The sequence below is a fragment of the Lonchura striata genome, chromosome 2, assembly GCF_050655825.1.
Source record: "Lonchura striata isolate lonStrDom1 chromosome 2, ASM5065582v1, whole genome shotgun sequence".
Classification (NCBI taxonomy): domain Eukaryota; kingdom Metazoa; phylum Chordata; class Aves; order Passeriformes; family Estrildidae; genus Lonchura; species Lonchura striata.
The window spans coordinates 133,474,261-133,545,914 of NC_140704.1; the positions used below are offsets into that span (position 1 = coordinate 133,474,261).

At 42.2% G+C, this 71,654-nt stretch overlaps 2 protein-coding genes and 1 long non-coding RNA gene across 4 annotated transcripts; 2 read left to right on the forward strand and 1 right to left on the reverse strand.

The window, feature by feature from the left end:
- The first annotated feature begins 265 nt into the window (after positions 1–265).
- Positions 266–22,766, forward strand: ESRP1 (epithelial splicing regulatory protein 1). 2 transcript variants are annotated; one of them, XM_085572357.1, is made up of 13 exons: positions 266–725; positions 932–1,060; positions 1,897–2,010; positions 4,431–4,545; positions 11,645–11,743; positions 11,846–11,900; positions 13,708–13,818; positions 13,905–14,037; positions 14,128–14,170; positions 15,573–15,874; positions 17,414–17,632; positions 19,576–19,762; positions 21,636–22,766. In XM_085572357.1, exons 1-13 carry the CDS (start codon positions 594–596, stop codon positions 21,806–21,808), a joined length of 1,812 nt encoding a protein of 603 aa, XP_085428483.1. In that variant the 5' UTR covers positions 266–593; the 3' UTR covers positions 21,809–22,766. The 2 variants fall into 2 exon arrangements, with proteins under 2 accessions (XP_085428483.1, XP_021398895.3); XM_021543220.3 differs by having other exon boundaries at positions 284–725; positions 19,576–19,774.
- A 19,231-nt stretch (positions 22,767–41,997) lies between these two features.
- On the forward strand, positions 41,998–46,304 carry LOC146768432 (uncharacterized). Its single transcript, XR_014953004.1, has 2 exons — positions 41,998–42,203; positions 44,208–46,304. It is a non-coding gene; the product is annotated as an uncharacterized LOC146768432 (long non-coding RNA).
- An 8,071-nt stretch (positions 46,305–54,375) lies between these two features.
- LOC116183328 (GSK-3-binding protein-like) lies at positions 54,376–55,604 on the reverse strand. Its single transcript, XM_031504186.3, has one exon. It carries the CDS (start codon positions 55,230–55,232, stop codon positions 54,621–54,623), a length of 612 nt encoding a protein of 203 aa, XP_031360046.1. The 5' UTR covers positions 55,233–55,604; the 3' UTR covers positions 54,376–54,620.
- Between the last annotated feature and the right edge of the window lie 16,050 nt (positions 55,605–71,654).

Sequence of the window (71,654 nt, forward strand, 5' to 3'; positions counted from 1 at the left end):
GGCAGGACCGGGCGATCCCGCCCCGTCGTTGAGTTGCACCATCCCGGTGCAGCGCAGCTCGGCGGCGGAAGGCGCGGTCGGGCCGCCGTCGGGGCACGCTGAGGCTCCTCAGGGGCCCAGGCTGCTCCTCCACAGTCGCTCCCCCGCAACTTCTCCGCAATGCCGGCCCGCGCTGGGCGTCCCGCCCGCACTCCCGGCCCCGCACTCCGGCTGCCGCCCCCGCCGCGCTGCCACGTCCCCGCCCAGCGGGGCCAATGGGCGGCGGCGCCAGGTGTGTGTTACCTGCACCACGTGGGCCGGGTGGGCAGGTGCTGCCGCGGCCCCGCGCAGAAAAGCTCGCAGCCATTGCGCCTTTCCCAGGAGTGCAGTTGGTGTCGGAGCGGCTACCCCACACCTCGGGGAAAAAGGGGTGGGAAAGAGGGGGAGCCGTGCACCTCCCCCACGCCAGGCCCTTGGGGAGTGAGGCGCAGCTGGGGGTTCTGCTGCTTGGGTCTTGCTTGGAAGCGCCTGGGGCAAGGAAAGTTTCCGGCTTCTTCCCTTCTCTTGCTTCTTCCTTTCCTTCTTTTTATCCTCTCTGCTGGCCCGGTGGCACGATGACGGCGTCTCCCGACTACCTGGTGATTCTCTTCGTGACCACGGCGGGCACCAACGGGGCAAGGTTGGGCTCAGACGAGCGAGAGCTGCTCCAGCTCCTGTGGAAAGTGGTCGACCTGAGGAGTAAGGAGGTATTTTCACTCAACGGGGGAGCACCCCGACCTGCTGCTCCCCTTGGCGCCTGCCACGCTGGGTGCGGGCAGGGTGGTCTTGGCGCTGGGCTGGTAGTGGGTGTCCCAGGCTGGAGCAAGCTGTGGTGGAGGGTAGGGGCTGGTGCTGCAGGCGGGGTCCTTCAGCCCAGAGAGCTGACTCACCCCCTCCTCTGCTTTCTCTGGAGCTGGGGCACCTGCATGACGTGCTGGTCCGGCCTGACCACACAGAACTGACGGCTGAGTGCCAGGAGATCACGCAAGTGGATGTGGAGAGCCTGGCACTGGCTCCACCGCTGGAGCAGGCATTGAGACAGGTGACGCCCCGTATCCGCTCGCTAAGTGCTGGTCTTTGGGAGCTCCCCCGTGGGGAAGAGGTGGTATCGTCATCTGCTTATCCCCACCATCAGAGCAGTGGAGCCTGTTATGGGAGCACCACAAACGTGTGGGCCAAGAAGCCTATAAGTGTAGGGCTTTTGGGGCCTTTCTGCCTTGTCTTTTCTTTATTTGCCTTGGGAAGAACTGAACCCCAAGAGAGGAAGATTAGGGTTAGCTATTTCCCTTCCCTGCTCTTCTCCCATGCTGGACCCTGAGTGAGTTTCAGCTGTGGGTGAGCCCTAATCAGTGTTGGATGAAGCTAGCTTTAGGTATCTCCTGTTAAGGCTCGTGCTCCTCAGTCCTGGGAAGATGATGGTACTGAGGCTCTAGATTAACAAGGAAGTGTGCGTGATTCCCATTGAGGGTAGGGCTGAAAGCCAACAGGCTTTCTTTCTGATATGTTTGAGTGCCCTGTCTAAAAAGCTGTTCTGCCCTGGTACCGCCTCAGGTCTCTGCAATCAGCTTTGTCTCATTGCAATGCTCTTGCAAATATCGAAAAGGATTTTCTTCTGTGGTGTGGGCTGTCTTTGTAGCCATATCTCGTTAGATGGGGGGAGAGGGGTGGGTTCCTTGTGAAGAAATTTATCATGGAAGTTAGCACGTGCTTAGCTAGTAAGGAACAAATCTACAGAAGTGAAGGAGTAGGCTTATTTGAAAAAGAATTCCAGCTCCGAGTTTGTGCTGCCCAGGAATAATGTTGCCAACTGATGACACTGCCTAGTGGTGCCACTCTGGTCTCTGTAACATGTATGTCTTTTCTTGTTCCTGCCAACAGTTTAATCAGTCCGTGAGCAATGAACTGAACATTGGTGTAGGTACTTCTTTCTGTTTCTGTACTGATGGACAGTTGCACATTAGGCAGGTTCTACACCCTGAAGCTTCCAAAAAGGTATGTAGTTGTGGCTTAAGTCTTACTCTTAATGTGCTTTTTATGATTTCTTGCAAAACAAATCAACTTCTCTCTAGTATGAAGGTACCTCCACACAACCATAGCGCAAACATTGCTTGCATGTAATGTGCTCAGGAGGCTAAAGAGCCTGTGTGGAAGGCATATACAGTGCCCTGTTCTTATGTGGACTTGAGATGCCTTTTAAAGTTAAATCAGAAGGAAGAGGCTCTTAAATGTTTGAGAAAGAAGCTACAAATACTGTCAATATGTTGCTCCTACAGGGTTAACAGGGGGGATGTGTGATTGTTGCTAATTAACCATCTTAACCATAAACTGGTTTTTGAAATTTTACATTCATGCCTAGTTATAGCAGCTTTCAATCTTTGGGTATTCAGTTGACACTCCAAGGGCGGTGTTCGTATTTGTAAGGAGCTGAACAGTAGTTTGAGGCAGGCTATGAGTGATGATTAGTCCTGTAGTCTGGAGTTTTCCATAACTTGAGTTGCCAAATCGCTAACAGTGTTGTGAAGTCCTGCCTGCTTTTCGTTAGTGATAGGGTTGCAGCAATATGTGAGTCTCTCTAGCTCTGAAATAACTGCCTCAATATTAATAACACATCATTTTGTGGTTTGGTATGAACATGCTGTGCTCTGTGACTGAGCTGCTTTTGCCCCTCTCATTGTACCTGACTTCTGTGCCCATCAATTTGTTGCCCCATCTTTGAAGGGACAATGCTGCAAGTCTGTGCTGTTACAAAAGTGATACTGAATGAGCTCGGTTGTAATACTTGTTTGTGCTTTAAGTATTGATAGCTTTGAAGGCTTAGAAGAGGAACAGTGAACGTTATTCACAGTGAAGAGACAGTCCTTATATATGTAACTTGCCTTCTATGACATATAACATGAGAAAATGTGGAAACAGGTTTTTAAAATACTTTCTTGTTGGCTAATAAAACTTGTCATCCATTTAAATTATGTGGATAAAAGAAGGGACACATCCTGCAATTATTTAAGTTGGTTTGATGTCAGGGATCTGTATCATAACAGGGTCACAGACAGGAATCAAGTCTTTAACAAAATCTTCTGTTGCTGTTTCATTAAGAATTGTTCCTTTGAAATTTGCTCTGTGCTGCCTGTAGATTAAGTAAACCAGATACTTATGAGACTTGTAATAGTTTTTTGATTAATATCCTAATGCAGGGATTGCAGTGTGGGATCACTAAAATTCAGATAGGCAGAAATCTCCAGGCTCTTGAGAAGATACTTATTTCTAAGATATCCATTCTGAAACCATCTAGCAACTCCTGGTACTCGGAGAATGAATTGGCATCAGTCATTCCAAAAGAACATAAATGAAATACAGAACTTTATTTCATATCAAGGAAGAATATAATGCTAGAACTAGAGCAGGAAATGTTGGCAAGCCCATATACATTTTCGTAAGTCTTTAAAGAGTATCGTTTGCCTAATACACCTGTCCATATGCTAAGATAATGTTCTAAAGTTCTCAAAGCAGAATTTCTTTTAGAGCCTAAACTGCTTTCCTTGGGCTCCCAAAATGTGCTTTCACATAGGCTGCTATCTGTTATAATGCCAACATGCTAACTAGTTGTTAAATCCCAGAAAGCCTTTATGTGTAGTCCTTGCAGGCAACAAACAGCCTAAAGGAATATGTAGTATTCTGTCTGGGTGAAGAGCTAACTGAAGGAGTAAGGGTTTGCATTGGTTTTAACAGCTGCCCCCAAGACTTCTCCATGTCTTCTCCTTTCCACTCCCACAAAAATTAAAAGCATGTGGTAGATGTAGTGGTGGGGCAAGAAAGATTTCATTGACTTCTAGTGGGCTGCATAACTTGCTTCTGGCTTTGTATGCTGCAGTTAAAGCAGTTAGCATGCATAGGCTGACAACTTCTGCACCACGCCAACCCCTCTTTTGCACAGTCAGATTTCTTTATTTGTAGGAAATAAATATTTGAAGTGTGACTATTGTCTGGAAACAGCCTTTTCTATAAACTGTCTGCTAGTCTTGCAAAATTTGCTTAATTCTGCAAATTGAACTGACTACCCTCTGGCTTTATACAGTTAAAATTCCAATCAAGAATTGATGATAAATGCTGCAATAGGAGGCATTTGCTCTGCTACATATGTATTGGATTTGAAGTTCTAGTAATATCAGTAAACGTTTCTCTGGCAGTGCAAAAGCACATTTCTCTTATTAAACAATATAAAGAGAAAGCTGTTTAAGCAAAAAAAGTTTATGAATGTACTTACGTGGCTAAGAAGGGCTATATGAGTTTCTCTGTAGCAATGATTGCTTGTGTTTCCTATCTATTCTAAAGATGTTGTTAGAAAGTTTGGTATCTATACACAAAGTAGGTTAAACACACCCTAACTGATGGTGGTTACTTTGCTCCTTTTACAGAATATTTTACTGCCTGAATGCTTCTACTCCTTTTTTGACTTGCGGAAAGAGTTCAAGAAGTGTTGCCCTGGCTCACCTGACCTTAGCAAGCTTGATGTTGCAGCCATGAGAGAATGTATCCTTTTAACAGTGATGGTGTCTGCTGCTGTTACAGTCTTGTCTGAATTTTAGGACAGAGGTGTATGAGTAATGCTTGCAACACATGTTTAGGGGTGGTATAACTTTAATGAGTGACTCGGAGCTGTACTTAGTTTTCTCACAAAGATAAAGATAAAAGCATATGAGGATGAATGCTTCCATGGAGAAAATCCTGTATTTCTTCTGTATGTTTTCTTTACTGTCTTGTTGTCTCTCTTTAAACTTCACAGTTTAATGTAACCAGCACATTTTTTTTTTTCAAATTGCTGTTGTGAATTGTAATATTAAAGGTTAGGGGTTGAGTTTTATAGCATCAGTTAGATTTATTTTATGAGTTACTTTTATTTTATTTTCGGCAAGAGCAAATTTTGGGAGACCACCTTAATTTTAAGGCGAGGAGATGGTTATTCTTGATGTGACCTTGTAGACAATCTCTAGCATAGGAATGAACCTAAGGCAGGGATGCTGTTGGAACATGTGGTATTCAGTCATGTAGAAGGTGCACATGCTACACCTCACAAGGTGAGGCTTGGCTGGCACCGGCACCAAGATGCAGTCAGTAGTATGCTTCTATTTTCAGTGATAAGGATGTCTAAAATTACTTTCTGAATAGTCTGACAGCCATCCTGTCTGTCTCTTTCCTAATGTGAGCCTGAGAGCTGAAGCTGTGATTTGGCTGTGCCTTCTTCCCTGGCAGTCCCCCTTCTTGCTGCAAGCTTCAGTCTTTATCCAAAAATATTCTCGGACAAAGAGCTACAGAGCTATTGAAGTAGTGGTCACGAGATTTAGGTATCAAGGAGGAATAAAGGATTTGAGATGTTTGTCTTTGGTATTGGTGGTTGATGTTGTTGCTATTGCTTTTAATAACTTTTCCTCCAACTTGCTTATTGTGTCCATGGAGTGGTTGCCATTAAGAGGTGATGTCTGTGGCTTCAGAAATTGTTGGACTTTTACTGCAGGATTAGTATTGCCTAGGTTTTGTATTTGTTGGGGGCATAAAATACACATATGGGGTGGATTTTTGCATTTAACCATTCTGGTCTGCTTTGTTATCTGCAAATTAAGATTAATCTCTGCTAGTGAAGGGGCAAAATTATTTCTCCCAGTATTCTGAAGGAAAGCAGTACAGTTAGAGTAGAATCTTTATGTAGAAAAGTGAAATAAATGCTGTGGTGCATTGAAACTGGATGATGGTGACTTCTTAAAATTATGGTGATAAACTTAATATGTTGTTTAGGGAATGCTTTCACATGATCTAGAGAAATTAAAGACAATGAGCTACTTCAGCTGTTTCAGAGAGTTGCGCTTGTTTTTCTCCTTATGTGAATATCTGGGGTATGCCTTTCCACTGTGGAAGGAGTTGCATGAATGTGGCTACCTGGTCAGCTAGGGCATGGTGATGAACTGTGTATTCTCTGCTTGCTGGGAGATGGGGGCAGACCACCCTGTGTTACCTGACTGTCAGGAAGTCTCTAAAGAGTCAGTGCTGCCTAAGAGTAGTTTTGGCAGTTGCCAATAATATTTTCTCCAAGTTCCTAGAAGCTTAGTCAGTCTATCTAAATGCACTCAGCTTGAGTCCAAGTTCTGGATAAGATATGCTTCTTAAGGTACATGAACCTAACTTCATTCTGGTCTTACATCTATTTTTGTGGCTTATTTCTTTTTGTAACTGCTGAGGCTCTTATTTGTAAACTTGCTGTGTTTATGCAGCATGGCTGAAATCAACTGTCTCTCCGCTGTTATTGTGTGAGATTGTGGGAGCAGAGGATGAAGAGACCAAAAAGGGTAAAATTATTTTTGTTCTTCTTTTATTGACAAATATGATAATTTTTTCCTCACCTTGCTGAAGTGTATCAACTTAATGTCCTCAGTGTCAGAAGCTGCATAGGTTAATTGCACTTGTAGACCATAGACATGTATGTGATGATTGGGATAAAAAGATTGTTTAAGCAGGTGCTGAGTCTAAACACTAGTTCCATAAATTGTGCAGAGTTGTTTAGTTTTTCTTTGTTCATGTATGGATATGCTGGGGTGTGGACACAAAAACAAATCAGGAATAAGTACAGTAGGTTGAAATGAAGCTGCAGATTAGTGCATAGTATCTGATCAAACTCTTTATTCTTGCAGAAAGTGCAGCTTTCTGCCACAGAAACTATAGTGTGCCAGATACATTAGCATTTGGTGAGGATGGAAGGTTTTAGTATGGAGCTAGGGTACTGACTAGATATTTGAGACCTGCATTTACAGACTGGTAGAAACATGAGTAGAATGGGTTTTTGAGTACATCCCTTCATTTACTTAACATCTCCATTTATATGTGTGTAGCCTGGTTGTAATCAGTAAGAGGAAACTTTTATGATTTGAAATAGGAGAAAGCTGGGTATTGATCTACAGTCATTGGAGTTATTAAAGTCTTCAAAAACTTTTGATGGGTCACTTTTGATCAAACAACAAATTACAGGCAAATGGGGAATGTACACTACTGTTCCCAGCTGTTAGGGGAGGTAACTTCTTACTGCACAGTCAATTCCAGATTCATATTTCAGTATACAGCACATGGGATTGTAGGGGCTTGGCTGTGTATTTCTTGCAGACATTGCAAGCACAATCTTGTAAAAGAGCATAGAGATAACAGACTGAATAACTGGCTGGGTTTTTCTTCCTTTAGAGAGCACTTTGTGGACTTACTCTCTCAGGAGGCTACTTGGAATTTGTGTATAGCAATGAAACCATGCCAAACTTAAGAACTTGGATGAAAGCTTTACAAATCTTTACTCCCAACCCCTGCAAGAAGTTATACATTTCACCAAAACATTAATTTCTTTTATCTAAAAGTAAAGCAATGTTTAAAATGCTATGAAATTCAAGGGACAAAGGCAGAACTGAGACCAGTTGTAATTAACTCTTGAGTATTACTGCTGCCTAACTCATGGTGTCAAAACAGTTCTTACGTATGAGACAGTTTTCTGGCAGACTTTGTCAGAATTGTGTAAGTGTAATGACAGGAGGACAATTATGAGAAATTTTGAGTAACAGAACTTGAGGGAAGTGATCATGTTCCAGCAGAGAAAAGGACTTGGGTCTGTTGACATTTTTTTTTTTTTAATGTGTAAGCATACAAAAGGAGCAGGGTTGTTCTTGCACCCTCTGTACCTCCCATACTTGCTACACTTCTTGATTTGCAAAGCTTGCTGAGCCAGTTTTCACCCTGTGAGTGCCTTCAGGGTGGAGTGAATAAAGCTTGCATGACTATTCCTATTAGATTTGCAGAAGACTCGTCCTTTGCCTCGAGATTGGGTGTGCAGAAGCTATTAAATGGCAAATAGCTCTTGCTTCCTCCAGTACTTGGTTTGTTCCACTCACTTCTGAACTGGATGTGTGAGGATAACTTCTTACTAGGAATATCTGCCAGTGTTGTCAGTAGAAACTCAGGGGTACTCCAGAACAGCTTGTTTAATGTGCTGGATATTGTACTACTGAAACTTGATTTGTTGGGGTTTTATTGTTTGGTTTGTTTTTGTTTTTACCTGGGTGTCTTGGAAACAATAATGTGGAGCACAATTATAACCAATAGTGCTTAACTCTGGCAATAAAATGCCCCTAATTGGATATTAGGTGAGAATCTTGGATATTGCTATTTGTATTTCCTGTGGTAGTACTCTGGAACTGGGTAATATTATATTACCTTTATGCAAAGCATTATGTAGAAAGATGCAATCTTCTGTCTAAAGGGACTTAAATAAGAAACAGAACAAAGGGGAAAGTATCAATGCAGACAACAATTGCAATGCTGTTTCATGTCATCTCGGATCAAGTTAGTTATTCAGTGAGAAAGGAGTTAAGAGACAATGGGAAGGAGTAAGTCTTGGAGGACACTGGCAGTGAGCTGTGGTGGAAATCATTTGGAAATTTCTTCCATGTTAGAGAGGCCTCCCTAATATAGAATGTACCTTTCCTTCCTGCTCCCTTTAACTTGTGAGTATTGCAGGAGGTGGTACCACAGCTGCACAACAAGATTAAATAGTTCCTTGTTTCCCATCCTGCCTTATTGGGGACTGTCTTTGGCTTATTGCTTAATTAAGAATATACTTTTGGATACTACTGCATATAGTAGCTCTGGACAGCCATGTCTGGTTTCTAATGCTTCTTCAAATGTGAACTTGGATTATCTCCTGTAATTGTCTTTCTCCAATTGCCCAGGAGAAGTATCCTTTAAATGTAATTGTACAGAAACGTGTGGTCTCCTATCCCTTCACAGAACAAGGAATGAGATTTATAAACTGTCTACACAGAGGCAGACACCTATGGACAGAGGCACTAGAGATTATGGTACTTGGGGAAAAATATAAATGAAACAATGTTGTTCATTAGAATACAGATTTTTATTTGGCATGTTCTTTCAACATGCAGAAAATGATCCATTTTCTTCTCCAATCTTGCCTAAAAGCTATGCTTCTAAGGAATCAGAGGTGAAGGTGTGAGGTTGCGTCTGCAATAATGATCACGATTTACTTCCTCCCCTCCACTGTGTTTGTATTTCTCTAGAGTTTGGCACAACTGTCTGCCTGTGTCTGATAACTGGTACCAGCTTCTGTTGGCACTAGAGCATTTCCAGGAATTGCTTGTCCTGTGGATCAGTGTCTTCGGGAAAACTGAAAAAAATTATTGTGGGGTGGGGTCCTTGTTTGTTTTCCTTGTGTGATGGCGTCTCTTCAAATTCCTGTTCCTTTCATGTTGCTGCATTCCCAACTCTGAATGCTGATCACTTGTAGGGTTCTTTTGCTCAACACAAAGGAAATATTGAAATGTCATTTCAGTTCTGACAGCAGTCTAAGAGCCAAGCACATGTGTATGCATGTTCCCTGCTGGAATAGCTATTAAAACTCCTGCCGCATTTCTCTTGACCTTTGACAGAGGAAATGCATTTCCAAAATCTTCAAAAATTTGGTCAAGCAAGACCAGGGTTCCAGCACCTGCACCATCAGCAGCCTCTGGTTTCCTGTATGAACAGCAGAGGCTCTGCACAAGGCCAGTGTTAAGTGCTACATGGAGAACAGTGTCAGGAAAGGGAGGAGGAGCGCTACTCTGCTCTGATACACAAGGTGCCCAGAAACGTCTGTGTGGTGCTGCTAAGGCACCGTCTCTGTCAGAGTCTGTTTGTGGGTTATTTTCTTTCCCCTCCTTTCTGGGGGCAGAAGAGGTAGTGAGATTGAGCTTGTTTAAAGCTTGGGAAGAGAGACTGTGATTAAGAAATTTTTTGTTGTTATAAATAGTTGTAATCTCTTAAACCACGCTTTGGAGTTGCTCAGGCTTTTTGGCTTGGTTTTTAAGAAAACTATTTATTGTTCACAGTACTTTACCCCAGCAAATGTACTAGGAGGGGGAGGGTAAAGGCAATGACTAGGAATCTATTTATAGTCAAGCAGTTGGAAGGGAGGAATCACTGGTTTAAGTATTCTGGTTTTTAAACGAAGATAGAAGAACATTTGAAGCTTAAGTGAGCTAAGACTAAGCATCATCCTCTCACATTCCATATTGTAATGCGCACTAAAAACCAACAAAGCTTCAAAATCAAATTAGCCTGAAGTGTATTTTATTGGCACAGCAGCTTTCCTTTCCTTGCTGTGGAAGAGGAATGCATTAATTCAGTTCAAGTTATTTTTCATTTTGCAACAAGACAACTGTTAAACATTTTTTTTTAAAATCTGTTTCTGTAGGGTGACTTGCTGTCATCCTAAAAATAATAGAGGAAGACATTGTCTCACAAAGAAATTTGTGCTGGCTCACCTGTTGATGAGATGATATAACAAATCTGGTATGAGATATTTGTTTCTAACAGAAACTGTTCTGTTCCCTGCACTTCATGTAGGCATCTGACAACTCAATGTTGCTCAGCTGTAGGTGGAGAAAGTAGGTTTCCTCTAAAGAAGAAAGCTATCTTGGATTATGAAGCAACCTTTGAAAATCATAAAGCAGGCTTTGGAGCATTTGAAATGTTTTTAATGTAGTCTGGGGGTCATGTGGGCAAATAATTGCTGCCCTTGGCTGTTTTCAATGTGTTGCCTTACTGTACCTCCATGTCAGGCTGTGTCTTGTTTTAGAAATTCTCTTTTTTGCTCTGATGTCTTGATGCAAACTGGTAAGGCAAGTAAAAAGTACAACACTTTTCCCCAGATTTCCTTATTTTTTGTTCTGTTTTTGTGTACATTTTTTACCCTTCAGTCCTCAAAGAAAATTAACTGAAAAAGACCTTTTTAAAATTTGCTTCATAAATAATGGAGTAGAATTGCAAATAATCTTGCAGTCTTGTAGCCTGGTGTTAGAGAGGGACAAATATGATGGAAAGCAGGAGATACCATAGTAAACTGTTTACAGTTGTCCTGACAAAAGATGGTTTATGCAACTTAAATCAGCCTCCCTTTATGAAGGTGGGGGGTTCTAAGGTCTCTATTGCAGTCATTTCCAAAATCCTTTGGACTGAAGCTATGGATTGTGGGGCTCTGTTTTGCCTCTTGTCAAAACACATGACTCACAGACTCTAACCAGGTTATCGGAATGCTTCTGTGCAACAGCGCAAAACTTGGGTTGCAACTTCTAACAGGCAATGTTTAGACAAGGTGTCACTTAGGAATTTTGTTGTAGTGGTAAGATACTTACTCTCCTTTGGGATTTACCTGGTCAAAAAGCATGTGGTATACCTCTCAATTTCTGGAGCTTTTAGTTTGTTTGCTTCTTCTCCCGCTCCAAATCTTCCCCTGAAGATTAAAGAGGATGTTAATTAAAGAGGACAGGGCTCCAGTCTCTTCCATATGCACCAGTATATCTGTCAAACATACATATTAAATACATGTCTTTATTCTGGGGTATCATGTCCCCAGACACTTTCTTTAGTGACCTTACACTCCCATGGGTGGCAATAATTAAAGACTAAGAACAGTTAATGTACCCCAGCAGGAAGATGGATTAAATCTTCCCCTGAGAAGCAACATACAAGGACAACATGAAAAGTGTGTTGCTGTAGCAGGAAACCAATTAGACATCTATTTGGTGATGATTGACTTAACTCCAGCAAAAAGATTTAAATCTTGACAAGAACAGTGCAGCACTTCCCTATGGAGCCTCTCAAGTTGAAGATATGGGCAATATTATTTTAACATTAATATCTGAACCATGCAGTAAGTGATTATGATGAATGAATTTTCTTTGTTCCTTCTTTGGTTTTGCTGCCTGTCCTGTACATTGACAAAATAGGAAGTAACTTGTGCTGTATTTCCTAGATCACCGATTTTCAGATCCAGAAAGGGTGAACTACAAATTTGAAAGTGGGCCTTGGTAAGTACTTCCTCCCTTTTCTTGTTGCACATCTTTCAACCCCCACCACTTTTTGTTTGTTTAGATCAGCTGTACTTCTTTCTTCCTAATTTGCCAATAGCTGTTACTATTATATTTATTTACCTTTCCACTGCTATGGGAATCAATTAGATCCTTCAAGTGGGAAAGGGAACAGACAATCTATGATCAGATGGAAGCCTGTTTTCTTATTAGGCTTCGGTGTTGCCTGTTAGCTGCTGAGAGCTCTGTGTTCTGCTAATAAGTGCTTATAATGGGTACTAAGTGTGTTGTGCTACTAACAAAGAATGTAAGCAGTGTTTCAGAAATAACCCAATTAGTTACTAACGCATGCACTCTTCCTGCAATTTACTACACAGGTACTGCCTATACATCTTTTTTTTTCAATAGGGAAGAAACACTTTCGTAAAGATAATGTGCCAGAAATACTGTGCTACCAGTCAGTTGTTTAATATATGGTGATTTTCATTCCCAAATATCTTTTAAACATAAAGCTTTATCTGCTTTTGATGCCCGCTTTGTTGCTTGGGTAGTTGGTTTTGGGTTTTTTTTTTAGTCCAACTGTGTTATTTCTGTGTGTAAATACAGATTTTTCTCAGTAGTTTTCTTAATGATTTCTCTGCAATATCACAAGATACTAGTGTTAAACTGACATTATTTATATTGCCATCTTGCACACTTCCTTCTTTCAGATTAAGGATCTGTTGGTAGATGATGCTTATACTTTTGAGTCAAAAAGTGAAAAAAAAAATGCAACATTGGCAGAAATTAGCTAAGGGGCTATATTTAGCCTTGTTCTAAGCTTTTTCCTTTTCACTAACAAAATTTTCGGATTAAATGGAAGATTCACATTTTATTTGAGATAATGAGAAGTACAGAACTAGGAGGCAAGAGGGAACAGTTTGAGACAGACAGCTACAGCAATGCCATCTGAGAAATTAAAATGCGAGTGAGAAACATGACCCACCAGGCATACCACAGCCCTTTTGTACGAGGGATTCCTCTACTACTAAACAACATTTCATCTACTTAATCACTTAAGCTCTTTCGTGCAAAAAAGCTGTTCCTGTGATAGCCAGAAAGGCAGACTTGGGTAGCTGTGAGTGTTTTGTTGAACTTGACACTTTCAAGAAGTAAGAAAACAAAAGGGACTTTAGTAATGACCAATTAAACCTGGCTTTCTGTGGCTATGCTATTCCCGTGCTAAGCAGCCAATATAGCCTTTAGCTATGTTATTCTCTAGTAGCACAGTGATGGCCTGAACCAGCAATGTTAATGCTTGACTCTTCAGGCCAGAGTCCTGTCTGTGCTGAGTACAGCCCTGAATAGACTTGGTTTTGGTTTGTGACTGGTTCTTATACACTATCACAGTAAAAATAAAAATCATTAATTTCTGTTAAATCTAATTGTTCTGTTTCAATTTCTACCTAGCTATATTAGAACTGCAGGTACTTGATTTTTATACCAGCAATCCTCTTCAGATAATGGAGAAGAACAAATGATGTCAGGAAAGGGACGTTAATTTGGAATATGATTGAAGAGATAAGCAAATGTGGTAAAGCAGGAAAGGAGCAACTTGACAAAGCAAACTCTCCCTTGGAGAGACTTGTACAGTGGCTTTCAATTGTTGGTGGCACTTGGGCCTCACTGCCTTGGCATTGCCATCCAGCAGACATAGAGCAGGGACAGAAGCCTTTTCCTGGAGTATAAATGACAAGCAGACAGGTTGGTATATGGCAGATACTAGAGGCAGGTGTCTCTGCATTACTACTTTTTTCTGTGCCTGCAGCAGCAAGATGGAACTTGTGGATGACAATGCTGTTATCAGAGCACGAGGATTGCCGTGGCAGTCATCTGACCAGGATATAGCAAGATTCTTCAAAGGTCTAAATATTGCCAAGTTAGTAGTGAAGAATTTACTTGTACATTTGTAGCTCTTCAGCTGTGTAGGTCATGGTGTTTCATCTCTTGATTTAAATCTTGCAGAGGAGGTGCTGCGCTCTGTCTCAATGCCCAGGGTAGGAGGAATGGGGAGGCTCTTGTGAGGTTCGTAAGCGAAGAGCATAGAGATCTAGCACTACAAAGGCACAAGCATCACATGGGGAACAGATACATAGAGGTGGGTGACATGGTGGGCTTTGCATTTGTTTCAAAAAGAGGATTTCAAATTACATGTCAATCATGTGTCCCTTTTTTTTTTTTCCTTTAGGTGTACAAGGCAACAGGTGAAGACTTCCTTAAAATTGCAGGAGGTAATTTTTGGGGATAAAAAGGGATGGTTTGTTCTGTCAGCATCTCTTAACTTTTGGCTGCAAACTGATCCTGTTGAATGTGGCCCTTTTTTCTGTCTTTGAACAAGAAGTTGGCTGGTGTATTGATTATTATGTATTCTGCTGGCAGCAGTCCAAGATGTTCCATGATTCATCGGTCTGCCTCTTCCACATTCTTGCCATTTTCAAGCATCCTGTCAATCAGGATTTGATTGGGCAAAGTGATCTTGTATATGAACTTAATTTGTTGATCATCTTAATGATAGTGGGAATCTAAATGCTATTGATTGCTGAAAAAATGAAATCGGAGTAGTTTTTCAAAACAGTGTAACTGCTGTTGCTGTGGAGGCTTGCACATAAGAACAGATATCACAGCATAAATATAAGGGATTTATGGAACTGATTTTTTCCAGATCAAATCTTTGCCTCAGACTTAATGGGGAGGATTTAGGGGAAATGCTTATTTAAAGGGAATCTTGAAATATTTGGTGATAATTGAAAGGCTGCAAAATTTGCTCTTCAAACTCTGTCTTGATCTCTTTTCCTTCCCTTTTGTCTGCAAGTGTACAAAATTTAAGAACCAATAAGCTGTTTTATCTGCAATACTACTGTAAGTTCCTCATTGCTTCCTGACAGAGATTTGGGCTGAGGTTTGTAAGTGACTAACTGGAGATCTGAGGTTGAGGCTTCAGAGTGGGAGATGGCTGTTAAGCTGTCAACTACAAAGCTAACAGATAGGTCTGGAAGTAGTTATACCATGCAAAGTAAAGACATTGCTCAGTGACATTCTTGAAGGATGGTGTGTCTGGTACAACCAAACTTTGCAGAGTGAGAGAGCTGTAAGTGAAAGGATTGCATTAAGATATTAATTTGGTTAGCAGCTACCTTTTAATAAAGTAGTGTTATTAGCATCACTGGTCTTCTAAAGGTACTGAAAGTAGAATTGTCAGACTTTGACAGTTCTGTTGGGATAGATGAAATCCCTGAGCTGTTTTCAATCTGCTCTTCCAGCTTTCTTTCCCAGCACAATGATCTGGGTAATTGGTTGACATATGTTATGGCTCCAGAGCATGCCAGAGGTATTCCACAGTTAGATGAGGTGCACAATAGCAGAGGCCCTGCTCACACAAGAGATTGACAGATTGTGCTTTCCTTGAGCTTTGAATGTTGCAAGTACTTCCTATTTTTCCTTTGAATAAAGATCAAGCCCCTCTAAATGATGGGGTAACATTACTGTACTTTAATGGGAGGTGTCATATACAATATATCTAGTTTATCAGAGGGTCATCTTTCCTGACTTTAGAGGCAAATATTGCTCTATATGGCTATGCTAATGACATTTATATACTAGACTGAAGTGTTTCTGTACTTTTTCATGTTAAAGGTACTTCCAATGAGGTTGCACAGTTCTTGTCAAAAGAAAACCAAGTGATTGTCAGGATGCGAGGTCTTCCTTTCAATGTAACAACAGAAGAAGTGCTGACTTTCTTTGGCCAGCACTGCCCTGTAACAGGAGGAAAGGAAGGAGTCCTGTTTGTCACTTACCCTGACAGCAGACCAACAGGAGATGCCTTTGTCTTGTTTGCTTGTGAGGAATATGCACAAAATGCACTGAAAAAGCACAAGGATTTGTTGGGGAAAAGGTACATTGAACTCTTCCGGAGCACTGCAGCGGAAGTTCAGCAGGTAGGGGCAAACCTTTCAAATGCTGCCTTTTTGTAGTCCAAACTTGTATGCAGGTGGTAGAAGAAGCAAATAATGCTGGGCCTTGACTTGAAAGCTTCTTTTACCTTTTCTCACTCTTGACTCTTGCTAGAATGAGTGTTGTCTGAATTTCTGTGAGACTTTGGTCCCTTGAAATGTAAGATATTATGGTATAGGGATGTTCTCAATCATATAGAAACCTTTGGGGTTTTGACTTCCAATACCTTTGTAAAATGTGGATGTGGGCCTTGTGCTTTACACTATATATTTTGAATTTGACTAAGTCCAATTATGATCTATTCAGGAGTGTTTAGCAACAAATCTTGAGCTAAAAGATTTATCTTTAGTCAGTGACGCAAAAAACCAAAGCCTTTTGATGTAGTCCTCTCCAGTGTAATGTATCTGAAGAATTCTACAAATTGTCTTAAGGCCAGATCTCTGCCATCTTCTGCAAGCAGAGGCTACCTAACAGAGGGTGGCAGGAGTTTGAAACTGCTGAGTCTGGCTTAACAGGGCTTGGTGGACCAGTAATTGCAGCCAAGGTGTCAGGGAAAGGGAGGAGAGCTGAATGGACTATTTAAGTCTCCAAAAATATTTGCAGAGCTTCAGTTGAGGTAAATAACTTCTAGATATGATTCTAAAAGGTATTATGTATGATGCAAATTGTAGCCATGCCATTGTATCCAAGAAATTTTGCAGCTCTGTTCTCCCTAATATGTAGAAATTTCAGTGCTTTGTTTAGAAGATGACATTAGTGATTAGAAGATAGAGCTACAGTGCTCACTAGTCATTCAATTTTTATCAAGTACTCTCATGTTTCTTTGTTTAGTAAAACCTTCTGATAGCTGTATAAATGCAAATAAATATTAATCTTGCTCAGAGAGAGTTCAGGAGTAGTGATTGAAAATTCAGGCAACTTTTCACCAGACAGGGTTTTTGCTGTTAAAATTATTAACAAGAAATCTCAGTGTGCCATGGATGCTGTTACTTGGGAATGCTCCTTATGTTTCTGGAATGGACTATGGCGGGCACAGTTAGGGATGTGTGGTAGTGAAATGCGCTTCTAGTTCCCAAACTCTCCTAAAGATTTGCAGAGGAGATATTTTTGTGTAGAAGTGTTATCATGACTCTGTAGATGGTAGTATGTTTTAGGATAGTTTCACAATAAAAATACTGTAGATATACAGGTTTCATGTTTTAAGATCTCTGAGACTTGCATTATCTGTTCAAGTAAATTTCCCAAAACAAAACTGTTTTTCAAGAAAAAAAAAACCCTATTTTTTTTTAAAACAATAACATTACTATTTATCGTAGAGTGACTATAGAAGTATGCTAGATTCTGAGCTTAAACCACGACACAATGCTTAGAAATAAGATATTTTACAGTTAATATTTGTATCTAGCTCATTTGTATCTTAAAATACTCCCAGAGTGAAAGCAGATGGCATTGGGATTATGTTTACTCCTTCTAAGTTGAAGAATCAGTAAGAAGGCTTCTGTAATTGTTTTTGTTTTGCACAGGTGCTGAACAGGTACTCTTCCACACCTCTCATTCCTCTCCCAAGACCTCCAATCCTTCCAGTATTACCTCAACAATTTGTGCCTCCCACTACCATCAGAGACTGCATACGTTTGCGTGGTCTTCCCTATGCTGCTACTATAGAGGACATTCTGGAGTTCCTGGGAGAGTTTTCTACAGATATTCGGACCCATGGAGTTCACATGGTACTAAATCACCAGGTTGGTAGGCAACATGTTTCTAGACACTCTGCCAAATGCTTGTATGTATGAATACAGTTCTGATGATGATATCCAGGAAGGAAGGACCTTTGGGACTAGCAGTAATTGTATTAATTGCTTCCAATTCTCTTCTAAAAGTGTACTGGCAATAGATGACTTGAACCCTGCTGTGCCAGCTGCTGCATTTGCTGTAGAGTGGTTTCTTTACTGAGACCCATGTGCTGAAAGCCGAGCCAATTTTGGAGAGGTTGGTGCTCCCAGAGCAGCAGCAATGATCCTGACCTGTAGGAGGCTTGAGCTGGAGAGTCTTGCTCAACAGTGGGCATGATTCCTCTTGTACCTGGTGAGAAGTGCCATCAAAACACAAGTGTGGGCAATGTTGGCTCTCAAAGGAGTGGCTTGTCCCTGCCTTGCTGAGCAATGTGCCACAAGTATATTTGAGGACAAATGTGACTGCAGCCTTCTAGAGACAGGAATTCCTATGTCAAAAGTCAGAAACTGAAGCTTTGGGTTTCCTATGTTCTTGCTTTCTTTAAACAGTCACAGCTAAGCACCAAGATTTACAGCTCATTGGTGTGTATAAAGTGTCACATCTTTGCCATTGTTTCTGGAAGCAGTTTCTAAGAAAACCTTCTAGACAAAGGATTGTGAATTCTTGTTATCTTTATCTTCCTATTCTTGTGGCTTTAGGAGGAGTCCTTTCACTCCATGGAGATGCTCTGAATGGTTCAATGGAGCAAACTGATTATAAAATGTATAAAAATGATAGTTCTACAATTGTTTTAGCTTAGGCTTAATGTCAACCAAAACTAAAAAATACTATCTGGTCCCAAGCAGGATTTCTGTGTTTCAGGAAGATGGGGATGGAGAAGGGACTGTAGTCATTTTGGTACCTGTCTATCTAAAGACATTCCTGTGTCTGTGGGAACTTGACCTAGACAAGGCTAGAAAACTGTAATGAATGTGTAGTGCTGGGAGAGACTAAGAAAAGTGCAGATATTGAAGCACAAGTAATGATTTACAGTAGTATCAGCCCTTGACAGCTCTAATGAAAGAACCTGGATGAAGAAATTGGTGTGTCCATAACCCTAAGGGCTGTCTGCTACCCTTGCCCTGCCCAAAACTATCAGACTTTTTTCTACCCAAATGCTGCTTTTGCCTGACTACTAGATTATCTTTCTCCAAGTTCCCAGGTTTAAACCCTATAATCATGAACAACCGTGTAAAGGATGGTGATAATGTTGTCCCCTCCAAAATGAGAACTAGCCAAGAACTTGAGTTAGAGGTGACTTCAGTTTTTTCTTTCTAGTTTTGGCTACTTGAAATCAGCAGCTGCATGTGGCTAAAATAACTTCTCCCAGTGGTGTATCCTGCTCATTTACAGATATAAAGATGTTTTGTTTTTTTTTTTTTCTCTCTGCAAGCTCATACCAAATGTTAGGCTAGTTGGTACTCTACTTAAACATCCCAGCCCATGTTGGTCTTCAGAAAATAAAATTTAAAACAAATTGTTTAGCAATGAGCACTTGACTGTATATGTCCTTGAATTTTAAAATCACAGGTAATAAATAGGGACTAGATCTTCCAATTCTGCATTCATAGTAAATTTGTAAGAGCAGGTCTTAAAGTACCAAAGTACTCCTGAATTACAGTCTCCCCATAGGTGTCTTTTTTTTTTTTTTTTTAGATATAGATGTAAACAGTTATAATGTAGCTTAATCAAAACATGTGAATAAATACAATCAAATTATCACAAGTGGGGAAAAACTTCAGAGAGGAGAGCTTAAACGTGCTGATGAGTGCTCAAGATGAGTTGACTGTACTTGACTTTGTAGATTAATGTATTTGACTGAAGAGACTTCCTGTAACAGCACAAATTATTGCTATGCTGCTCCTTCATAGAACCTACAGAGACATTTTTTTTTGTCTCACTTGTTTGTAAGGGACGTCCATCGGGAGATGCTTTCATTCAGATGAAATCTGCAGATCGAGCTTTTCTGGCTGCACAGAAGTGTCATAAGAAGACTATGAAGGACAGATATGTTGAAGTCTTTCAATGTTCTGCTGAAGAGATGAACTTTGTATTAATGGGGGGCACTTTAAATCGAAATGGCTTGTCCCCACCACCATGTAAGTTACCATGTAAGTTTTCCTTGGCTCTTGCCACTATGCTCTACACTGTGTGTGGGTAGGTATTGGAGCTGCTTTGCTGACTCTGATCCTGGTTCTTGGATAGCATTGTGAGATGGGGGTGTTAAAATAAGGTCCTTTGTCTTAAATTGTCACCAGCTTGCAGTCATTATTTTTCCCTTTGGTTGTGAATCATTATGACTGAAGAACTACTTCTGCTTTTCCAGTGAGTGATTATTCCAAAAAGTAATTTCTAAACCCTGCCTAGACATTAAAGAACTGTTTTGTATTTTAACTGATCTGTACTTATATTTTTTCATCATGGCTCACAATGTATGTCAAGTATGTCCAAGTACATTTTACTTATGTCAATTAAAAGACCTTGCCTTATTACTTCCGAAACTTAATTTGAGAAGCTATAGGTAATGCTCCCCTTTGAGACTTAATCATGTGTTCTGCCTTTTGAACTTCAACTGACTGAATTCTTCCTTTGCTTTTTGCTATTCTTATGAAATGGAGGTTGGCTTTGTGGGAATGAAATACACCTGGCTTCTGCCTCATAATTGCAGAATCTGTATTTCCTTTTAAATTTTGATTCTTGGAACTACTAGGATGAACACTGACTTCTACACAAACTTTTGGGAGAAATACTTCAGGAGCTTAAGGGTCAACTTGCTAAGTATCTGTGTCACATAAATCTGAGCCTATGGGAAAAATAATACTTTGCTTCCAAAATCATAAATGGCAAGGTAGTCAAGTAGTAGCCTTTCTCTGTGTCTCTCTATGAAAGTGGTTTTTTTTGTTGCTGTTTTTTTTTTGTTTTTTTGGTGGGTTTTTTTTTTGTTTTTTCTGTTGTTGTTGTAGATCTTTTAAGAAGCATCCTCTACATGCTAGTCAGAGCTGCCAAGACAGCAGCAAACTTCCTTTGGAGCGGTTTGAGTGCAAATAGACCTTCAGCTAATCCTTGGGAGAGTTTTCTTCTTTCAGCAAAAGTATCTTGAGCAGGCATCAGCAGTAGATAGTCCTATGTATGGTGGCTGTTCCAGATGGGTTGGAACCTGAGAGTTCCTAGGAGAGGTTCTTGGGCAGAGTCACAAGCTTTGGAAATACACTTATAATTTCCAATTACATATGTCTGTGATGTATTCCTCAGACAAGGCCTTTTGGCCCTGTCATTCCACATTTTGTAGTACAGTGAGATGTTGGCTGTAAGTCTGAATAGTAAAATTAAAGTCTTACTTAATCTAAAGCTTTGTTCCTTTCTATGCCAGTGGGGAGGAGAAGAGGAAAGCAAAGGAGGAGGGTGAACTCTCATCAGTGAGAATTCATTTAGGGCCCGACATCTTGTTGAAATTGTACAAAAGTACACTTTTGGTTTTTTGGTTTTTTTTTTTTTTCATTTAGTTGTAACACTTCAAGCTGAAAAGTCATGACTTTTCTTACTCTGCTGTTGATTAATTAAGGGATAAGCAGTACCAGGATGACAGTCTTCTCTCTTTTGTTGAATGTTAACCAGATCTTTGTCATGGAAATTTTCTTCTTACTGTGCAGAAGTCTTGTAGTTCTTGAATGCAGACTTCATTAAAATCTGAGCCTAGACAAACAAAACTGACCTATGTATCAGAAAGGGACCCTATTCCCAGAGCAAGAGGTGGTTTTTTGTGTATTGTTGACTTTACTGTTGACTGGAGGCTGGGTGTAACACTTTGTAGTCACACTGGTGGTGTGAGCCACTGTTGTGGCTCATATTTTCTGTGGTGAACAAGGATGAGAAGATTGTGAAGGTTCCTGACGTACTGTGGAGTTGCGTGTGTGCATGTATTAGCTCTGGAATTTCAGAGGTCCTAATCTATTTTCCGTTTGCTCCCTATAGGCATTTCACCCCCTGCCTATTCCTTTCCGGCTCCTGCTGCAGTAGTGCCAACAGAAGCTGCTCTGTATCAGCCATCCATGCTTCTGAACCCACGAACACTCCAGCCCTCCACAGCCTACTACCCTGCTGGGGCTCAGCTCTTCATGAACTACACAGCATATTACCCCAGATAAAGCGAGGAGAACCCAAGCAGCAACAAAGTCTTTTTTTTTAATTGTCCCAGAAAATGCACAAAGCTCACAAAAGAACATTGTCTGCTCTGCTAAGGACTTTTGATACTACGAACAGCTTGTTTGGTATCTTGTTCAGGGAAATAATTTCAGGATAACTAGGGATTTTCCTAGTTTCAGGGTATTGTTGGTAGCAGTGTTTGGGGGGCAGTGGAGCTAAGTTAGTGTGTTTGGTTGTTTTTTTTTTAACCAGGACACACATTTGAGATTTTTTTATTATTTTTGTTTCACCTAACATTCCTCTCAAACGTACTAGTTTGCTTTGTTATGCCCTCAGTGGGAATTGACATGTGCAGTACTCTTTCCCACATCCATAAAGGAGCCTTTGGCCTCTCTTTAGCATGGGTGGACTGGGGTTTGCCTTAGCAACTTCTGAAATACTGCCTCTTTGTGTTTGTAACAAAGTAACTTTTGACCTTTATGATGAAAACTGTTTACTTCTATGACTAAGTATTGTACTGAATGCATATGTAAAGTATATAGAGGCATGTATTCTTCCTGTCCTCATAAACACCTCCCAAAAAGGGCTTTTGGTTCTTCTGGATGTATTAGCCATCTGCTACAGAACAAAATCTCTGGATACCTGTTGCCCTCTGCAGTCATGAGGCCTTGGAAGGAGCCATGTTCCCTTCAAGCCATAAACCATTTCTTGTCTATTAGGAAATCTGCTAAACAACTCAAGTTTTTTTTTGTTTTGTTTTTGTTTGTTTGTTTTGGGTTTTTTTTGTGGTTTTTTGTTGTTTTTTTTTTTATCTCTGCAGCAGGGACCAAATAGCTACTTAGGAAGCTGATAAGCAATATGAGCACTTCAATACCTGTAAGATAACAAAGGTTTTCTTATTACTTTACCTATATGTCTGTGAACTGACTGTTGTGGTTTTTTATTAAAATGTTTCCTTCACTCATGTGTTACTTTCTATAATGCCTTCAATATCTGTTTTATGGTTATGATATTACTAAACTCAGCCTTGTTAATGTAAGATTAAGAAAAATAAAATTCCAAACTTGCACTGGCAATACAAAACAAGGTTCTCAATAACAGTTCTATGCTTCATGAAAACATAATAGCAGTAATAGTCTGTGGTTACTGACATGTTTTACTTCTTATGGTAAGAACAGAGTGGCCACTGCAGGCTAAATGTCAGGCCCTGGTGATTTCTCATTGAATGAGTTCCCACGCGAGTCTCATCACTGGCTGCTTGGGCTGTGGTCATCTATGTTGATCACAGACTGATCAATCCCAAGCCCCAAAATATCCTTTTTATGTTCTTGTCTAACTGGCAGTTGTTCACTGTTTTTAGGAAACCATTATTACATAGCTTCTCTGCCAATTACAAATACTGCCCATTTAAAGAAAATAAGGAAAACTTTCTGGACCAAGTTGGCTTCTTTGTTGTGAGATTTGGTGTTTAGGTATTGCTTTTCCATTCAGAATGCTTGATCTACAGACAATACTCCAATAGATGTAGTGGTTCTTTGTAGAGGATGTTTTTGGCTTGGTTTTTTGTTTTTTTTTTTTTTTTTTTTTGTTTGTTTGTTTTTTTTTTTAAATACTTACTGCTTTTCAGGCAAGTTCCTGTGCTTTGTCCAGGATGCAAAAAATAATTGGGTCCATTTGAAATAGCAATGAGAAGTCTCTTAAATGTAGCTTTCTGGTTCTGAAGTTTATGTCAGAAATTTAGTATGTACAGCAGGAAAGAATGGGGTATCCTCTGTACTAAGTATTCCATTTAAAAGCATATCCAGGAAAAGTAATATGGAGCTGGTAGGTAATGATCAGACAATAGTTCATAAATCTAACTGGTGAATATTTATGGAAACAAGAAAAAATTCTTTGAGTTGCTGCCAAAAGCTTCTACAACTTTTGTTTTGCAAGGTTAAGTTGTTTTATGATAGTCCATTTTCCACATAGAAATCAACTTACATGGTGGAAAGGAGGGAGGTATTGGTTTGGTTTTTCAGCACCTATCAGAAATCCTGAAACTTTCAGACTTGTCTTAATTGCTCTTACAGCTTTGGTGATGAAACCAGTGGTGTAAAGAAATTGATGCCTTTCAAGCTATTAAAATAGCTTTAGTGAACTCCTAATGAAAAGGAGGAAGAGCAAGTTATTCAGGATCTGTCAGTCTTTGATATCACTGTTCCGCCTGTAATTATATCTGGCAACATGTTCTGACAGTAAATCAGTGGTCTTGCTCTCTGTCTAGTCCCAAGCTTTTAAAAAAGAACAATAGGATTCATGGGAAGGAGAAGTTTTCCTTTATCTAATCCTAGGTGTACTAGGTACTGTATGTACATTGGAAATAATAACTGCACTACTTGGCAATTGCTGACACATCCTATAGAAACTTTTACCAAATACAAATATGAGAGCTATTGCTACAGGGTAAACAGTTTTAAAACCAAGTTGACTCTTAGTGTATTTATTGAGTTCTAGTGCTGTTTCTATCACTTTTAAGCAGTGCCTTTAAAGCCTCAAAAGTATCTGTCAAAAATCCATACACATAGTAATACATTTATGCTTTTTACTTTTTAGAAACATACTTTAAAGAAAGGAAAGTAGAAAGAGGTGATTCTTAATTGTAGAACTGTTCTGGTTCAGGGCAAATTTGGGAGACAACCCCCCCAGAGGGGTTCCTCTGGAAGGCAGATTCAATCAGCCCCTTCCCCCCAACCGCTTAGGGAAAAAAATACCTCCTTGGAGAAAAAGCTGGGAAAACTGTTTATTAAACAAGAAAATCTAAACAATAAAACCTCTTGCCGTTCCAAAAAAGAGACAAACTCGGAAAACCTCCCCGCTCCGGGCTGCAGCCCGGCTCACTCGGTCCCTTATCAGCCCCTCCGGCACTGGAAATGCCGCGGCCCGACCCGGCTGCTGGCCACGGGTGCAGGGCCAAAGAAAGGGAAAAGCCAGTCCAGGGAACTTCTTTGCCTCAGCTAGCTAAAACTAACTAAAAAGCAAATGACAGTCTTGTCTCGTTGTCTGTCCGCAGATAACGCAGTCCAGCAGCAGGAATGTGGAGGAGTGTGCAATTTCTGAAAACAAACTCCAGCTTCTGCTCCTGCCCCTTCACTCCTGGAACAAGTCTTAAAGGTGCAAAACTTACTATTCGGCATAAACAGAGCAGCCAACTGGGGATAAAAGCATCATACAGTCAATCTAGGACGTAGGTTGACTGTAGCCATAGGTTGACATCATAAATATGATATGGAAACTGAAACCTGGTGTGGGTTCACACAAATTGAATAAATTCCTAGACAGGAAGTTCATTGTGAGTTAGTGAATACTCAGAAACCACACCTGGCTCAGGAAGTCCTTGAACTCAAAATAAGTGGAAGAGTGTTCTTGTGCTTTATGTCCTGTGGTAAATTCTTGTGCTGTTGAACCAATGTGAGTAGGTAAATTTGTTTGTTCACACTTTTGTGGGACTTGTCTTGAGAAATTCAGGTACTGCTTGAGAGCATGAGTCTGTTCCAGTGTTTGTCTAGTAGTGGCTATGCTGGGGTTATCTCCCTGTTGGGCCAGTGTGTACAGTTCTCTCCATTGGAGTGGCTTGAGTTAAAAGGCTTTTTTATGTGATAAAGGTATGGTTCTGACACTTGCTGCAAAAGGAAATAGAAGGTAATGTCTTTGTGTTCTCATGTCTGCTTATGTCCCTGCTCTGGATAAGATTATGGGTTTTCTCATTATACACTAATAACCTTGTAGAAGTATATACATATGCAACATACATATAGCACTAATATTTATGTATGCAGACATGCAGATGTATGTGTAAAAGTAAAATGACCAATCTGAGCAATAATAAAGGTTAGAAAAAAGTCTCACTTGTTCTCTGTGATGAATCAGATTCTCCATGATGATCATCATGGGAAACAAGTTATTGCTCAGATTCTTATTGAAGCACAATTAAGTTACAGGGAATTCAAAACTGGCAAACCTAGGAACAAGTGGGTGATACCATTCAGAGCTGCTGCCAGCAGCTTTGTTCACATATCTCTGTGTCTGGCTAACCAGCATTGCTTGACAGAACTGGGTTAGGAAACAACCATATGTGTATTTAGCCTGGGAGCTCTGTCACAGATGGAGCACAGCAGCAGCCAGAAACAAAACCTCTCTTAGTTGTACTCACAGCATCACATCAACACTCTGGACCACATCTCTTAAACACTTGTGATTTTGTTTTTATTATTATTTTTATGCTAAGTATGTCGGCTTGGATTACATGAAATCACATCTGCAGTGATGGGCTCACTGGATATAAAAGCCTACTGATGGCTTTTAGTTGATATTTTAAATCAAGTGTCTGAACTTGGGACTCTTCATCACCTATCCTTGTTCCATTGAGCTGCTCTCCATCATGAGTTTGTCAAAATAACCTTAACTCTTCAGTTAATGTTACAAATTTGTCACCAGAATGATTGTTTGGGGGAACACTTAATTATTCACTTTCAAAATAAATGTAGCTTGCCAAGAATTAGAACAGCAGGGATGCCTTTAACTACTATCATATTTCATTGGAGGAGGAGTGCATTGGCAGGGAAGACTAATTGTTGCATGCTTCCATAGGCTGTCATTATCCCTTCATTTGTAGGTTTTAATTAGTAAAACTTCCATGGTGTATGAAAGCAGCAGAACATGCTCTGATCAACAGCTATCTGGATATCAGGACAGCAAAATTATTTAAATTAAAAAACCAAACCAACCCCACCTTTCTTCAGAGCTGGTACACCTGTTAAAATGTTGTTGCTGGTATCAGTGTGAAAGTTTTTACTCAGCCCACCATACAAAATGCTGCCTTGGAGACTGGTGGGGACTTCTTCCTTTTGTTTCCTTAATATACTCAATGACTTGATTTTCAGGTAGCAGCTCTGTCATCTTCTGACTGTTCTCTGCTAACTAGTAAAACAATTGGATTTCTATGAGGGATTAATTGTTACAGCAACAATTGTGCAAGCTTGCTGTAGAGATCAGTATGAGTATTGTTTTTCCTTTTGCCTATTTACAACACAGTTCAGTGGTGGGAAGATCTGCCTGTTGTGCCTGAAGGCATGTGTGTCATCCATGCAGGTGGCTTTTTAGAACATTTGCAATGATCTCAGGTTATTCATGGCACCAAGGTACATTGCTGGATGTTTCACTGTACTCAGAAGCAGCCTCCTACAGGGGTGTGTTGAAAATCCCAGCACTATCCAGGGCAGACTATTGCAGTCTTTCATGGCAGAGCTTCTGGATCCTTTCCCCCTGCTTATTGTTGTTGTGCTACCATGACCTTATCCAGCTGGGAAGTTGATTTCAGTAGGCAGAGTGGGCAGCAGGTTATCTGGTTAAAAGTGGGGAAGGTATCTGTATTGAAGGAGCTGTGTTTCCAGGGACAGATGGAAGGCAGGTTTTTTTTTTGAAGGAGGGTGTTTCCAGGGATAGAGCTGGGTTTATCTTGGAATAAGACTTCTTGGACTGGAAAGCTTTTCTTTTTTTAAATTAAAAAAAAGTCTTCCTTGATGAATATACCATCTGCGATATTCCTCCATGATTATATAGTCATAGGGATCTAAATGTTTATATTTGATTAACAGGTGACCTGATTGTTTAGTGCTCCTGCTTCTGCTATTTGTCAAATTATGCAGCCTTTCTTTCTTTAAATATGGATAAACATTCCAATCTTGGATCAGGAAAATTATTCTGGCTGTGTAAATACTTTTAATACAAACATGTCTTGTTGGTTTTTGTGAACAAAGTACTGTGTTAAAACTTTCAACTTTGGTGATTATACCACAAAATTTACTATTCACTTTTGTATGAACCACTTCTAAAAAAGCTTTATATGGAAGCTGCATTTCCTCATGGGCTGCTTTCCAGTAGTGAACCCTATAGGTATTATGCTGCAAGCTTGTGTATACCTGCACTTTATAGTCATGTGCCATACCAGCCCAAGGAGTATGTGGAAATCCCTACCAGTTTCTGAAAAGAGCTGCTGTTCACTGAAGTCTGGGATCATCTGTCAAATGTTTTTTGAGTTTTTCTGAAGGCACTTGGTAGTGTGCATCCTTTACTTTTTCTGTTCCTGCTGCTGGCAGAGGTGTTCTGGGTCTGCTGAGCTTCCTAGACCTAGAAAAGAGGGGCAATAACTGAATCTTGAAACACTAATGGATAAATCTGACTGCTAGTGCTCCTCTGGCTATTAGGGTAAGGGATATGAAGTAAGACTAACTTGCAATCAGGATCTGTCTTACAGTACTGAAACTAATAGAAGCTGCTAATCAGTGGCTTGATATAAAGATATTGTCAGTATCTGTCACAAAGCAGACACTTCACAAACAAAAAAATTTCAGGACTACAGATAAAAAAAAGTTAAAGGAAAAATAGGGATAGAAAATCTGCAGGGAGAGAACTGAAACCTCTAGATGGTGTCTATGCACATATTTGTTCCTATGTGCAAATAGTGCTGGGTATGTTTGTGGTTCTCTTGATGGACCTGCAAGATACTTGGCAGAAATCTGAAAACTTGTTTGGTTACATATGCTGACTGCTCCCAACTCACACCCAGTTGTAATATAAACCACAGCTTCCTTCTGGATATTGGTATCCGTTAAGCAAATGTATAATGGAAAAACTTGTTAGGAAATCAGGAGAGACAGTGAGCCTCAATGTTTCCACATAATATTTTAGTGATTAATATTTGGGATCCCTTGAGGTGTATAAATGCTGCTTGAATGCCAACATCAACCTTTAGAACATGTGAAAACTTGTTCTTGCATCCAAAACTGATTTCTGAAACTTATTTTTTTTATTCTGAGATTCTTTGGAGAATACAACAATTTCAGAAATACTGACTGGAAAAAATCCAATCTGCCTGTTGATGAGATTCAAGAAGAGGGATCAGTTCATAAGGAAAAAATGTTTGCATTGGGAAGTGCTTCATATCATATTTGATTTCAAGAATTAGAGGGATATAAAAAGAGTTCAAGCTCTTGCACTGCATCATTACATTAATGATGTAAGAACAACTAAGAACAACTGTAGAAATGCTGTCTGGCCTGATGTAAAACATGCAAGTATTTGTTCCTGAGGCTTGTTTCATTTGAGAATATAGGCTGAAATACTTGTCTTGTATGCCTGCCTAGACACTTTCCACTATGTTTTCATGGTCTTCTATTGACTTCTTTTCCATCTGGAGACATGACCACTCCAAATCACTTGCTGCTGTTCCTCTGGAGGGTTGTCACCCCTCAGACTGGGCAAACACAGAATTGGCCAGGAGCAGTCCGTATGTTGCCTTCTCGTAGGGAGTCGGAGCAGGTAACACAGCCTTTGAGAAAAGCAATGAAAGGCCTGAAAAGAATATAAAAGTTTCTAACATATAGAGATTGAATATTTTGGGCATAAGAAAATATTTTTCTTTATTACTTCTGAATAAATTATTATGGCATTAATATTGCTTTTAAACAAGGCCAGCCTGTCCCATTGTGGCACTAACCTTTAATATCTGGCAGTTGCCAGTGACCACAAAAAGATGCTGTGTCTAAACAGTCCATGGGATATAAGTAAATAGAAGCAAATGCTGCCTTGCTGGCAGCTGTGGGGAGCTAAATCCCCAGATGTATTTGTATCCAAACTGTGGATGGGCATATCTGCCATGGATTCATATCCTTATTCTATAGCTACATTAAAAAATAAAGGTTGGAGACAGCATGTGATGGCTATAAGTTCTAAAGCTGAATGGTGCACTGGTGGGGGAAGACTTATTTTGGCTTCATTAGTGTCATAAGCTGACCGCTGGATCTTATGTTTGAGGATATGAGTAGTATAAAGGTGTATTGACTGTGGTAGTAGTTTTTTAGGGATTAGTATGACTACTAATGTAACAGTAAAGGCATGCAGGAAATTATTAGTGGGAAGTGTTGTGAAAGTTTGCATGAAGATGGTTCTCTACAGCTTAAAGTCTTACGTTCCTACAGCTGTTTTTTCTGACAATAGGTTCAAAATTGACAAAAATTATTACAGGTGGTGTCCTTGGCACCAGGCTATCTCTGCTATCTAGTGGAACCACCAGGGAAGATGTAACAAAGGTACCCAGGAATGCCATTGTGGGGATAAACAAGCATTATAAGCAGTTCCTGTGGAAAAAGGAAAAGCAGCTTTCTTTCTAGACATGGCCAGCTGTTCCCTGTAGAAGCCGCAGTGCTAAACCTCAGTCAATTTCATTCACTTCTGAAATACCTTGAAGAGGTTTCTCTGAAGGGAGGCTATAAACATCTATACATTGTGTCCAGGAATGGCTTGTCTGCTGGATTTACTTGTTGCCTGCTGTGATGAAACTATTCCCTTCCATACTTTGCTGCATAAGGATTGCTCAGGGCTTTGCAAATAATGGGAACTTGGTAAGGTCAAGACTGAAAAACTGGTGAGGACATGCTTGGGGGCAAGTGCATCTACTGGGCTTGGAAGCCACAGAGGCACTCAAGATGAGCTTTAATTTAGGGAGGTAGAATATAGGCTAACACTGTAGGACTTATGTATAGGACTCCTCCACAAGGCATCTTAGGACAGTAGCCTTTGGGCTAAACTGAGTCTTCATGAATACCAGCTCAGCTAAGGACTGAAACACTGATGTAAGGACACAAAGGGAAGACTGATAGAGACAGTACAAAATTTTTTTGTGATATTTTCCTTGCCTTGGACTGGGAGAGCAGAAGTAGAGGTAATCTGGGAGCGACCTCTCTAGTGTGGTTTGGAGAGGTTATCCCAGGTCTACGAAATAGCATTGAAATGGCAATGGAACTGGTTATGTGCCTAATGCCATGCTCAGGAGATAAAACAAAATTATTGACATAGCTTTGAGCAACAACTATGAGCTCTTGGAGGAGGTTTTTTTTTTGTTTTTTTTTGTGTTTTTTTTGTTTTGTTTTGTTTTGTTTTGTTTTTTTTTACTTTCATAAAATTATAGAGTAAATAAGAGAAGCCAGTGACATCTTTTCTTTCAGTATTAGCACAACTTTAGGAGTAAGTGGTCTATGCAAATCTATTTAGTAGTGAGCATGTTAACATTTCCTTCAAAGAATTTGGGCATGTGTGGCTGTGCAGGAGGTGTTTGTCTCCAGGGACACTCTCTTGAGGTCAGCCAGTTGGGGCTGCCAGAGTCTGGGGACAGATCCTGTGTGTACCCATGTGTTGTGCTGCTAGGGAAAGCTGATTACCTCAGTGTTGTTTCTGTTGTTGAATTGCTCTTAATGCCATGGTGGTGGGAGCATTATGAATGTCTAATTCTGCAGCGTGAACTTCGACATCTGCCCAGCACTTTAAGAAAGGTTAAGGTTGCATAGCAGCTGCTGGCTCTTTTCTGCACTAGTTTGGCTTCTGATTGCTTCTGTCTTAACTTGTGTTTGTGGTATGCAGCAGAGGATGGACTTGTACACACAAATGATGCAGCCAGGACAGTGTCCAAAGAATGGATTTGCATTGAAAGGCCCCAGCAGTTAGAATTCCTTTGTGAAGGTAAGGATAACAAACCCCAGGAGATAGGGTTTGTGGGTATCATAGTGTTTTATTCAGATAACCACCATACTCAACATAATTTGTCATTTGCTGCCCTGAGAAGGTGGCTACACTTTGCTGTGTCCAGAATGTCACACTGCAATATGTAAAACCCTATGAAAGCCATAATTTAAAGGATTTTAGCTACTCCAGTCATCTTAAGGCCTGCTGCTTTACATGTTTCCCAGGGCTTGGAATGCCTGCTACTTCAAGCTTTAATAGCATTACTGAGAGCCTGCAGAAAGCTTCTCAGAACCAGTTTTCTCTGTGGAGCAAAGTGTGGAGATGATGTTACTCTCCCAGCAATGCACTAAAATGAGGTGTTGGTTAGACAAATAAGCCACTTTCTTAGGTAACTACAGAATCCAATGTCTAAGCTTCACACTGATATAAAATTGCAGCAATGAAGTAGTTTGTATAATAGCAGCTACTCTCTTGCTTTTGTGAGCTTTCTGATCAGGCCACTTCAGCCTTTCAAGTTTGGTTTACTTGATCTTCTGTACAGGAACAATCAAAGGATGAAGTCACCCAGAAAGCATTTGTACAGAAAAATGCAAGCTGAACTGCAAAACAGTGTATTGATGGACCATGAGACTTAGCATGTTGTAGTTTCAGAGGAAGATATAGAAATGTATTTGCAAAAAATACTTCTGTAATCTCTAGTTTTAGAAAAAATACATAGTCAAAGAAGTGATTAGATTTTTCATGCCCCTTTCTTTCCTCTATTCCCTTTTTCAGCTTTCCCTCTGAAAAATAGCAACAAAACTGTTTTTTCTAATTCTTCTGCTTTTGACACAGACAACTTAGCCTAGGGTGTAATCTACTTCTGGTCAAAACCTTTACCTGCAGCATCACCTCGTGTCATCTGCTCCACGTGTGCTACTTTTGCATGTGTGTAAGTGGCCATCTGAACTCGTTGTCTAACAAGCTGGCCTTTAGCTGGATTGATGAAGCTAAAACCCATCCCTGCACTGACAGTCAGAGCCACAATTAGCTGCTTAGTGGACTCCTGGCCAAACTATGCTACATCACTTCCCATCCTTTTATTGTGTTGCCATCCAGTGACTAGATCCGGAAGCTAATCCATCTGGAAAAACTCATGGGGTTTTTCTTTGCTTTCAGCCAGTTTACAGCTTAGCAGTGCTACTGCCTGTGTTGGCCCAGAGACAGGAAAGTAGAAGTGGCTGAAGCAGGCACTGAGAGATAGTAATGGCATTGCCATGGTGGACTTGATTTTAAAGCTTCACCTCCAAAGGTAAAAGGCCATGTAATTGTGAATAAATTCTGGTGTATTCTTAGTGAAGCACTATAACTTTAGTAGAAAACATCATTAAAAGTGTGTGTGTGTAAGGTGAAAACTAAAGCTTTGGTTCTTCTGTAAAGATTTTTAAATTAGGAAATCAAGAAATTAATATTTGCTTTTATCATGGTGTTCAGTGACCTGCACAACTCTTTCATGCAGATTCCTCTACCCTTTCTGATGTTTTGAATAAACATAGCAAGCTACATAGAGATTTTGATTATGTTTCCAGCTTTACTGCTTCTCAAGCCAATTTGCCCAAGAGAAAAACCACCAGAACTCTGGAAGTGACTAGATGGATCTGTTACTGTTTTAAAGTTCATGCACAATTTTCAGACATGCACACACAGACCACTAAGCCCTTCACTGCAAGCACAGGTGCTGAAATTGTGCAAGTCTTGAGGGCTTCTGCTTGATAAAGTATTAAACCCCTCTTAACACAAAAATTGTTCAGCCTGAACCTAAAAAGTCTGATCTCTTTCAGTCTGAAATAGCAAAAGTCTTTTTTACATAATTTTGCACAGTTTAAAATACTTCTTTTTAATTAAGGTGTTTTACAACCTCTAATTTTGCATTTGACATTTTAATAAAAAAATTTTGTCTTGTATATATTTGTCTAATCTCTGCAAGAAGCCACTCTAAACTTTTAAAATATGCAGGCATATTTTACACAGTGTAAAAATAATTAGGAATGTAAAATGGATTATCTAAGGGAAAAAATGCTGTTACTTTGTAAAGATGTGTGGGATGTTAAATGCTTTGTCTCTGATTCTTATCTTTTGTAGGCTTTTCCTATGCACTCAAGTATTTAAATTTTAAAAGGCTTACAGGAGTAGGCATTTTCAAACTTGGATCATACTGTGTACTTGGAAAATGAGAAAAGCAGTTAACCTCTTTCCTGTGGTCCTACTTTTATATTTCCACTTCATGCTCTGCCCACCCTTCTGCATGTTTGACTGTCTCCTATGCAAGGAAAGTACTGTGACCTGTAGTTAAGAGCCAGTGCCTTTGCTCTGAGAGGGTCAGTCAGAGCTGGTGGTTTGAGCTTGGTCTCTCTGGCCTATAGCCAGTAACTCAGCACCAAAATTGTCACTCTTACCAGAGAAATCAAATGCTATACATGCTCCTAAATAATTGCTGCTTCTTAGCAGCCCTGGGTCTCCTGCCTGCCCTGGGCCTGGGCTTCAGGCACAGGAGTAGATCACTGCACCTCTCCATGGCAATTAAAATCTTCATTTGTGGTGAAGAAAGGGGGAAGGAAACCCTGAAACAGGGATGTATAAGGCTAAAATGGGCAAATTGGATAGGTTCTTTGGCATGCTCAAAATAAATATTGCAGAACTGAGGAATACAGGCACCTTAGGTAGGTGGTGCTGTAGGAGTTTTTAGCTACTCAAAATCCACCACAGTGCCTTGGTATCCGTGAAAGTAAGTACAAGGCAAGAAAGAACAAAAGAGGGTAGTGTAGTGACAAAGTAGAAAAATTCTTCCAGACAAGGCAAGTGATAATCTCATTTCTAGTATCTAACTTAAAAAATTCAATCTTTCCCCCTGTAATTCTTCCTTGGTTTTTGCCCTTCTCTTTCCTTGGTGTAACTTTCCCCTGCTCACTACAGCCATAGTAATCTAGATTTACATTTTATCCTGGAAAACTTCATACTGTTACAGTCTAAAGTATTTGACAGGGCCTTTTTTTAAATCACTGTTCTGTAAACATGACTACATTGAACATGATTAATTGATGCAAGATACTTTTAAATGGTATTTCCGAGTTTTCCTTCTGAGAAAATGGTTCTGCCTTTAATTATGTAGCACAATTACAAATTAGTAGTTATGCATAAGGAAAGTTAGCCTATATAAGCCACCAGGGAAGTGATGGAGGAATAGAATTTTTGCCTATTAACTGTGCAGGAATATCTCAAGTGTGCAAATAGAGACAGACAATGAGGGGATGGGAAGCAATAGGCCAGAAAAGGTTTGGAAATATAAATCACAATCTGAATGCAAAAATAATTAAATGCTTTTGCAAAAACAAACTTTATGTTGGGTTGCACAAATGGGCTTTTTGTTTGGGATGCCTTTATAGTTTTTCAAGTATTCTCTACAGTGTAACTGTAAAGCTTCATCAAAAACTTATAACCAATAATTTGCTCAAAAACTGCAGAGTGAAGAGAGGCAATGTGAAAACAGCTCCCCCAGGCCTGCTGAAGGCATTAGCATTGCTTAGTTTGGTGAAAGGAGGCTGGGGAGAGGCTGGCTATGAAGAAAGAAGGAATAAATTCTTCCTATTGTTCATGGGACCAGAAGCAAGGTATGGAGTCACAAGCAGGGATGAAGGGTTCTGAACAAACCTTCTCCTACCAGCAGTAGTTAAATACTGATCTGAACTGCCTGGGGAGGCTGCACAGTCTCCACCCTGGTAATCTTTTGGGACTGGTTGGCTAAGCACTTATCAGAAATGGCACTGGTATAACTGGTCCCACTGTCAGGCACAGATGTGGACAAGATGTCCTCTTCAGATGTTCATCTTTGTGGTGATACTGCTTTTTTCTTAGGGCCCTGACCTCAGATATTATAAAGTTAGCTGTACATCTTAGCCCCCAACTAAGGTCATATATATTTTGCTATTTTTCACAAGCTCTCTCATGTCTGAGAATTTTGGATTTTTTATTTTCAGAACTGAATACTTTATATTCCTTTTCAATATGTTTCTGTTTAAATTCATTGCAATATTAAATATCATTTAACCTAAAGCTGTATAGAATATTATTTCCCAGTTATAATGTGTACATGTTTGTTTAGAAAACAAACAAGAAATGTTTCCAACAGAAGGGGGAAATGTGTATGTTCGGTTTTCTTTTTGCAAAATTAGTTGGTGAATTTCACAGCTTTGCTATCCCTTAATATCTCCATTATCTCAGCTAAGCAGGTTCTTTGCTAAAGGCAATTTTATTTAAGCAGGAAAGCCTGAGACTCCATCAGTAAAGATGAAAGTCCAATTCCACAATGTAACTTTCTTCAGGTTAAGAGTATTGATTGAACTTGAGATGGGAATCTATCACTCATGTGTTTGAATGTGTAAAGAACTTACAATATGAAGGTTACTGAAATGAATCTGAAAAAAAAGTGAAAATATATATGATACTTTCATAAAGACTATATTTAAATGTATTGTGTTATACGGAGAAAGTTTTTCTTTCTTCTTTTTCTATGCTCCCACCTTTGCCCTGTTCTGCTTTTCCCAGCATCACCTCCTTGGCCTCTCTGGAGCTGGGAATAGGGTAGAGTTGGGCTGTGCCCCTGGGACTGGGGAAGGGAATGAGAGGAGACCCAAGGCACCAACAATCCTGAGCAAATGTCAAAGTGCTGCCCCTGGAGAGAGGATGACAAAGGGCAGGAGATGCCCCAGCATCTCCCATCCAGACTGTGTCCCTTTCTGGTGCTGTACTCGGGGAAGGAGCCTGTGTTTGCTGGGCATGCCAGCCCCTCAAAGCAACTGGTTATTTCAGCATGTGCTCAGACAGGCACGGTCAGCTCATGGAGCCATACAAACTCCTTGCTTTGTTGTTGTTTAATCGTTAATCACTTGAATGGAGATGTAAACAACTGTGCTCTCTTGTATCCTCACCCAGAAAGGAGCCAAGCGATCCTTTTACACACCACGGGTCACTCTGGGCAGTCAGAGCTGTAAGCAAGAGGAGTTTGTTTTCACCCACCTCTACCCTGCTTGGTTTGTGAAGCTGATGGAAGGTCAGAAAAACAAAGGAAAATAATTGTTTTCATGGTGTAAATGGAATGTGGTGATTAAAACTGTTCTCCTGTGGCTCTGGCATGTCGGTGGAAGTTCTTGGTGTACAACCTGCATCTCCCCAGGCAGCTGGTTCTGGTCTGCTCTGAGAGCTCCTGCAATGAGACACTGCAGTAACAGACTTGCAGCAAACCCTGCTGAAAGGACAAACAGCCAAAGTACTGCCTACAGAACTAAGCCGGAAAACAGCTGAGAAAAGCTGACTGGTGACTGCACTGAGAAAAGTTATTAAATACCAATCCCACTTCATTTACTCCTGTGAGAAATGTGTCTGCACACATCAGCCTGGCTGGGCTCGATGGAGATGACTGAGTGGCCATAGGTGAGCAAGGAGCCCACATGAACTCCAGTAAGCCCTACCCTGACTGGCTCTCATTGCCAATGACAAACTGTCTGAAACACAGAAATATCATATCGTCTCGCACCTGAACTTTGGGATTTTTTCAACTTTATCTCTTCCGTTAATGAAAGGTATCACTTCTGCCTACAAGATATGTCCCTAATCTTATCCTGGGGCCATGATTTCATAGTATGAAATTAATCCCCTTTGAAAATCCCTTCTCCCTCATCAGCCATGCTTGCACCCAGCCCAGTGCCACCACACATCACCTTGAGTCCTGGGCATAGCTCTGAGAGTCCAAGGGCATTCTTGGGCACAGAGAAGCAACAGAGATATTTAACTACTCTGTAGCTGACTAATACTGAGCACAGTTTGGAGCTGGATCAACAGTGGTGGCTGCACACACAAGGGAGCCCCAGTGCAGAGCCAGGAATGAGCAGTGTAGAACCAAGGAGCACCATCAACACCACAGGTCTGTTACTAGAGCATCATGTTGTCACAGGCCATGAAACAGCCCGAGAAGACCCAGGGGGGATTTAGGGCAGGCCAGCCGGAGGCTCTCACCCAGATGATAGCAGTAGCACATCAAATCATCCCACACTCAATCAAGACTTCCCATGATGGAAGAATGGGGGGAAGAAACTTATCCCACACAGTGTTGTTGTACCACAGAAGAGAAATCAAATGCAGGAGTGGTTTGGACCTCAAAAGCTGCAAGCCTTGTCTACAATCAATTAATGACTAATCTCATGCCTGACTGGTAATAAAAGAGTGGGCCTGGGCTCACCACAGCCAGGGAGCCTGGAGGGGGAGTGCTGAGGCCCTGCTGTGAATTGCTGCTGGTGTTTGGGAGGTTTGGGCAGGAGCTGAGGCTGTATGAACTCAGCTGCAGTGAGATCCTTGATGGAGAGGGACAGAGGGAGAAAGGGACAGAAGAGAGTTCCTCTCTCACATGGCTGCAGTCACATTTAAGTGCACTTAGCAGTAAAAGCCCAGCATAATAGCACAGGAATTAAATGAGAATGTACAGAAATGAGTGCAGAGAAAATTAAAGATGGCCTACACTAATCAGCAAGCTTGGTTTTGTTATGTGTAGTAGATATAATTCACACCATTTCTAGTAAGATATATGTGATATTGAATATTTGTTGGAGTATACATGTTTGTATTAGGACTCCCCCCCACCCTCGAAGGCGAAACCTGGTGTATGTTGAAACGCGATTTACACGTAAAAGGATGTGGCTCGGCCAGGAGATGGGCCATGTCTGGAGAGATCCGGAGCACCCCAGGCGCTGATCATTGTGAACGACCCGAGATGGGTATCATGGAAATCCTCAGGCAGATACATGTGAATGCAAGTTCCCTAAATTTCATCAAGGGATTCAACAACTCCTGACACTGAATTGTTCTTCTTCATCACCAAAAAAGAAAATCTTATTAACCTATGGACTCTGAATAGAAGAAAAGACTGGCTGTCGGAATCTTAGCCTCAGGCGGAATTTTCCCTATAAAAACAGCTTGTGCCAGGATGGAAGTGTGCGGGCATGGAGGAAAACCTCTGCTGAGGCTGACCTCTTTGTTGCACACCCAGGGCTGACCCCGGGCTCAGCTCTGTTCTTACCTTGTGGCTGGCTAGATAGAATTTAATTGCAAATTTTTTTTTTTTTCATTTTAGATTTGGCTGGACAAATTTTCATTTATAACAGTTTGCTTTTTAGAAAGCAAACACATTGGTGCCTGCAGAGAGACTCTATCCATCACTGTGTAAAGAAGCATCAGCAGCAGAATGGGATTTTGTGTGTGCTCGCTCTGAGATCTCTAACACCAAATCCCAAGTCTTGTGTCCTTCCATGCACAGGAGCAGCTGCATGGGCTGCTGCAATCCAGAGCCTGCTGCTCTGTCCATGCTGTCCATGCTGTCCATGTGTTCCTCCACCCGTGGGATGGGATATTACATGGAAAAAATGTCACTTAAAAGTTACCACAAAGTAAGCACAAAGTGACAGAGTGGCATTACTAGAGCATCCCACTGCTTGTGAGCCATCCCTGAAATACAGTTACAACCAAATGGGGAAAAACCTAGTAAGGTAGAGTTGAGACATGAGCTTTAACACTTTATTCTTTCTCTGACAGTGATTGCAAAAATAGTATGGAATGGCATGACATGTTCATTATTTCTTTCTGACTTCAGGTTAAAAAGCAGCCTATGTTCAAGGAGACTGTACCCACAGCTTCAAACCCAACCTGATCTCGAAATCTCAGGCAGGCTGGGTTTCCCTTCCATGTGGGGCCACCAACTGCAGCTGCTCTGCAGGTTCAATAACACCCTTGCTGGTGAAAGCCTCTGAGTCTGCAGTGCCTTGCGATACAACCAGCCAGTGAGCTCACAGGCTCTGGGGGCCCTTGGTCTGCAATGCTGCTGGAGCATCACACAACATCACTGTGGATGTTCTTCCCCCTCATTGCTCTTCAAGCAGGATCAAAAAGGTATCATGAGGTAAAAAAAATAAACAGTGACAATGTAAAACTGGGTGCTGTGCTTAGCTGTGCACCTCAGGGCACTAACAGCATATTTGAGGTCATTAATCAGATCATCATCCTTTGACAGGAAAAAAGAGGAAAACAATGTTTGGGAAAAGCTGGGAGCCTCTGGCACAGCCAATCCATCTTCATGGGCAGCACCCTGCTCAGCAGAATCAAACCACTCACCCAGCACTGAGCAGCAAGTGGAAAAAAATGCCTGAAACCAAGCTCTTGACCACAAAGGATTTGAGAGTATACTCCACTTCTGGCCTATTGTGCAGGTGATTTTCTTCACCTCCCAACTCATTATAAAACCTATGAGCTGTGACCAACTTTTTTGTTGCTACAAGCAAGTAATTCTGCTATTGACATGTCTGTCTGTGGCACAGTGAGACCTGGCATCACCTCCACCAGCTGAGGCTGCAGCTACAGAGAGCACTTCCCAGCCCGAGAAGATAGAGCCTGGTAGGTGGAAATGCAAAAAGGCAGTGTCTTCCAAATCTGTCGCTGTATGTGCTCTGGGATAAGCAGAGCATATGTACAGCAGCTGAATCAACTGGAAGGAAGGCCATTTCTGGTTTAATTAAATGAGCAGACTGAGGAACTAGATGCAAGAAAGTAAAGTGAATAAAGAATAAAGAATAAAGAATAAAGAATAAAGAATAAAGAATAAAGAATAAAGAATAAAGAATAAAGAATAAAGAATAAAGAATAAAGAACAGCTGCTGCTTCTTCAGGAGATAACTTCAGAGCTTGGGGCTGGTTTGTGGATGGGCCACTTTCTCCTGCTCCTGTCTATGAGAAAACCACTGTATTGTCTTGGTATGTAGGTGACTTGAACTGACATCAGTGGTGATCATACACTTGCACTGGAGGGGAATCTGAGCTTTCCTTGATGGCAGACGATGGCTCTCCCTGCAGTGCACACCAGGATCACCTGACAAATCCCACCAGGGTGATGCACGACACACTTCAGGTACTGACAGATTTACAGAATGCTGCTTAAGGTAGAAGGCAGCTGCACAGCAGATGTAAAAGGTGCCTGCACATTCTTATTTTGTTGTGTTCAACTCAACTGAATTAATAAGATGAAAGGCCATTTCAAAGCACCTTGCAGATTACCTTGTCCAAGAGCTTCTTAAAAGCTCACACAATTAAAGTGCATTTGATCTAAAAATACAGCATCAGTCATGACAGTGTGCAATAGCTGCAATGTTTTAACCCAGGAGAATCAGTTCTGTTAAGTGTATCACGTTACAACTGCTGGCACCTGGGAATAACATCTGTGTTTCTGGGTCAGTCTTTCAGATCCCAGTTTGTCAGACTAAAAGGGACTGAACCTCTCCTACCTAAAACGTCACAGCTCTCTCTGTGCTGTGCAGTCCAGTAAATCTAATGGCCAGCAACAGTGCAACAGAAGTCACACATGCGGCTGGTAAGAGCACTGGTGCCTGTGATTTAGACCATCCTGAAATCAGTCTCTGGCACCCCATTTCACTGCAATTTGGGTGCTATGGAAGTGTTTCTGCTGCTGAGTGATTGCTGTTGTTTCAAACCTGTCAGTGCTCACCCTGTACATCCTGCCCCACCTTGTAGCGTTCACCCTGATCCCACTCTCTGGAGACTCCGTGACAGCAGAGTCTGAGCAACCGCTGGTCTCAGGGAACCTCAATTTCACCTTACTTTTTGTGAGCCTAGCGGTCTGACTTCTCTCGGGCTAGCACAAGATGCCTATGAGCATTATCTATAAGCAAGGGAAAGTGCAAACAGCTTTTATCTCCACAAAGCCAGGCAGTGTGTCCCCTCACCGGCTTGGGGTCAACAGCGTCTATCTGAGAGGTTAAAAACTAACAGCCTCTTATCTACAAAACCTCTTGCAACACCGAGACCTGAGATATCTTGTTTTCTGGCTCTCGAGACAAAGACTGTGGCTTAGGTTGACACTTTAAAGTTTCATTTTGCCAGTTGGGAGTTTGCAGGGCTTCGTGTTGTACCATCCCTGGCCAAACAGCCACATCACGGGGCTGCTGTTATCACAAAAGTGAAACCGATTTAAACTGTCATCCTGCTATCGAGTATCCCAGCCCCACTGTGTCCAAGGAGAAGCAGGTAGTCAGCTACAGCTGTTTGCTTGATAAATATTGATGGTGGGGAGCAAGGAGTATTGCAACACTGCAAAAGGTCCTTAAAAGTGTTTGGAGGATGAAAATTGCTGGCACTGTTGTGATTTTGAAGCTCAAATAATAAATGATTCAACAACTGTACAGTTACCATGGGGATGAATTCTCATTGAGCCTAAAATTACCAAGCTGCTGACAAGGAGCTATTTTTAGTATCAGCAGATGTGTATCTTTAAGAACATCAGCACAGACCTACTACTGTTTGTGTATGCATGCCTGCTGTAAGTGAGTTTTCTCATGCTAATAATAAAAGCAAAAATAAGTAAATGTCTGACCGCTGCAACAGACAACGCAGTGATTTCGGCTGGGGATGATAAGTGGAAATTGCAATACCTGATAAATAAAGCATGCCAAGAGGCTAGATTGCCAGTACGTAACTGAACTCGTAAGCAGAGCCCTATCATTACTGTCAGCTAGCATGCTGCAGTAATGGAGCATCTATTTTTGGTGTCTGTGAGTATCTAGCGGGAAGCACTCGTCTGCCCTGTCAGAGCCCCACGACACAGGAACACGGAGGCTCAGAGCTGACACGGGCTGCTGGCACAGATCCTGAATCCCCACACTCCGCGACGGCGCTTGTAAGCGCTCTCCCTCCACTTCGCGCTTGAGGGAGGTGCGAGGGTACCGCGCTGGAATCCCCGGCTCGGCCGAGGTGCGAGTCCGGGGAGCCGCGCCGCAGCGCGGCCGAAATCTCGGGCGGAGGGAGCGCGGAGGGAGCGCGGAGGGAGCGCGGAGGGAGCGCGGAGGGAGCGCGGAGGGAGCGCGGGGCGGAGCGCGGAGCGGAGCGCGGAGCGGAGCGCGGAGGGAGCGCGGAGCGGAGCGCGGAGCGGAGCGCGGAGGGAGCGCGGAGCGGAGCGCGGAGGGAGCGCGGAGGGAGCGCGGAGCGGAGCGCGGAGCGGAGCGCGGAGGGAGCGCGGAGCGGAGCGCGGAGGGAGCGCGGAGGGAGCGCGGAGGGAGCGCGGAGCGGAGCGCGGAGGAAGGGCGGAGAGGAGCGCGGGGCGGAGCGCGGAGCGGAGCGCGGAGGGAGCGCGGAGGGAGGGCGGAGCGGAGCGCGGAGCGGAGCGCGGAGGGAGCGCGGAGCGGAGCGTCCCCGAGCGCACCCACCGCACCCGGCTCCGCTGCCGCGGCCGGCACCGCCGACTGCCGCTGGCTTTTCCTCATTAACCCTAACAGGACGGGCTGGGGAGCTGCCTTTTCTTATAGCCTCATTTTGCTGAGGGAGAGGCCAGAGGGTGACTACACTGATATCTCGTTTGGTGCAAAAAGGATTGGTTAGCTTTTGCAAACACGTAGCAGGACAGACATACCTCTGCTTGCCTCTCGGCACGCCAGTGCAGTACATACACATGCTAAAAGGGTTTGCTAGCAAACCAGCCGAGCAAAAATCAAAAGCAGTACATTGCAGCCTATAGGATAATAGGTTATTACAGGAGACAGTTCAGCAGTTTTGTTAAAAAACCAAACAAGCTCTTCTCGTTTCTGAAAGGCAGGGATGGAGACAAGGGAGAGGACTGTGGTGGTTCAGGGCAGGCAGTAGTTCTTCTGCCTGCACTGCCATGTGAGGCTCTGGTCATGCCTCCCACAGAGACCAACAGAGAATAATGGCATTTCAGATAAGAGAGGGAAGAATTAGGATCAAGAAAAGCCCTTATGCTGAGACACATTTGGAAAAAAATGTGAATGGTCTGTCCCAGAGTGCATTATGCAACGGGCCTGATTAAACCATCCATCATTCCCCATTTTTGATACTTAATTGGGAAATAATGGTTGGTTCCTCAGAGTTGGCTCTTGGAGATGTGTTGGCTATATATATTCTGCATCTGTAACAAATGTCTGACTCTGCTAAGAAATACCACAGTGTTCTGCCACCCTAGAAAACTCCACACACAACCCCCCCACACACACTTTTTTTTTTTTTTCCTTATTATTATTTGACCTTATATAACTGAAACCTTGGGGGAGTTTGGTTTGACTTTGAAGAAGTCAAGCTAGCTAGCCAACCACTATTCCAGGTGAGATTTAGAGATGCTGTCATTTAGAAAAGCTGAACAACTTGCCTATGCTTCTGGAGATTGTAGTGAATGCTTCAGGAGATCTGGACAGCTGAACTGCCTGGGCTGGCCATGCCCTGTTAAGATCATACATGTGGGCTTTCTTCTGAATTTCCTAATGCCCTTGCCAAGAGAAGAATAGGAGGGTGCATGCTGGGTAGCAGAGATGTACAGGGCACACAAATATGTCTGAAAGGTGGTCTCAGGCTCATGACTTATCTGAAGCAAAGGATGTGATTTGATTATGTATCAAACAGAAACTTGACGTCACATTTAATTTTCATCTGGAACAACCAAAATTGGAGTGGTTTTGTCGTCCAGGCACAGTGATCAGAAACACCCACACAGGCACCAGCCTAGAACAATTTCTGAGATATCACTAGTACACAGGAAACTGCTTCCTGATACAGAAGGTGGTGTCAGCTCTTGTCAAGTCCCAAGGCACTGGGTTTACTGAGACAAGAGCTGCCACTATGAACACAACCCAAAGAACACAGGGTTCCTTCAAATCCAGGAAAAGGCTTTTTTCTTGGCCTCTTAGGAATAACCCTTGCCCTTGGGCACACATGAACATTGTGCTGGTTTGTTTCCTCTTTCGTTCAAAGGTATGACCCAAATGATCCAGGTGTGAGCCATGGAGGAAAGTAAGAATGCCCAAACCACAAAGATGACATCTGCCATCCTTTCTGTCCTTTTTCTACTGCTGGAGAAGAAAATGCATGTGTCTGCCTGAGTGTTATCAGAACAGTGGACATCCTCCTTGTTGTAGATGAGTAATTGGTGCCTGGGGGAAGGATGCTGTTGCTTTTGAAGCCTTTCAGTGAGAGATACCAGAATCTACACACAGAATAAACTGAGAAGAATGGTCTTTTCAATCATATAACCATAAATGAGTGTGATAGTCAGTGTGAATGAACCTATGGCAGGAAAAAGCCTTGAAATGACATGCTTGCTAAGGACTACATTCACATAGCCTAGATTCCTTATTCCTAGTTGAGATTTAGGGAAACGCTGGACAAATTTCATGCACTGCATTAGGAAGGAATATTTTGCTGCAAGCAAATGTGCCAGTTTTGTGGGATCATAGGATAATTCAGGTCAGAAACATTTCTCAAGAGATCTCAAGTCCATAAACCTGTCCGAAGCAGGGACAGCTCTGAAGTCAGACCATGTTAGTCTGTGTTTTCTCCTGTCTAATCAAACCTACCAAGGAGAGAGACTACAACCTTTGGGCAATCTGTTCCAATATCAGGCCGTCTTCATGGGAAAGATGTTTATCCTTTTATCCAGGATATAAGGATGTGGTAAATTATATAATCAGCTTTATTGTACCCCAGAGACATCACCAAATAGAGTGTGTGTTAAAAACTGAGTAATAGCAGTTATTCAAGGGAAGCTGTTGATGCCAGGAGCACCCAGGGCCATGAATTTCAGCTGTGAGCTGTAAATGACAATATAAGTGCTGAAGTCTTTGGTACCAACAAAATTTTGTCATCGTTGCTGAATGTACAGTCAAAAGAGCAGCAAGCCAATAGATATTATTTATACTTCATTTCATTCACTGTAATATGGGTCAAAGTACAGTAGCAACTAACTAGCTTAAACAAAGAGATAAAAAAGGGCAAGTTCAGAGGAAGGTGTAGCTGCTACAGATCCAGTGCTTTCAAAATCACTTTGCAACAACCAAGAGTCAATAACCACACAGGTTGTTTTATAGCCACAATTATAGAAATTAGACTATAGGGCAGTGCTGTACTTCTCCCACTTCCCCACAGAGGCTTCTAAGTGGAGCATTAGACAAAAGGTTCGGACCTCAAGTGCTAGGTCTTGAGGAGTACTGATGAAGGGCAAGCCCCCAAAATATGTCTGTCTTGCCATCTGTCCTGCAAACCCACAATCCCAGAGTCCATCAGTGACAGGTAAAGGGTAAAACCCCAGCAAGACCCAGGCCAACAGCACACCAGAACAGAAGGAACAGTCAGTGCTGCTCACAGTCAGTGTCCACATTTCCACACCCTTTTGTATGCAGTTAGGGATAGCTATTCAAGCCTGTCCTACTTTTCTCTGCCATGCAACTGCTTTTCCCCCATCAGGAAGTTTGTTTCTGACAAACTTGTTGACAGTTCTCCAGATGGGTCTCTAACAATCTTTCAGGATGGGGCTCCATAATCTGTTGTCAAAGTTTCAGTAACCTCTTTCTCTAGGAGTTAGTAAGGAGAATTGAAGCTTATGTACCCTTTTGGGTTTCAGTGTAGATCCCTTGATCTAGAGTGTATGACCCAGATTGAAAGGCAAGATATATTCCATTTGCTATCCTATAGCAGTTGTCTTCTGTTAAGTGGGCAGTTTTCCTTATCTCTTTCACAACCAATTCTCCCTCTGGGGAGACATCTGCTGGTAATGGGCTATTGAATGTCACTGCATGACTGATAAGAACTGTAACATTCCATTATGAGATGCTCTGGCCAGAGGGAGGAGCCAAGCATTCCTAACTGGATATAATCTGGGGTTTTGGGACACCAGACTCAGGCTTTTCCACTGGATCTCCAGGTGGACTGCAGCCATTCCAATTTGGATGGCTACCATGACCCTGACCAAAAAGGGTTTCAGGTTGTATTCTGAGTCTGTCAGTGGTTTTTCTTTGGATTATTGCATGTATTTTGTTTTCTTTTTTAACTTTTCCTAATAAATTGTATTTTGGACTTGGAGTCTCTCACTGGTTTTCTTTTCAAACCAAAACAGTGTATAAAATCTTTTTTCCCCAGAGTTGTTCCCATCTTTGTGTTGGTTCAAATCCCATCTCTGTGAAGAGCTGTCTCATCTTCTGTTTCTCTTCCTGGTCAGCTCCAATGTGTCCTGAGGAATCTTTCATCTCAAGCATGACTTGCAGTCCCACTCCTCTCTGGAGGCAGCTTCCACATTCATTCCTCCTCTTTGACTGTCAGCCCTCAGCATTAAATGCAGAAGTCAAGGCAGTCAGGTTTGATGGGCTGGCCAGCCCCTCTGCTTCTCACAGGGAGAGCCTTGCTCCCTGACCATGTTGATCAGCCTCCCATGCCATCCACAGAAGGCAGCTTTGAATCTGAGCAGACACAGGCCATAGAGCAGGGCAGCTCTCCTGGCTTGGAAAGCACTGAACACCCACAACGTCATGCAGCGATATCAGAAAAATCAACTGTAACCATGGCTAAAGCTCCAAAATCCAACAGCACTGAAGGGACTCTAACCAAGAAGTACCAAACTGCCAGACATCAGGACAAGAGCTGCTGGGGGCTATTCCACCACACAGCAGGTGATATGAAGCAGCTGACAATATCCAAGATATTGAGATATTGAGCAACCCAGAGCTCAGGTCTTACCCAGGATGACGGTCCCTACAGTTTGAAAGGTTTACTTATGATGAGATGATTCTCCCCCTCTGCTCTGTTTTCCCGAGACCTGGAGTACTAAAGGGGGCCTACAAGAAGGCTGGAGAGGGACTTTTGACCAGGGTGTGCAATGACAAGGGGGAGTGGCTTTTTCTTTGCTGTGAGGGTGGTGAGGCACTTGAATGGGTTCCCCAGGGAAGCTGTGGATGCCCCATCCCCAGAAATGTTCAAGTCCAGGTTTGATGGAGCTTTGAGCAGTCTGGTCTAGTGGAAAGTGTCCCTGCCCATGGCAGGGGAGTTGGAATAAGTTGATCTTAAAGGCCCCTTCCAACTGAGACCATTCTGTGATTCTATGAGTATCACTTCCAAAAGATCACATTTGGTGTCAATTTATTAATCTCCTCTGTTGATTCACAAGAGCTCAAATAAACTGAACAACATGTGAAGTTGAAATCACCCATGGAAACTCAGTACTCTATTTCGTTTTAGCATTCAAGTTAACTTCCCCTCTCCAATTTAAAACTTCCTGAAGTTTATGAATTTAATAGTGCCTCCTGGATAACACAATTTCAACTTTTATGTGTCTGCAACCACATTTAAAATTACTGAAGCCAAAATAATTGAGACTTTTAATAAAAGATAAGCTAAAGCCATTGCAATAATAAGGCAGATCTGTATTGTGCTGGCTGCAAACTTAAGTCACTCCTGCATGAAGACATTCTTCAAAGAGTTATTCAGCATTGATATATACCTTACCATAAGGGTTTTGTTTTGTTTTGTTTTGTTTTGTTTTGGAAGCAGGTAAACCAAAATCCATTTGAAATTCTATTTCTTACAGTAATTTGGTAGTTTTGGTAGGGTTTGATCTGCTTTTTCTAGGAAAAGGACTGTTCAGGAGCAGCTATCAAGACAAGACACACACAGGACATAGGCAGTATTGCACTAAAACACATTTGCTTTAACTTTTACAACAAGGCAGAAAGTAAAACTATATTCTTCAATAGATTTTATTAGATTTTTTTCATGAAAATTTAGTTTTAAATCTAATTAATAACACATGTCCTTTGTATAAGTCTATAAAACATCTGCACATTTGACCCTGAACACAAGTACTGTTTCAGCAAGTCACATCTGATCCATGCTTGTGTGTGCACATGCACAGCACCCAGGCTGAGCATGTTTGCTCTTTAGCCCCAGAGCATCTTTGTTTCACTGCAGATTGGAGAATGGGATCAGCACAAACCGAATGTGCTGTGAAAGGCTCTCCAGGAAAACAAGGGGAAAAGCGAACACAGGGGCCATGGATCACTAAACCCCTACTGAGGTAGGCAGTTTGATTTCCAGAGATTCTTGACATCTGTGGCCTCTCTTAAAAGGGGAAAAAAAAAAAAAAGTGGGCAAAGAACAGAGCTATGCAAATGCAGATGTGGAAATTTATGTTTCTTATTTCCATCCTACTACCAGTTCGGCACACTCCAGGCTGACTTACTCCTTTTTTACAGGAATAAGTTTTCTGTGTCCTGTGGTCCAGAATCCAGCCACAGTTCAGGTCAGAGCTGACAGCAGCTGAGGAAGTTTGCATCGGAGGCATTGGAGGAAAGCAGCTGTCAAAGAAGCCTCATGAAAACTAACAACAGAGCAGAACAGCAAGATGGAAAACATGAGCATCTCATCTCTACATTGTTTTACCTTCCAAAACAATGTAGAGATGAGGTATCACACCAGTGGGGATATCCGTGCACTGACAGATCAGTATTGCTGGAACAGCAGCTGCCAGTGCTGCCTGCTGGCAACAGCAGAGGATTAGGTGTCCCCCTCATCCTCCATTCTGCAGAAGCTGGGGATGTATGTACATGCATTCAGTCACCTGCTTCAGCCCTGTGTGGTTTCCTCTGGAACACTAAGTTAGTCTTGTAAACAAGAAAAGGCATTTCAATGTGGATTTAAGAACACTAATAATTTGCACTTTAACTGCGAGCCCATGCTTCTGTAGATTTAAGCCTTGAAACTAGGACAATTGTTGTGATGCGGGTAGAATAAGCCCCAATCTCTTATGGTAAAATGCTTAGAGCAGTAAATATTTACTATTAAGCCAGCCAGGATCCATTTCCTCTAATTAAAACATTTTTATCCTGGTGCTGTTTCAGCCCTTAGCACCAAACAAAAAATGTATTTAAGTCAGTACTGCTCCTGAAAGTGATCCCATTGAGCTGGAAGACTACAACTTCCCTGGACTGTAAAATCAATCAGAAATCATTTCCTGAGGGGCAGCTGATGATACAAACCCCATAGTGCGCCAGGGAGCAGTGAAGTTCCTTGGATAAGGACTGAAGTACCTACATGGGAGGAAAATGAAAGCAAGTCCATTTATGCTTGAATTTACCACTTGGCTTCCAAGCTCAAATTTCCAGCAGGATTTTTTCCCCCCAGCTTTAAAATTGTTGCTGGCATACAATAGGTACTTGGGATTGGAACTGAACATATTTAACTTCCTCATATAGCTCAGGAGCTTACAGCCTATCCTTAGCACCTCTTCATGAATGAAGTCCTGCCAAGTCGGTAATTACAAGCAGGACACAGAGACATGGTGTTTTTTACAATTTCTTTTGATTGCTCATGTCCTACCTAATGCCTGCAGTGATGAAGAGCACCTTTCACTGGCTGTATTACTCCACCAGACATCACCATATTATATAATGGGAAGCAAAAATAATACAATTTAAATACAGGATATTGCATAAGGAACAGCTAATGTTGCACGCCTCTAAATTTATGGTGCCTGATTTCCTGTAGCTTCCTCTGCTGTGGAGTTTCTAGTGTTTACTAATGCAGCTCGGGCACACTGCAGCCTTCCTCTCTCTATGGGCACCAATTCTTTTCCAGCAGCTGCCTTTTGCCAAGGAAATTGCATAATGGCAGTTCTGCAGCTTTGACAAAGGTGACTGAGGTTAGTCACACAGCTAAAACGTAATTTTTGGAAGAGAAAAAGTGAACCAAACTCATTGACTCAGGAAATGAGTTTGCTGATGTCATTTTTGTGTCCCCCCAAAGGCATTTATGTCGTTATTGTACCACTTTAAGTGGTATTTCCCAGATACATCTAAAAAAAAACCCACATTAAAAAAAATTAAAACAAACAAACAAAACCAACAAAACCCCAAAACCAACCAACCAACCAAACAAAAATAAAACCCAGGAGAAATTCCCACAGAAGTTGAAAATAATTTTTTTGCTAACTTCATCTGTTCATTTCCTTGCAGCTAGGATTTCTACTCTGATTTCTACCCTGTGCTGTACAAACTGAAGATGAAGGACTCTTGTATCTTGCCCTCACACTCACACTGCCAGGTTTGTAAGGAGTTAACCAGATCATGGCCACCAAGAAGTGACTGAGTGACAATATTTGAAAGTTAGGTGAACAAGCACGTCAAAAGCACCCACCTGAAAGCAACGGAAGAGAACAAAGCTACTTAATATTTGGGAAGAGTAATATGACATGGACAAAAGACATGTAAAACTGAAATACTTCAACCACAAGCTGAAAAAAATGGCCTAGATAGGCAGGGAATGCAGGGTGAAGAGATGAAAATCATGGAGCCAGGGACTATAAAGGAATGAGAAACGTTTTTTATATGGAGATGGAGAAGTCACCAACACTGGGACTGGTCCTAGCTGACCAGAACTTAAATTGTGCATTAAACAGCATAGATCCTTCTTCTCCCTTATGCCTTCCATGAGATGTGCTTGCTATTTGCTTGAAAGGCTTTTTTTAAACCTCATTTTAAGGACCTAAGGTGGAGTTCCTCCTTTCCCACCATGTTCATCATGCCAAGTACCATGCCAACATAATTTTTACAGTAGATTCTAAGTGCCGGTACAACACACAGTAGTGAGCTACAAGGGATATGGGCCACATGAGGGAAATAGCAGACAAAAATCATTCTACCTGACAGACTTCTGGCTAAATTGAGTTACTTTTAAGAGTTCAGAGAACATAGGAGTACAAAGAACAAGATACAACTGGGATGCAAAGCTGAGTTTTGGGCAGTCAGGAAAACAGTTGTCCAGTCATATAAACTCAGGACGAGTTCAGCAGCAATGCAGACCATGAACGAAAAATCTGTGGCAGCCCAGTGCCATGCTAGCACAACAGCACAGAGAGGCACATTGAAAGATGAGGTTGTGAGCCTTCAGTGCATTTGTTTACAACATTATTTAAAATCAAGCTTACCCTCAAAACATATAGCCCCCTGTAGATAGAATGAAATTAGATTTTTTCCCCAATGCATTGAAATGTTACTTGTTACAAAAATCGAAATGGTTTACTTTTGATTCTACAGTTCATGTCATCCACTGCAAAATCTGCGTGTTTTGGACAATTTTTTTCTTCACAGTACAGGAAAAAAAGAAAAAAAACCAGAACTAAAGCCTAGCTAAATGCCCACCATGAAAACACAATTTTATTCAAAATTTAAACCTGTAAGTAAACTTAAATTTTCAGTCATGAATGAGGAAAGCTTAAGCATATTGTAAAAGGCAAATGTATTTCTATTTTGTTTCTCTGGAAACCAACAACTGGTATTTGAGGGCTGGCACAGACTTAATATACTAAAGAAACCCCACCTCTGAAACAGAAAATAAATAAATATAAAATAAATAAAAATAAAACCTAGAAAAATTATTTCCCAAGTCAACACTTTTTATCTTGCTTGGGAAACAACTCAGATGACTTTTATATCACAGTTTGTATGCTTGCATAGTGTAGCACAAGGCAAAGGAAAGGAGAATTTGTAACAAATCAACAGAAACCTTTTGGCAATACTTCTTTTAATACATCTTTTAAAATGTGTCTTCCAAAACCAAAATGAGCCATGTTCGATCCATTCCCTTACGAAGGAGTGACATGTTCTATATTTTGAAGAAGACAAAGACTTATATGGAAGATGTGACAAAGATGCGTTGGTGAGTTATGCAAGTTATCTGAAACAAGGGCCAAAATTCCTTTTACTGAATCATCACACACCTCTGCATAACTCTTAGCTTACTATAACGCTGTTCATATATACATCTCCCAGTCTTGCACAAAGGAGAAAGTAAAAGCTATTTTAGAAGTAATTTAGGAAGCTTAAAAACCAGCCAGTCACAGTGAAATTTATTAGCATCTTTTCTACGCCTCACTTCAACTGCCACTTTATTGAAAAGTGTTATTCTAGTAAAATCCTTAAAAGGAATGTCTCGAGGCTTTCAATGACTACAAAGGACACTTGTAAAGTTAGCTGTTCTCATTAGTATACAGGGCCTAGGGTTTGGGGAGGAGGAAGGGGGGGGAGGGAAAGGAGATGCAAAATCGATGCATAATTATCAGTGGCAAAAAGTTCAAATCAAACTTGCCAGCTTTCAGAATTCCAGCTGACCCCCACCCATGTATTTCTAACCATAATTAACTGTTCAGGCTCCACCAGCTATGCCCAGCTTTTAGCTTGTTTCCTCCAGCTTATTTTAGTAATTAAACTGCTCATCCCAGGGTTCAAATTCAGCATCTGCACAGCAAGCGCCTGCCTCCCTGAGCATCTAAAGGACAAATACAAGAATAACTAGTTCTTCAGTTGTGGCTAGTGATTATATTCTTTGTATCTGCTATTGAACTTTTTCCCCTGGAGAAAGAAAGAAACAAAAAAATTGCAAATAAAAATTAATTTGAAGGATAACCTACACAGTACATCATTGTATTAGAGAGTAAGGACTAATGGCAGATCTGAATCTTTTCCAAGTTGTGCAAAATGCCACGAAAGCAGCCCAAGTTATGAGGAAAAGGATGTTAGTAATTAAGGAGGTTCTAAAATGCACTGAACTTCTTTTCTTGCATTTTACATGCTTTGATATGCAAAAACTGCATTCAACTTATAAATTAGTCAAGATAAAGCTAATAATAACATACTGGTCCTAATGCAGGAGGAATTCAGTGAGACATCATAAAATGCTTCAGCATCAGTTTCTAGTAGCAGCTGTGGCAGAGAAAGAAACCTAAAATATTTTGTGGATTTAATGTATTCATGAAAGAACTAATCACCACACAAGTAAACGTAGCTGCTCAAATTGCTCTCTTGGACAAAGGCAAACATCTTCCATTTTCTTTCATGTGGGATTGCTACCTTCTTCAAAGGAGAAGCTTTTACCTCAAATTGAGTGGGGGTTGGGAGATTGTTAAGCTCCAGCCTGTCTGATGTGCTCAGTTTTCATCTTGAAGCTCAATGACTCCTAAAAACCCCAACATAGGATTTTACAAAGGAAGCTATTCATAATAGGTATTCAAACCTAATGACCAGCATCGAATTATCAAATTTTGGTTTACAGATTTAAAAAAAAAAATTGATTGCTGCCTAGATCTCTTATCTCCTTTCTAGAGAGTCTTTTCCCCCCCTCTATCCTCAGAAAAAGATAAAAAAAAAAATCAAAACAACCCGAGCAACTGACCAACACGAGCCATGTTCCTTCCCCAGTACAAAACACCCAATTTTTGTTTCGGTATGATTTGACTTATAAATTCCAACAGCCACATTCTCGGCTGCTCCAAGGGGCGTCTCACGGCTTACGAATGAACGCTGCTGGCAAACAAAGGGGCTCAGTTGCATCTCCGTGCATTAATAACCGGTGTCCCACTGCATCAGACTATGCGGATTGTTGTGGGGATTTTTTTTTTTTTTTTTGCTTGCAAAATGGAGATCTTACAACTGAAAGAAGACCAAGGGGGAACGTTGCCTACACAGTTTTGTTCTCGTGAATCAGAAATCATTTCCCCTTAACAATGAGACACAGACCCAAAAATAAAAACAAGACCACGTTTATTCAATACAGACAGGTTAATTAAGACAGTAAGTCCTGTAAATCAGGAACACATTTCAAACGCTCCGGTACGAAGTGCATATATTTAAAATCAACAGCTGCATCTTGTACTAGAGCCATTGAGTTTGTCGGGGAAGGGTGGATTCAGGGCTTTTCTTTTTGGTAGAAAAAACTTGTTTCGGCTACCTTATGTGAACAATGCATCTCAGGCTCCATTCACTCATTTGTTATTAAGTCCAGCTGCCTTCCAGCTTTGATATTCACATTTTCCAAAACTGCTTCATACAGTCACAACGAGAAATAATAACAATAAACGTTAAAATAACAACAAATAAACCCCCAACAGAAAACCAAACCAGCCCGGGAGGGGAAGGGAAACACCTCCCGCCGGGGTCAGCGAGGATTATTGCAAATGGCTCCTGGGAGACGGAGGAGCTCCGCGGCAGCGGGGGACCGGCGGCGGGGGGGTCCGCGGCCCCGGCCGGCTGCCCCGGCGGGGGGAGGAGGAGGAGGAGCTCCCGGGAAGGCAGAGCACGGAGGGGGCACAACAACAGCTCGGGGCGGGCGGCGTGCGCGGCATCGCCGGCTGCGGCTCGGCGGGCTCCGCGCCGCGGGTGACCTTGGGGCGGAGGGACTCGGGCACCCTCCCGCCCCAGCCGGCACCGGCCCGGGGCCCCGCCGCCGGACACACTTACATCCCGGCGGAGCCCGCACCGCGCTCCCGCGGCCCGCTCGGCGGGGGCTCCGCCGCCGCCAGCGGCCGCGCTCCGCTCCTTCGCCCCGGTCACCGCCGCTCGTCCCCGCCGGCTACTGCAGGGGCTGCACCGCCGCCGCCGCCGCCTCGCCGTCCGCGCCGCCGCTGCCCGCCGAGGTGCTGCCGCTGGAGGCCGCGGATGCCGCTGCCGCCGCCGCCGCCGCCGCCAGTTGCAGCCGCCGGACGGCTTCTTTGATGAGGTTGCCGGAAAGGATGAGCTGCTGCAGGAGCCGGTGCGGGTCCTCCTCCTCCGCCGGCCCGTCGCCCGGCCCCGGCGGAGGCTGCTTCCTCCGGCGGGCGGCGCTCCGCAGCCAGCCCCGTCCGCACAGCTGCTTGGTCACCCGCTGCTGGCCGCTCCGGTCCGGCCGCGGAGGCTCAACATGTTGCGAGTGAGCTTGCGGCGGGGCCGGTCCCCGCGGCGCCAGCAGTCCCGCCCCGGCCCCGGCGCCGCTGCAGCACCGCGGCGAGTAGGGGGCGGCGCGGTCGCGGGCGCTGCCCGGCCCCAGGTGCTTGGGGGCGCGGGGCGGCGGCGGCGCCCGCTGGGCGCTCAGCTGCAGCACCTCGCCCAGCTTGGCCACCAGCGCGTCCACCTCCTTAGAGCCCGCCTGTCCCACGGCGACCGGGCGCTCCAGCAGCAGGAAGCGCTCGCCCGGGCGGCACGGCATCTCTGCCGGGTCCCCGCCGTGCCGCAGCCGCCGCAGCGGGACCGGGGCCGCCGCCCGCCCGCCGCCCCGCGCGCGCGCGAGCACACGCGGCTCCGGCGCTGCGGTCGCGGCTGGAGCTCGGCCCGCTGGCGTTGGTTTGTAAACAATGGGTGACGCGCGCGCCCGGGCGCCTCCCACTGCGCCGGCCGGGGGGGGAGGCGGGCGGCCCTCCGGACCAAGCGCTCGCCGGCCGCTCCCGGGGCCGGCACCCCGCGCGGGGAGGGCTCGGCCAACAGCACGGGGGCGACTTCCGTCGCCGGGCGCCGCCGCCCGGGCGAGGCCGCCCCGCGACCACCGAGCGCGACGCTCCTCGTTCCGTCCTCTTCCCCCCTCGTCTGCGCGCCGCGTGGACCGGCCCGCTTTCAAACCCCGCACCTCGGGTCTCGGGGGCGGAGCCGCTGTGATTGGCAGGAGGGGCGGGGCGCGCGGCGCGGCGGCCGCTCCCGCACCGCCCCGTCGCCTCGGGACGGTCGCTCGGAGGGGGCGCGGGGGGCAGCGGGGAGCGCGAGCGGCGCCCGGTGACCGCGCCCTGAGCGCCCGGCCAGCGCCGGCCGGTGCCGCTCCCGCCCCGCCGTTAACGGCCCGCGGCGCGCCGGTGCGGGCGCGCGCCGGAGCCCCCGCGAGCGCCCGGCGGTGGCGCGGGCGGCTGTCCCGCAGCGCCGCGCGCCGGGAACCGGGGCCGGCGCTTCCCGCGGAGCGCGGCCGCGGCGGCGCGGGCCCACTGCCCCGCGCGTCTCCCGCAAGGCTCCGCACCGCGGTCGCACCGCAGCGCTGGCGCTCGGCGGTCGTCTTTGCCCTGGCTGCTGTGCCCGCTGTGTGCCCGCTGCCGGCAGCGCATTGGTTTGGGGTTTAATTCCTTGACACAGAAACGCCTTAGGAGCCTTACTTTGCATCACTAGAATTACCACACGTGAAGCAACTCTGTGCAGGTGTTCTGTCGGGATTTCTCTCAGCCTGCGGCTTACTTCATCACCTGCATCAAGCCTCTGCCCTATCTGTTCGTGTCCCAGTCCCGTTCCTTCCCTCGCTTCTGTCACTGTCATTCAAGCAGGGACTGAAATTTCCATGATGAGCCTTAGAAAAGGTTTTCTGGGTGTTGGAACTCTGGGGACATAGTCCAGAACACGTGACGGGCCATGCGGTCGGTTTTGTTAGGAACAGCTTGTAAAGCGTGAGTTGCTCATATACATAACTGCTCTCACCGCTGTGCCCTTGATTAATCAGTAAGCGGTTGGCAAAGGAGAGGACATGTCCTTTGGTCCGTTTGTCCTCGTGTCCTCCTGGGCTACTTCCACTTGTTGTACAGAGCAAGAGAACTTGTGCATAAATGCACGTGTTTGTGAACATGCCTGCTATCTGCACATGGTACTGGTCACTCCAGCCTAGGTGTCCAAGCCCATTACTACATCCCCTGCCTGGATTTGTATCAGCTGGCCATAAATCATGTTACCTAATTGCATATTATTTATTCATGTGTGTACTTAAGGTACTGAGACTTTCTTATTTTCAGCACCTTTTTGGTAACTGTCAATTAAAACTCGGATCACATTTTTCTACAGATTATGAAAAAGTGAGATTTTGTTGCCCCCTGCCCACCCCCAAATATTTTTGAAGCAACACTTTCACCTTTATTCCTTATTTATGCAGTATCTATTCAAAAGCAATAGAAGCAGGCCTGCATGGATACATGAATGGATCTACTTCAACTCCAAGGGAGATCTATATTCAGATCACTCCTGAGTAGGTAATCTGGTATTCTATACAAGCAAAACTGCAATAAACCAGTACAGCTTATTCCAGCCTTTTATTTCTCCCACAAAAGCAAAATAAGCTATACCAGCAAAAGCTCAGTGCTGCTTGTGATTACATCTACACCTGAGGCTTTCATGAGCCTGGGAATGATAATCGCAGATCGTGCTTCATTGCATCCCTAACCAACGGCAGTGCTGGGAAAAGCTTGCAGGATCGTGCCACAGACAGGGAGCTCAGAGCACAGCCATTAGCAGAATCCTGATGTCCTTAGATTTTTTAAATGCAAAATTTTAGTGATGACCGGTTGGCAATGGACTGAGTATCTCCTTATGGTTTTAGGACTAAACATACTGCAAATGTTTACACTGAATGCTACTGATCAGGATTAATAGATTTACCAGCTGAACAAAATGAGATTTGTGGACCCTCAGGAGAAGGGTGTTTCAGATTGTCCTCTTAGAGGAATTGGGAACCTCAGCCATTACTTAGATACTATCTGCTCTTTTCACTGGATGATGAGAGAAAAGCTAAAATGCTGGAGAAGATAGTATATCCTATATCTGCAGTTCTCCCTCAAAGATTTGTTTATGTGGGAAAACTGTACCAAAGAGGGCTCAATATGAATTTACATCATAATAATATCTGTGGAATGGATCTCAGTCTGTCAGCACCCAGAGATCTTTCTGGGACTAAACCCCAATCCATGCTGGGGCAGATCTAAACTGTCTGCAGCCATTATCGGATGTTCCCGGCAGAAATACTACAGCAGTTCATGAACAGGTAGCTGTTTGCTAGTGCCTCTCCACAGAAATGAGAACAACTTCAGCAGTGGATTTTGCAATAAAGGGGTTGTCATAGGTGTCCTGATGTGGAGTTTGTGAGCATAAGCAACAGGGTTGGCTGCCAGGTCAGCCCCAAAGAAGCTGAGGCCTCGTCAGTTGTAACTATCAGGTCATTTGGCCAAGTCATGAGTAAGCTATAGCTTACTCACTGTGTTCTCTTTTTAATTAGGAGAATCACAGCCTGGTTATCATACTTGGTCTTCTACCACTGGAGATGAGCTCTGCAGCACTGCTTTTACTTTAGCAGTTTAACACAGTAATTGCAATTTAAAAATCCCTAAAACCTCAAAGCATAGAACACTAAGGATAGAGGGAGTTTTTTTCCAAATTAAAGTATAAAAGCAGTTGCAAAACTGTTGACAAAATTTTTCATATCTCTGACAGTATTCTTCTGAGCAGAAATTTGATAATTACCATTGCTGCTATTCTTTTTTTTTTTTTTCCCAGATGCATTTCCGTGTATGGTCTGCTGGGATTGCCAAAATTCTCATGGCAACTTTTCATCTAAGTCATTTTATTAGCAAGACATTACAGTTGAGAACAGTCATTGGTCCCTTTTTGTGATTATTGTTCGCTTGCACTCTCACTTTATCTGTTCAAATGTTTAGAAAACAGTCTTTAAGATACTTTTAGTAATACTTGTCTTTCAGCTATTCCTAGCAGAGGACAAAATCTAAGTTTCATATGCAAGTACTAATTATATTAATTATGTGTCCATCTATAAAAATTTGACATAATTTTATTGTGTTTCTTGAGGATACATTTTCATTTCAGAATATAAAACTCAATTTTTATATTTTACCTTTTGTACTGATCCTGGCAATATGGATAACTGGATGTGAATTCTGAGCTTTAAACCTGTTAAAGACAAAGGAAGAAAACCCTTAAAATCCTTTGAAGTCTGCAATCCAATGTCATCTCAGTCTTTTGACTACATGTATGTGTTTTCAGGATCATGCACATGTTCTAATCTGTTATGGAGAACCTGTAACCCAGTCGATGTGAAAATTATAAATAATACTTCATTTATGCAGGTGTTTACATTTCATACCCTTTTGCCGGAGCTGCATGATCTGTGATCTCAGACTTTGGCATGTGTAGAAATGAATCAGGTTGATAAATTCATGATAGAGACTATGTAGTGTTGCATCACAGTGTTAAAGTATTTATTTTGTTGTTTACAAAACAGTAATACAGCTTTGAACAGGGTGAACCCAGTGACTAGGAGGTTCTTTCCAGTCCTTTCTTTCTCCAGGTGTTTCTCATGTCCTTTATTTTCTACAGAAACTTCTGTAATACTTGTTAAATATGCAGAGCTTCTCTTTATAACAATAGTGTCAATGAAGGGTGCTTGTGCAAAGTAAATTATTTTCCTGTGCACAGTTCAAATGCAGAATTTGGAGGAGCCAGAACACCATCCAAATAAGACAAGTTTGGATTCCCCAATAATTGTTTTGTCATCTGCATTTATAATAGATTTCCAAGAACAAAAGACATTCCTCTAGAAACAACTGAGGTTGCTAAGTGACACAAATGTATTTACTGTGTCATAACATGCAAAAGCCAAGCACATTAAAAGAAGAGCTTTAATAAGCAGCAGTTCCATCAATCTCACCTTCACTCCCAGGTTAAATATAAACCTGTTGGCCAACTGCTTTGCATAGTTTGGGATGCCCAGTCTGAGACCTTAATGGAAACAGGAAATATTGGTTGTTTTAGAAAATACAGACTGTCACTCTTAAGGAATTGAAATATGCATACCTTGTCCCAATGGATATTTGGGATTTATTTCTTTCATGTATTATTTCAGTTTATTCTTATTCAATTACCTAAGAATTTTCATGTAGGGATACTGCTTCCTAACAAGGCTGGAAACTACACTGTCAGTTGGGAGGCAGAGTTACTTCTTTTTGGTGACATTATCACTGTTTCTTATATCTTTTAGATACAAAAAACCCTCTCCAGTGTTTTGGGGACAGCAAAAAGCTGGCATCTTCTTTTGTCTTCTCATCTTCTTCTAGTGTCTGACACCCCAAACTGCTGTATTTCAGCTTGTCCAAGCAATCAGAACACAAGGCACTTTGGAGAGATCACAGTAACATTCCTCTGGCCTGATATGCTGATGCTTCTCTTTTCCTAAGCTGCAAAATCTCTTTTTCTCCTCTGATACACTCAAGATGCAGTCAATGCCTTGTGCCTGCAGCAAATGTGCAGAAGTGGACAGTGCAGGAATCGCTTCTGAGAGCGCATTGAGCTACCTGTTCATTAGGGGCTGCCAGGTTGCCTTGCACAACAGCCTCTGCTAGTTTAGGAATGAGACAGGAGGCGTGGGAAAGGAGCCTACAGACGTCTCAGGGATGCACTAAACTACAGGGCAACCCAGTCTTTGTTTGTTTATTCAAATAATTGACTCACTTCCAGCTTTCCTAATAACTGGAATACATTTTAATGGTAACCTGTATAATAAGTAATGAGCCAGTGTAATCCATTGTGTGGGCTCTCATAGGTTTCCCATATAGGCAATTCATGAGAATAATTTCCATTTGTTCAATCTTTTCAAATATTGCAATACAGGAAGCAGAGATGAAAACAATATATCGAACCACTCCTAAAATGTAATTAAATTGACTTTAGGAATATATCTTTTAAAAATACCAGATTCAAGAGAAAAGCCCTTTCATCTTTTGTCAAAATACCCTGCACATTTCTGTATATCCTGGCAAAATCTCTGTGCTTGTTTCTATACCTTCAATTGGTAATTGTTTGTTAACCAGACATGTCTCTTGACAGTTCTGTTAAAACAAGCCTATCTACAGTGAATACTGAAAAGCCACGATCAATAAACTAGTATATAATGATTACAAGTAATGTGTCTCACTCAGCATGTAGGGCAAAAAAGAAAAAAAAAGACTCCAGTCTAATTATATTTGAAGTAGACTTGTCTAAAATTAAGGGAGCACTTGTCCCACAAGGACTGCAGCCAATTCCACTGAATCAATGGAACCTGGGCAGGACTGCCAGCTTTCCTCATTGAAATTCCTCCTTCAAGCATACTTTTGGCATTAAGCCATTAGAAAAAGATGACTGTTACTTAAAAAGAAAAATGAAGACCAGGCACCACCTGAGATCTGACAGCTCCTTCTTGTTTTGAATCTGAACTGTGGTGTTAGTGCAACTTAGGCCCTGGATTTGTTCCTCACAGAAGCATGATCAACCTTCAGGTAAGAAACCTCTCAGGGCAGCTATGGTGGTTATAGATGTGGCCACATCCAGATTTCCTTCTTTTGCTCCCAGACCACTGCTCACGGGGGGTTTTTTTGTTTGTTTGTTTGTATTTTTTTTTGGTTGGGGTTTTTTTGGGGGGTTGTTTTTTCTTTCTTTTTTTTTTTTTTTTTTTGTGGTATTACTTATCATCTTACTGTGAATTCCTCAGTTTTCCTTCTTAATCTAATCCTGCAGAGCACTGTGATGTTCACTTGTGGTACTCAGTATGATATTTAATCTCTGCCATTTTTCCCTGTGAGAGAGATTAGTAAAAAATTTTAAAACCAACAAACTTCATTTTTCTCAAGACTTATTAGCCCTTTATAACAAGACAGATAGATATAGCTTCTTGAAACACCTTTCCTTCTTCTCTTTAAAAATATTATGTCCTTGACAGCCTGATTCCACTGCACATGCTCCTTTCTCTTTTACCTAAAATAGTCCTTTTGATCCATTTATAGTACTTTTTTCTTTTTTTTTCTTTCGTTATCCAGTAACTTCTAAATATCCAAACACATTTCATAGAATCATGTAATGGTTTGGGTTGGAATAAACTTTAAAGATAATCTAGTTCTAACATCCCTACTATGGGTAGGAACACCTTCCACTAGATGTGGTTGCTCAGAGTTCCAGGCAACTTGGCCTTGAACACTTCCAGAGATGGGGCATCCACAACTTCTCGGGGCAACCTGTGCCAGTGCCTCAGCACCCTCACAGTAAAGAATTTCTTCCTAGTATCCAATCTAAACCTACACTCTTTCAGTTTAAAGCCATTCCCCCTTGTCCTGTCACTATATACATGGTCAAATGTCCCTCCCCAGACTTCTTTTAGGCCCCCTTGAGGTACTGGAAGGCAGCTCTCTCAGCCTGTCCTCACAGGAGAGGTACTCCAGCCCTCCAGCCATGTTTATGACCCACCTCTGGACTTGCTTCAACAGGTCTGTGTCTTTCTTGTGTTGGGGGCACCCAGAGCTGGGTGCTGCACTCTAGGTGGGATCTTACATGAGTGGAGTAGAGGGGCAGAATCACCTTCCTCAACCTGCTGGTCAGAGTGTGAAGAAGTGACTTATTTTGAGGGGCTTGGGGTTTTTGTTCTGCTATCTGTGTATTTTATCTTCCAACCATCTATTAGGTTAGCCTGATTTTCCCTTTTTAAAATCAAGCCTATATATTTAGACAGTGAATGTCCCAATAGCAAAGTCAATAAACAACGCCCATAAATTATTACACAGTAATAATTCCTATCACATTAACAGCTGTGGTGTCCTGTATATTTTTTTTTAGGGCTAAATTCACCCTCAGTGGATGATGAAAAACAGCCCTTTATGTTGCAAATCTTTCAGCATATACTGTTCATCATAATAGATGTCATGACATCCTTGGGTGCTATTATACATGCATAATTTAGAATAAGTATCACAGGTCATGTCACTTACCTCCTTCTGGTGTAGGGTTCTTAAGACTTTTGTATAAAAAAAGTCTTAGGCTCACAAATAAGAGAAATGGAGAATGTTCCTGCCTCATTCAGTTTTTCTCTCTCCAGGGTCCTGCTGAACCACCACAGTTCATAGCCAGGGGCACGCACATAAACTGGCCATGATTTTAAATTGTGGAACCATAGAACACAGGTTGGAAAGAACTGACCTCAAGGAACATTTCATCCAACCTTTCTTGGTAAAAGCACAGTCTAGACAAGATGGCCCAGCACACTGGCAGCCAAACTCAGGACTGTACAGTTTTGGGGAATCCACCACTTCCCTGGGGAGATTATTCTGAATGGCTGATTGTTCTCATTGTGAAAAGGTTTCGTTTTGAGTAGTTGTACCTTCCCCAGGAGTAACTTGTACCAATACCCCCTGTCTTTTTCATGTGACTCCTTGTAAAAAGGGAATCTCCATCTTCTCTGTAGCCACCCATCAAATAGTGGAACATGGTGAGGAGGTCTCCCCTAAGCCTTCTTTTCTCAAGGTGAGCAAACCCAGTTCTCTCAGCCTTTGCCCCACTGAGCCTGCCACAGGCTTCCCAGTCATGTGATCATCTTTGTGGCTCTTCCCTGGACCTTCTCCAGACTGTCCACATCTTTTCTGCACAGCAGGGACCGACCAAAACTGAGCACAGTATTCCAGTGTGGCCTGAGCACTGAGCAGAGTGGGACAATGACTTCTGGATCTCGGCTGGCGATCACAAGGGATGGATTTTTTGTCCCCATGGCTGGGGGCCCAGTAGTGCTGGTGCAGGCAGAGGTGAAGGAAGTGTTGAGGACCTCTGCCTTTTCAGCATTGTCAGTGACAAATTCACCTCTCTTATCAGTGGGACAGTATTTTCTCTCTCTTTCTGCTTGTTGTTTATCTATCTGAGGAACCATTTCTTTTAGTTTTGAGCACACTCAGAAGCACAGAGTTAACCTGAGTTTTAATTTTCCTTTATAGCAAAACCTGGATTTGTGGCAGTTCCGTAGTTGCAGAGGAGCAGACTGAGTTGCCCCTGAAGCAGGAAAGCTGGGCAGTGCAGAAGTGATAGGGAGAAGCTCTTTCAGCCATCTCAGTGAGAGCTTTGCCTTCCCACTTGGGCTCAGAGGGCTGTGCTCAGATTGAGTGGAGACCTCTGGAATGAAGATTTACAGGTAAATCCTTAGGGGAGCCACTGCTTTTTTTGCATTATCTGAATTGTTCTTGTTGGACTCCCACTATTGTTTTAGATAAATGTGCTTTTACCTTTGAAAACATTGAACACTTTGGAATAATTCACTCTCTTTCTTCTGTATAGTATCTCTTAAACTAAGAGGAGCAAACCAAAATTCCTGCCAATTATGAAGAAAGTTTTTCTACACTTTAGAGCCAAATATCAATAACCTTCCTGTTACACTCTGTGTTTCCTCTTTTCCACAGTGCCTGCTACAAGACCACTGTGATTGCCACTGGATATTTTGATTCCTCTGTTACATCCTTTTTGCTGAAAGATGTGACTGTATTTCAAAGGAGTGAGTAATGGGGATTAAAGTGGGGCTTTTTTGTCAGGAAAATTACAACTAGCCCTCCCTAATACTCCCAGAGCACTGGCTGCATTTTTGGGGGATTTGGAAGTGTTCTATGTACTCTTGCAGTAGCTTCCTCAAGCCTCTTGCTAGTTTATGAAGGGATTTGCAGCCTCTGCCCCTGGAGCGTGTCTTTATACCTTCCTTTGTGTCCCCTGCAGTTGTCACAGCTTCACAATGCCACATGTTTTGTAAAAATGTTCTTTTAAGCTTTCTGACCCTGCATGCCCACTGTCACGCTCATGTTGCAGCCCTCATCCTTGTGCTGAAAAGGTGTGTTGTGCCACACTAGAAATGTATCTTTTTCAGGACTCTAAAAATACTGGATCAGCAGAAATGAGCAATGCAGAGGCAGAGGAGGCAGGACTGAGGAATGATGTTGAAATGGGATCACTGAAAGTAGGTTCTACCCTTAAAAATCTTCACAAACCCATGCCCCAGGATTTCTGCTGGCCTTAAAGGTTCCTAGCAGTACCACAGGCTGGCAGTGTTATTCATCCTGTGGCAGGCATGAGCAGGAGGCCTCTGGCAATAAGGAAGGAGGAATGGAAAGGCTCTGGAAGAGTAATATCATTCAAGTGGTGGAAAATGTCCTCATAGTACAGAGTAGCTGGCAAGACAGACATTTCAGTATCAGCCTTTATCCTCCTGTTAAACTGGCTGCCTCAAACCAAAAACAACCACAGGATTGAGTTTCACATTTTTTGTATAGAAAGTATTCCAGTTATACTTGGAATAACTTACAACTCAGGTTAACTTTGCAGTGAAATTGAGTTCAAAGAGCTTATAAACAGAATTCTTGACTGCAAAGTTGATTTCATACTGTATAAAGTAGTTCTGTTGGCACGATGCAATTTTAGCAAGGACGACAGGACTCCTAAGGCCAATATTTCTAAGGCAATTTGTCTAAGAATTTTCAGTTAATAAACTGCTTTATAAAGAACTTAATATTGTCCACTTTCACTATAACTTTCATGTAAAATACATCTTCAGCTAGGAAGTCATCACTTAGATTAGGTACCATTGGCATCATGAGTTCACATATTTTAGAACTTCACTCCTTTACTGTTTTCACAAATTTACCTTCATGATCCATTTCCAAATGGTCCCTATTTAAAGTTTGTGTTTCTTACTGAATGTCAGGCTGCAATAAGAAAACTCCACCGCATTTACCAAAATTCGTTGGTGTTGCAGCCTGGTGGGTTTTATTACTTTGCTTTAACGTTCATTTGAATAAGATAATAAATTGGGCAAAGCAGTACTAAAACCAGAAGTTGCGACATGGTTTGTGAGGACACAAACTTATAAATTAACAAAGCCAGGAACCAGGGAAACTAGATATCATCTGCCTACATGCTTGAGTCTACCCTTCTTCTACTTCAGAATCACACCTGACTTGAAAGACATGCACATAGCAATAAAAAAAAAAAATTAAATGTCAAAACAGTAAACAACCATGGCAGTTCCAGCTTAGTGATTACTTTCTTCCTCATGGCTTTCCTACTCTTCATCTTTATCAGCATGGGCATTGCAGTCTGCTACAGCAAATTGTGGTACATCAGAGTAGGAATTGCACTGTTATAAATGAATAAAAATGTTAATGATGATGATTGAAGTTTTCCTGGGATTCCCGTATGCACTCATTATCCCTGCTGCCATCATTCACTCTGTGCTGTGCTCATCAAAGGCTCTGACTGAAGTAGGTAGGATATACTGAAACTGAAATAATTTCTTAAAAATAACATCAATCTAAATTCATCTTCCTTCACAAACTGATTCTGAAAGAATTGTGCAGTCCCAAAATCCCGAAAGCAAACCTCTTCTAAGATACCAAAAAGGAAGTTGGTTGCATTGCTCAATAAGAAACCCTTTGAAAATGACAAGCAGAAGGGAGTGACCACACGAATATTTCCTGTGCTGAGGTATCCCAGCTTTTGCAGGGATGTTGTAAGGTGACTTGTGTAACTTGTGGGTAGTCTGGATGGCACCTCATTGTGGAGATGGCATTTGATAATGACCAAACCTGACTAAGCCAACATAATGCCCAGCTGCCTTTGAAAGCCGTTCCCCACCTGCTTGCCTTTCTGTGTTTCTAACACATCCCTTGTTCTGTCTCTGGTGCCCTTTGGAGCCACAGGCAGTCACATCAGAGGGTCCAGATAGCAGAAAACTATGCCTGCAAAAAAGCATTGAGTTATAGATCACTTTAGCTTTCTGCTCTGGATTATTTATGGTTTGATGTACATCCCTAGCAAAGAGCTTGCAGAAAGCATGGCTGGCAGGCAGGAGAGGCAGTGGGACTTCTTTCAGCTACTAGGTCTGGTTTAACTGAATCATAAACCTGCAGGAGAAGTCTCCCCAGTACACTGACTTTGGTAGTGAAGCTCTTTCAAACAGTGCCTGCCAGGCTCCAGGCCCAGCTGACTGCTTTGCCTTTGTGCTGAAATTCATCACCTCTCCAGGTGGGTCTGTGAAATCAATCTCTGTGGAGTTAGACTATAAACTGGGCTGTGGCTCAAGGTACATAACTTCTGACACAACAGCAGAGCTGATGAGCTGTGCTGTAACACCAGGAGTGAGTAGCTGGAGGTCATAGGCAGGAACTTTACCCATGTGGTTGCTGGAGCCAGTCTCTCATGAAACTGCATTTGGAGAGTTCTAAATGGCTCGTGTTCCTTGAACTCATCAGCACCTGAAATTCCTCTGTGCTTTTTAATTAAAGAAAATGTTCTGTGTGGCAGCTACACCAGAGGATTCAGTGTTTTTCCCAGAAAACAATATCTGCTGAGGGAACAAATTAACACATAGCAATTGTAGCATGGCATTGTGGATCTTGTATAGGACACAATGGTTATCCATAATTCAGTGTTGCAGCATAGACCAGCATGGCAGAGAGGACACTGCTACAACAGCAGTGCAGTTACTGGGGCTTACTGGTGTCACAGATCTCCTTTGCAGAATGGAGCCATGCAGATCTGCTCAATATAGACTCATTAGTTTACATTACAGACCTTCAACATCCCATCACTTTTACCATGATTTAGGAATAAAAAGAAATCAAATTTCTTCAATGCTAGCAACAAACCATAGGTTATGTTTGGGATAAAAAACACCTTAAGAGTGCCTATATTTAGATTTGAACCAAAGTGCCTGAAGGCATGGTCTTCATGGGCACTCTCATTGTTACACTGGGAGTGTGCATGCAGTCAAGTCTCCAAAAAAAGTGTGATTCTATATGCAACCATATGACTTGCAGAAGTGGTGTCAGAGGCAAGGACCGGTCACGATAAAGATCTATCTCTGTTGTGGCTGGTGTAAGGGATGAGTAAACTTTTTGGACTTCTCTGTCTGAGAAAACATTGTAAAATGTTTTATAATACATTTTCTTCTTCGAAAGTGTGTCAAAAGTCAAACTGATTGTCCACCCTGAGTGAACTCTTTCTTTTGTCTTTGGCTCTTTGAATTGCCCAATGGATTTTAGCAGATCCCCTGCCTCCCCTGCCAATATGTAAAGGAGGCTAATACTGCTTGTAAAAAAAAAAAAGTCATGTACACAGTTTCTCATTCTGATCACAAGGCAAAAGCCAAGTGTGATGGAAAGCATTTTCATTCTGAACTGATTTGTTGTCTATATATTACTCTTAGCAGCAACAAAGATGCCATTGTAATGTAAAAATGTCAGTCATCAGGTTGAATTTGTAGTTGCAATTATATGATTACATAAAAAAAATCCTGAGCAACTGTAAAACTCTCAAATATTTATTCAGCAAAAAAGCTGAATCCTGTAGACTTTTCCTTCACCATGCACATGTGCATGTTTCTTGTATACTATTTAGTGTGTACTGCTTTTTATAGCATAGTTTGTGTAATTTGTTAGTTTGATTTACTGTATTATTTCCTGAGTATGGAATAATGCTGAAATAAGTGCCATTTTGTGGGTAGCAAAGTATTTGAGTGCAGCTCACCACCTCCAGTGTGTCAGCTAGATCTATTGCACAACTATTAATGGCATGTTCAGAAGAACCTTTACACTAATATTGAAATTCTTTTAAGACCATATTTAGCTTTGGCAAATGTTTCCCACATGTCTTTGAGTGGCAGTCCATCTTTTGATGTTTATATTTGCCATCTGGATATGTCAGCTTTGTGTAACAGAAGTATGAAATGGTGTAAGTAAATCTCAAGAAGTGGAAAGAACATTTTAAAAGGTTTACAAACAAATGTACCCATAGATAGTATAGAAAAATGAATGTGTAATGGTGTGGACATACTTTTTTGGCAAGTCACTCTACAGCCTGTATTTTTTAAAAACCTTATTGCTACAATATACCAAAAGGAATTTTAAGGAAGTCATATAAGAGAAAGAATATACATTGTAGCTTTTAGTTTGTTAATTTTATGCATGTGATTATGTGTTCGGTATGATCCAGCTCACATTTCTTCCAGTACTTCTTATAAAGAGTCAGATTTCCTGATTTTCATGGATTTTCCCACACAAATTCTGTGGAAAATATTTGAACAAATGATAAACTACATATAAAACATAAAAGTATCCTTGGTTCCTTGGACAGGCAAATGCAAGAGTTATGCACTATGCTGTTGCCATTACTCTTTGTACTTACAAGAATTGAATGCAGAATCTGTTTTTCCTTGTACTCGGCTACAACTCAGATAAGCATCAGGAGAGATTAAATATAACCGTGTAAAGGACATAACCTCCTGTTACACTGAAGTAGGTTTGTTTTGCCACCAGCTACTGCAGGACAACATGAAATTCAAATCTTGGCAGGTAAAACAAGTCCAGTTGAACTTCATAATTTCTGTAATGTGGAATATTTGAAGCCATAGCCATGTTAAGTATAATTAGATGCAACCAATGGTTGTATACCACAGAACAATTAGAACTCAATTCCCTAGAAATGTGTTTAAGTTCTTTCCAGTTATTTATGCTGTTGAGATAGGCAGAGCCATATACAGTACTCAGAAGTGATATGCATTCATCTGTGTTTATATCACCAGGAAAGGCACTGCCATCTGCCCTTAGCAATTCTCTCTCTACTCTTTGCTCTTTGTAAGATGAGCCCAGCTTCAACGTCATGTTACAATTTATTGCTAGTGATCTGCTTCGAGTTGTTTTCTGGTCACCAGTAGTTTGTTTGTATTCTCTTTTTTCTTGTGTGTTGTCTGGTGTCACTGTGTGACTTGGGCTTGTCAGACTTATTTTATACATCATTAGCTCAGCAGTGCAGGGGATGATAACTTATAAAAAAAGTAATTCTTTCTCAGAGGACATGTGTAAATCTTGGCTGTTGAGAGTGTTTTTTGCAAAATTCCTTGAAAGTCAAAACCTCAGGATTTTATTCTTAATTGCCTCACTCCTCTTGCTGTCATTTAAACTCCTGCCAAAGAACATCACTGAAGCAGTGGCTCTGCATTCTGCATCTTCCAACCTTTGAGACTGCTGCTTTGTAATCTTAATGTCCTTGTACACAAGTCTTATTTACTTTTTTTTATGTCATCCCAAGTTCATTTCCTTTAATGATCAAAAGTCCATGGCACGGTTTAGCCCTGAAAAGGACTGATACTACAGCCTTCACTGTGTTGCTGAGTGTAACTAGGGCAGAGGCCAGCTGGGCAGCAGCCAGTGCCTGGCTCCAGCATTTGAGAGCTGGGAATCTCTAAGGTGAAACATTATTGGACACACTTGAGAACTAGAAGCTGTAAATAGAATAAAGCAAATAAAAACATTCAGAAAAATGAGAGCCGCAAGAACTGGGCTCTTTCCAAACACTCTTCCTATTTTTATTTTTTTACAAAGTCTTCATTTCATTTGTAGGGTAATACAAGTTCTAGATCTTGGCTCTGCCCTTTCCACAGCACAACATGTGCTCAATTCTTCTTCTGTCCTATTTCTTCTTGTGATGTAATTTGCTGAAAGGCTCTGGTACGTAGTTGTTAAAGTTCATGACAAAGTGGTTGGTAAGGTCAGGACACAGGAATTTTATAAGTCTATTTGGTGTACCTCAGTAGTCATCTGCCATTTGAGCACCAGGGGATTCATTTTCATAACCTGAGAGCTGCTCTGTCATTGAAACTTGTAAGAACTTGGAGCATTCACCACTGCTCCATGTTTCTCCAAAGAGAAACAATCAAAGTTTACTGTAGAATAATTTCTCCAAAGTCCTGTTCTGTTTCTATTTTGCTGGTGCTCTACTACTACAGCAGTGTCTGCTGTTAATAGGGAGCCCAGGCTCACAGGGAAACAGGTACATTGCGGCAGCACCAAAGTTGTCAACCATCACTCCACAATCCACGCTCTTTAACACCCAGGTGGGGCCACATATGTGCTAATATTGGTTAGCACATAACTTTATTAACCAAGCAGTCAGCCTGACTCAAAGCCTTTTCCATTCAATTTTTACGTCCTCTTAATTGCCCAATTTCATTTTTCCACAATGAGCTCTGTCCGTCATTATCGAGAGCAGCACTTCCTGGAGTAATCTGGAAGAAACTTTGTGATTCCTTTGCCTTCCATTTATATCATTTTATTTTAATATAAACTTGATTTTTTTTCCATCTGTCTGCACTGTAGCAATATCATTGAAGGAATGTGTTCCACTCAGGTAAGGAAGAATTGTTCCTCCTATAATTTATTTGTAAAATTCCAATAGTGTTTGTTTTATTTAATGGCTGTACAAATTACCTCCCAGGGGAGGCTGCAGATTTAATAAAATGTATGTCCCTTGGCATAATTATCTTCTGTCTTCGTTTCTTGTTAGCCATTCATCCATGTTCAAGGTGTATATCCACTATTAGGAGGAGTATATATTTGGGATTCAGTAGCATTTTACCTTCATCCACAAAAACCTACAGTGACCCTAAAGTCATGCCAGCAATACTGCACTCTGGCCAAAGCTGTCTTTTGGTGTGACCCACTTGCAGGGGTGACTGGCATACCCATAGTGCAGAACTACACAACCCTTCCAGGTGTACACCAGCCCTGCAGGAACAGACAAGTCATGATGGAGAATCAAAATCCTTACCAGTGGAGACCAAACTGGTAAGACCTAGAGCAACACTTCCACAAACACCTTAGAGAAGTTTATGCACTTAGGTTCTCATAAAGGACTTTTGTGTTTGAGATTTTGAAGGGGACAGAGTCCCTTGGTGGAATTGTGTGGGAGTGAACATACATCACAGCCAGTGAGTTTCTACTGTGATTTTTCTGTGATGGAAACAGGTATCAGACCATGACTCCACTAAAGGAATCATCAAGGCACTGATAAGTGCAGGTATTTGCATCTCTGACATTTGTCTTTGCCCCTGCCAGTACTGCTGCAGGCTGGCCCTTTGGTCTATCAGCTTAAAAAAATAACTGTGGGGATAAATGATGTGCTGACTTTTCAAAGCTCGACCAGTTTTTCAATCACTCCCACAAAGAGCTAGGTTGGCTTCCTGATGGAGTGTTGCATTGTGGCGTAGGGACTGGAG

Coding starts and splice junctions, on each gene's coding strand:
- ESRP1 (XM_021543220.3), top strand. CDS start 594: ATGACGGCGTCTCCCGACTACCTGGTGATTCTCTTCGTGACCACGGCG. Junction 4,546..11,644: donor TGTTGCAGCCATGAGAGAAT/GTATCCTTTTAA, acceptor TCCAGCAAAAAG/ATTTAAATCTTGACAAGAAC. Junction 13,819..13,904: donor AAAGGTCTAAATATTGCCAA/GTTAGTAGTGAA, acceptor TAAATCTTGCAG/AGGAGGTGCTGCGCTCTGTC.
- LOC116183328 (XM_031504186.3), bottom strand. CDS start 55,232: ATGCCGTGCCGCCCGGGCGAGCGCTTCCTGCTGCTGGAGCGCCCGGTC.